Genomic DNA, 72,089 nt, shown 5'->3' on the forward strand with positions numbered 1-72,089 from the left:
GTGCCAAAAAAAATCCAAGAAAAGAAAGTTTTATAGTACATAGAGGATGACATGCGGGTCCCGTTTAGCAACGTAGCGGTATCACCGTTTGAGAGGCGGCAAGGGATCGAAAGAAAAAGGCAAGTGACCAAATTTGAGGTGCCAAAAAAATCCAAGAAAAGAAAGTTTTATAGTACATAGAGGATGACATGCGGGTCCCATTTAGCAGCAGCGGTATCACCGTTTGAGAGGCGGCAAGGGATCAAAAGAAAAAGGAAGTAGCCAGAAATCAGGGGGTCAAAAAAATCCAAGAATAGAAAGAATTTTGGTTCATAGAGGATGACATGCGGGACCCATGATCCTGCATCGTAAACGGCTCGATCGGAGAGCGTTGAACGAGATGGCGCGATCGAGAAAAAAACAATGCCAAAGAGGCTGCCATCTGGGCCCTACATCCCTCGGCGGTGCGGATTTGCGTTGACTCGGCCGGCGAACCCGAGAATTCGAGATGCACCACGTCCCGGGCCACCATACGCCACGTTTTGGCCGTTTTCGTCGGGCTAGGTGGCCTCAATAACGAGAAAAAAAACGTTTTGACATGCACAACGGACAGACCCAAAATCGTCGGCCATGGTACACCAGCAACCACGGCGCGACTTCAACTTCGTCGGCCATGGCAACTTTTCTTGTAGTGTTCCTTTTGCTCTTGCTTTCAAATTCGAAAACACCAAAAATATTTGTTGTTCTTCTTTGGTTTGTAAAGTTCATTATGAGTTCAATGGTCTTCGGTGGCTGGAGCGTGGTTTTTCATTCCATATTATTCAAGCTACACAAGTGAAAAGGCAATAATGACGATATTCGACAATTGGATTGTGGTGAGAGGCTGGTATGAACTCTATTTGTTTTCATTTTTGTACATATACTCATCCATGTGAGCATGCTTGGTTGGTTCATGTGAGGTATATGTCATTTAAGAAAGTCTAGTAGCTCATGATCTCTCATGTTTAGCTCCAATTTATTAATATGAGTAGCATGTCATGGATGTTTGCTTGCATTATTTTATTCATAAATAGGTATGATATTGTGGTATCGTCCTCTAAATAATTCGTTTGAATTAACTTGGCACATGCTCCCGCATGCATATGACTGAACACAATTCAATTAAGCCTCGATGATTTACATTGCTTCAGAGTTCTTGTATCACTTTTATGCCTCAGTTAATTTATTTTGCCGCAAGCATGATTATGACGAGTCATTGCTCTCTTGATTTGTCGCTCCCTAGTCTTTTGCTAGCCTTCACTTGTACTGAGAGGGAACACTGCTCGTGCTTCCAAACCCCTGAAAACCAAGTTGTTCCAAAGTGTCCACCATAAATACCTATGCATGGCATTTCAAACCATTCCAAGTAAATTCTCATGCGCTACCTTTAAACCTTCAAAATGCTTCTCAATTTGTGTTAATGTTTCATAGCTCATGAGGAAGTATGTGGTGTTTAACTTTCAACCTTGTCATTTACTCTTGACGGACTTTCATATGGACTAGTGGCACATCCGCTTATCCAATAATTTTGCAAAAAGAGCAGGCAATGGGGTTCCCAACCCCGATTAATCAAACTTTACTAATAATTCTCTTCACATGTTTTGCTCTGATTCATCAGTAAGCAACTTAATTTTGCAAATAGATACTCCTCCATGGTATGTGATTGATGGAAGGCACCCGAGGATTCGGTTAGCCATGGCTTGTGTAAGCAAAGGTTGGGGGGAGTGTCACTCATAATAAAACTAAAATACGTGTGTAAACAAAAGAGAAGAGGGATGATCTACCTTGCCGGTAGAGATAACGTCCTTCATGGGATCCGCTCTTGGAAGTCCGGTTGGCGAGGTAGTTGGTGTACCCATTACCATTCGTTGACAACAACAAACACCTCTCAAAATAATTTTACTCCTCGTTTTACAAATGAAAAGCTCTAGCGCATGTTAATCCCTGCTTCCCTCTGCGAAGGGTCAATCTTTTACTTTTATGTTGTGTCTCCATCCTTTCTTTGAGCACTTTCTTGAGAGCACAACTGTCATTCTTACTATAATATGCTTGTCTCAAAATATAATTGATTGTGGTATAACTTTGATGCTTTTATCTTTGACAATCACTATTTCTAGTCTTTCTATGAACTTCAGAGGTGCCTGAGCATTTATGTTTTGCTGATCAAATATGGGCAAGCGAGATACCACTCTATCATACTCTTTTATGAACATTGCAATCCTGCTTATATACATGATTCATGATGCTTATTATTAATTTTTGGCACCTTTCCATGATTGACATAGCTATTAGATGATTTTATTTGCATGTATCTTATTATGAACTGCCTAAGTGTTAGCCATAGCATGAGAATATTTACATCATATGAACAAATGTGTTCGTGAAAGTTCTTTTATTGCTCAGTTGTTAACTGAATTGCTTGAGGACAAGCAATAAGCTAAGCTTGGGGGAGTTGATACGTCCAAAACGTATCCACTTTCCCGAACACTTTTGCTATTGTTTTGCCTCTAATTTGTGTATTTTGGATGCAACTAACACGGACTAACGCTGTTTTCAGCAGAACCGTTCGGTGTCTCGTTTTTGTGCAGAAATCCAACTTTCGGGAAAATCCTCGGAATTTATACGAAAGGTCCTATTTTTCCGGAAGACTCACGGAGCCAGAAGGGCAAGTCAGGTGGAGGCCCGAGGGCCCCACACCCTAGGGCGGCGCGGCCCAGGAGGGGGGCGCGCGGCCCTAGCGTGTGGCCCCCTCGGCCGGCCTCCGACGCCCTCCTTCGGACTACTTATCGCCTTCGACCTAAAAACGCACGGGGAGAAGTCGAAGTCGCCAGAAACCCTCCAGAACGCCGCCACATCGCGAAACTCCGTCTCGGGAGCCGAAGTCTCCGTTCGGCACTCCGCCGGGACGGGGAATTGGAGGAGATCATCGCCATCATCACCACCGACGCCTCTCCATCGACCAGCCATGTTTCCCCCATCCATGTGTGAGTAATTCCCCGCTCGTAGGCTGAAGGGGATGGTAGGGATTGGATGAGATTGGTCATGTAATAGTGTAAGATTGTTAGGGCATAGTGCCTAGTGTCCGTAATTGGTACTTTGATGATATTGTTGCAACTTGTTATGCTTAATGCTTGTCACTAGGGCCCGAGTGCCATGATCTCAGATCTGAACATGTTATTATTTCATCATGATATTCATTGTTTATGGTCTTACCTGCAAGTTGTATACACATGTCGCTGTCCGGAACCAATGGCCCCGAAGTGACAAAAATCGGGACAACCGGAGGGGATGGTAGTGATGTGAGGATCACATGTGTTCACGGAGTGTTAATGCTTTGCTCCGGTACTCTATTAAAAGGAGTACCTTAATATCCAGTAGATTCCCTTGAGGCCCGGCTGCCACCGGCTGGTAGGACAAAAGATGTTGTGCAAGTTTCTCATTGCGAGCACGTACGACTATAATTGGAACACATGCCTATTGATTGCTTTGTACTTAGACACCGTTTTATTATTATCTGCAAATGCCCTGCTTGATTGTTACATGAGTTTCTCTCATCCATGCAACGCCCGTTATCCGTCCCCGTGCCTACAGTATTTTAATCCTGCTATTTACTATAATCACTACTGCTGTCTCTGTTACTCTGCTGCTTGTTATTTCACTATCGCTACTCGCTATAAAGCCGTTACTACTCGATAAACTCTTGCGAGCAAGTCTGTTTCCGAGTGCAGCTGAATTGACAACTCCGCTGTTAAGGCTTTCAAGTATTCTTTGTCTCCCCTTGTGTCGAATCAATAAATTGGGTTTTACTACCCGCGAAGACTGCTGCGATCCCCTATACTTGTGGGTTATCAATCACCATGATCGCCTCTGGACTGATGCGTGAGTAGTTCATCCTTGGACTATGGGTCCATAGCAGTAGCTAGATGGTTGTCTTCTCCTCATTGTGCTATCATGTTAGATCTTGTGAGCTGCCTATCATGATCAAGATCGTCTATTTGTAATGCTACATGTTGTGTTTGTTGGGATCCGATGAATATGGAATACTATGTCAAGTTGATTATCAATCTATCATATATGTGTTGTTTATGTTCTTGCATGCTCTCCGTTGCTAGTAGAGGCTCTAGCCAAGTTGATACTTGTGACTCCAAGAGGGAGTATTTATGCTCGATAGTGGGTTCATGCCTCCATTGAATCTGGGACAGTGACAGGAAGTTCTAAGGTTGTGGATGTGCTGTTTGCCACTAGGGATAAAACATCGATGCTTGGTCTAAGGATATTTGTGTTGATTACATTACGCACCATACTTAATGCAATTGTCTGTTGTTTGCAACTTAATACTGGAAGGGGTGCGGATGCTAACCCGAAGGTGGACTTTTTAGGCATAGATGCATGTCTGGATAGCGGTCTATGTACTTTGTCGTAATGCCCTAATTAAATCTCATAGTAGTCATCATGATATGTATGTGCATTGTTATGCCCTCTCTATTTGTCAATTGCCCAACTGTAATTTGTTCACCCAACATGCTATTTCTTATTGGAAAGACACCACTAGTGAACTGTGGACCCCGGTCCATTCTTTTACATCTGAAATACAATCTACTGCAAACTCCGTTCTTTGTTGTTCTTCGCAAACAAACATCATTTTCCACACCATACGTTTAATCCTTTGTTTACAGCAAGCCGGTGAGATTGACAACCTCACTGTTAAGTTGGGGCAAAGTATTTTGATTGTGTTGTGCAGGTTCCATGTTGCCGCCGGAATCCCTGGTCTTGCGCCGCACTACACTCCTCCACCAACAACCTTCACGTGGCCTTCATCTCCTACTGGTTCGATAACCTTGGTTTCTTACTGAGGGAAAACTTGCTGCTGTACGCATCACACCTTCCTCTTGGGGTTACCAACAAACGTGTGTCTCGAGTCCATGCCGGCCTAGGAGGGGCGCGACCGGGCAAAGCCATGCCGACCTAGGCAGGCACGACCGGGATTGAGGGGAAAGCCGTTCTGGGCCATGCCGACCTAGGAGGAGGACGCCGGTCTAGCCAGCCTGAGCATGTAGGTTCAGGAGCAGTATCTCGTCCTAGGGGGCGCAACCATAATTGGGCCACCCAGGTTTGGGCGTGGCCTAGCCGGGATAAGTATGCAGGTTTGCCGACATTGGGACCCTATGCCGGTTGGAGGCCCAATGCTAGTTTTGCATGATGTTGGCCAGGCAAGCGAGCAACAGGTATGTGGGACGGCCTGACATTTCTATGTCGGTTAGGGCTTGATCCGACCTAGGAGCGGTGCCAGGTTTGTTGGCTAGGCCGACATAGTTATTCTCGGAATTGGACGAAATCAACGCCCAGGGTCTTATTTTTCCACGAAGCTTCCAGAAGACCGAAAGGGAAACGAAGTGGGGCGACGAGGCCCCGTACCCATAGGCCGGCGCGGCCAGGGAGGGGCCCGCGCCGCCCTATGGGGTGGGTCCCCCGTCAGCCCTCCGACTCTGCCCTTCCTCCTACTTAAAGCCTTCGTCGCGAAAACCCCAGTACCGAGAGCCACGATACGGAAAACCTTCCAGAGACGCCGCCGCCGCCAATCCTATCACGGGGGATTCAGGAGATCGCCTCCGGCACCCTGCCGGAGAGGGGAATCATCTCGCGGAGGTCTCTTCATCACCATGATCGCCTCCGGATCGATGTGTGAGTAGTTCACCCCTGGACTATGGGTCCATAGCAGTAGCTAGATGGTTGTCTTCTCCTCATTGTGCTATCATGTTAGATATTGTGAGCTGCCTATCATGATCAAGATCATCTATTTGTAATGCTACATGTTGTGTTTGTTGGGATCCGATGAATATGGAATACTATGTCAAGTTGATTATCAATCTATCATATATGTTGTTTATGTTCTTGCATGCTCTCTGTTGCTAGTTGATGTCTACGCACGCTTCTATTCCTGTAGACAGTGTTGGGCCTCCAAGAGCAGAGGTTTGTAGAACAGCAACAAGTTTCCCTTAAGTGAATCACCCAAGATTATCGAACTTAGGGAGGAAGAGGTCAAAGATATCCCTCTCAAGCAACCCTGCAATCACGATACAAGAAGTCTCTTGTGTCCCCAATACACCCAATACACTTGTCAGATGTATAGGTGCACTAGTTCGGCGAAGAGATAGTAAAATACAGGTGGTATAGATGGATATGAGCAGTAGTAACGGCGCCAGAAAATAGCTTGCTGGCGTGCAGTTGATGGTAGTAATATTGCGTAGAAGTAAAGATGCGATAAAACAGTAAATAAGCGATGATTGCAGTATTTGGAAACAAGGCCTAGGGATCATACTTTCACTAGTGGACACTCTCAACATTGATCACATAATAGAACCACTCTACACTCTCTTGTTGGATGATGAACACCACTAATTGTGTAGGGCTACAAGAGCACCTCAATGCCGGAGTTAACAAGCTCCACAACATTCGATGTTCATATTTAAATAACCTTAGAGTGCATGATAGACCAACGCAATTATAACCAAGTACTAACATAGCATGCACACTGTCACCATCACAGCTATGAAAGGAGGAATAGATCACATCAATACTATCATAGTAATAGTTAACTTCATAATCTACAAGAGATCACAATCATAAACTACGCCAAGTACTAACATGATGCACACACTCGTCACCATTACATCATGGAGGAGGAATAAGACTACTTTAATAACATCACTAGAGTAGCACATAGATTAATAGTGATATAAAGCACATTGCAATCATAAAGGAATATAAATAAGCACTTCACTATGCTATTCGAATTACTCACGGCAAGATAACGAACACTAATTCATCATGTAGGCATAACCTTAAAGATGTATTCCCAAGTACTAATAAACACCCCACGATGTCACCTTGTGAGCATTCATAGGAGGTACTAACACGCACAATTTCATAGAGACATCCACACTCAAATCATAACTCACTTGAATAAGTATACATGAAATATAGCCTAGAGACCCACACGGTGCACACACTGTCACCTTTACACACGTGGGACAAGGAGTCTCGGAGATCACATAAGTAAAATCCACTTGAATAGCTGTAAGGGTATTTTACCCTTATCCATTATTTTGGTAACAATGACACCGTGCTAAAGTATTTGGCCTAATATGTTTATAAGGATAATCTCAGGTATTAGGCAATGAGGCATAAATGGTGTATCAAAGGAACAAGAAGCTAAAGGAGACCCCCACTTCATGGGAGACAACAAGTTGATGAAGATGGCGGTCGTGTTGATGGAGAAGCCTTCGGGGCACTGCCCGGTCCAGCGCGTGCCGAGCAGACTCGTCCCCGATCTTGGCTTCGCGATGGCGGCGGCTCGAAGGTTTCCGACCGTGGCTTTTCGTCTCGAGTCGTAGGTCCAGCGGCTTTACATAGGCCAAGAGGCGGCGTCGAAGTCGAAGGGTCGACGACACCAAGAGTCGGCGCGGCCAGGCTCGTGCCGCGCCGCCTATCAGCCGGGCGCAGTGGCCCGCTCCGGCGACTCTCGGGCGTTCGGATGCTTCCGGCAAAATAGGAACCGGGCGTTGACTTCATCCAATCCGAGAATACTTCGTTACTAGGATTTCCGAGACCGAACGCAACAGGGAATCCGGCCCGTCCGCATCTCGTCAATAGGTTAGTTCTAGAAAATGCACGAATATGGCATAAAGTGTGCATAAAACATGTAGATATCATCAATAATGTGGCATGGAACACAAGAAATTATCGATACGTCGGAGACGTATCAGTGGCAAGTGACCAACGGCCATATTTCGAAGAACACTATAAATAGGACTTCTCCTACCTCTGAACAGTTAGGCACTACACTACAAGCTGTTCTTGAGCTCTCTCTCTCTTACTCCATTGCTAGAAACACCAAAAGCCTCAGATCTCTCTCCTCCTCCACCCAAACTCAAATCCCTCCGGGGAATCGTTAGAGGAGGACCCGATCTACCGTTCTACCAAGACAAATCTCATTCCCCCTTGTATTCATCGAGAAGCTTGCTTCCTAGGGTTCCTTAGAAACCCTAGGTGGGCAAGAGGAGTCCGGAAGAATCCGGGCTGTGGATTTGCTCCGGGCAAGATTGTGAAGGTTTGGAGGCTACCTCAAAGTCTACCACAAGTGAGTGAGCTATTCCTTCGTGGGATAGGCTCCGGAGAATAGGGCGAGCCTTCGTGGCGTGGGGAATCCTTCGTGGGACCTCCACCCCTCCAAACGTGACGTACCTTGTTGCAAAGCAAGGGAACACGGGAATACATTCTCGTCTCCGCGTGCTATCGGTTATCTCTAACCGAACTCCTTACTTGTGATTTAATCTGCTCGTGAGAGCCTTCGTGCTCGAGTTAGTTGTATCCTCATATAGGTTGCTTCACCTAGTTTGCATTAGACTCACCTTTATATTCCGCAAAGCCTAATATTGCAAACAAAGAATTAAAACTTGTAGAAACCTATTCACCCCCCTCTAGGTTTACCATCTCTATACTTTCAGTCGCCAGCTCCGAAGGTGCAGAGATGCCACGGAGGCAGAATTAGAAGCTATGGAGGAGGGGCTAAAGCTGGCTATGTTTTGGACTCGTGAAGCAATTATCCTGGAATTAGAATGCTCTGTAGCGCTAGATTTAATAAGAGTAGGCAGTGCAAATAATTCAGTGTATGCTTTCAAGGTTTCGTCTATTAGAGAACTAGTTTAGGAAAGAGGAATTCTTGTGCAAAGATCAGCCGTGAGACGAATAGCGTAGCTCACGGCCTTGCACAGGTTGGTAGAGTAAATGGTAGAACGAATGTGTGGCTCAGGGACTATCCTCCAGATATCCATGAGGCCATTACCAATGATTGTAACTGTACTTTGGTTAAATAAAATCCCCTTTCCCCCGCTAAAAAAGAGGAGAGAGATTATGAGGGAGAAGAGAAATGGGCGCTCCTGCAAGATGTGCTCCTAGGCATGAGACTAAAATATGGGCCATATATTGTTAAAGTATTATATTTTTATAGCCCATTATTATACGTGCAAGCTATATGTTAACTATAGATGATGTGGCAAACTACAATAGCCCGCTGCCGGCTACACTATTGTTCTTGCTCTAATATTTTTTACGGGAGCCTATTTATAAGCTAGGGGCTTGTTAACCTCCCACTTACCATGTGGAAGGTTAATTGGGATCATTTTTTATTAAATAACCAAGAATGTCCTCCCACATATCAAATAGGTGGATAGTTGGGTCTTTTTTTTTCCAAATGATCAAGAGTGCCCTTCATGATGGCAGGTGGGAGGAGTATCATGGTAATATTAGAGCAAGAATATGTTTTTTAATCAGAGCAAAAATATGTTGACTATAAAATGTAGATGTCGGCTCACTGTTTCAAAAAAAACATAAAAGATCTAAATGAAGCTGAAAACCCTTTCACCAACGAGGGACCTGGTCCACCATGTCTCCAGATCCCAAAACCACCGAAGAGGCAGCGAGGAAGAACCTAGATGAGTTTTCATGAGCGTCTGATCGATCGCCTCACTCTTCCCTGCCTAAGAGCATCTGCAAGGAGGTGACCCAAACGGACTAAAAACGTCTGTTTGTGTCTGCAAGGATAGAAAATCGTCTCCATCGGTCTGACGCAAAATGATCGTAGCATCCGTCTAGACGCATACGCGGATAAAATTCACGTTAAGAATGCGGCTGTGAAGACGTATCCACGATTCCGTTTTGCATTCGCTGCTACTCTCTCACCCTTCAATTAATGCCTTGTGCATGTGCGGCCAATGATGACCATACAAAAAGCATCTTTTACTTTCTCTCCTATGCAATTATTGCATGATAGGCCACTTGCGGTTAAAAAATAAACCTTGGTGCTGAAAGGTCAAGATGCATACGGACATGACAGGGTGAGAAGAAGCGCCTGATTCGATCGCCTCACTTTTCCTTGCCTAATGGTTGGATATTGTAAAAGAGAAAATCGTATTAAGAAGAAACATAATGGTCGGATAAAACGGTACAGCCGCCACTCTCCGGTGCGTCGTTGCCTTCAGCAGCCAGTGAAAGCGCGGTCAGCGGAGAAGTCGCCTGACCCCTAGTCTTCCCACCACGCACCCATTATTTTCCCCTTCCAGCATTCAAAACCCCCAGCTGCTGCGGCAAGGGTTCCTGCTCTGCATTGCCATCTTCGCCAAGAAAAAGCTACTCCCTTTTGGGGTTTTGTCACGGTGGGTTTGCCCTCTTGGATTCCCCTCCCTCCTCCTCTAGTATTGTCTGTGAGACGACTCGCAATTTTTTGGGGGTTTTCTTTGGGGTTCCTGATCAAGGGTTTCTCTCTTGGTACGATTCCAGTCCTTTGCACCATGAATCGAAGCTCCGTCTCCTCCTTCTGCTGCCCCGCCATTGCCTCCCGAATCCCAACTGGTTTCTTTTCTTGCGCCGCCCCCAAAACGGTTATTCTTTTGGGTTTTTTTTTCTGCGGGTTTCTTGATTTTGCATTTCTTGCCCTCGCATGATCGAGGCTTCTTTTCTTGGTTCGAGTCGAGTTCTCTCCCCAAACGGCCCCCACCCCCCTGCTCCGCCATTACGTCATCCCTGGGTCTCTGTTCCTGTGCTACCGGGAAAAAAGCGGCATTTCTTTTGGGGTTTTCTCGTGCCGAGGGTTTTCTTGATTTTGCTTTCCTAGGTTTCTCGCCCTGAAATTATAAATGATTTCTCGGATCGAGTTTCTTTTGTTCCTCCTGGGGATTTGGTTTTGCCTCGCCTCGTGATCGTTCAGTGTTTTGTGTTTGATGGGGAACGATTTTTATCTTGTGGCTAATGTGAATTTTCGATTTCATCTTGTTATTCCTTTTTCCCTTGTCTGGGCAGCGCATTGCACGCTCTTCTTTGTGGCTTGGCCCTATTTTGCTCTTTTCTTTTCTCCACTTATTATTTATTATGTGCAATGCTGAGACCTGTTTGTTGGTTTTGAGCAGACCTCATCGTCTGATGCGAAGATGGCGAGCAGAGGATCTGGAAACTGGGCTTTAGTAGAGCATCAACACCACAGCCGGGCAAGCAGAGTGTACCGCTTTCAGATCCTGTTGCCAAATGGCACGAGCACTGGCCTCACTCTGAAAGATCCTGGAGAGGAGATGCCGCTTCATGATTTCTTAGATCATATTAGAACAGAGTTGGAGGATGTCCCCATGGATGGTGATGACAGGCGGGGAATTGACTGGAGTGGCGATGTTTATCTAGAGGACCTACTGGACAGAAAGATACACAAGGAATTGCAGTTCAGTGATTTTCTCACCAACAGTACTAATATATTAAGACTCCAGGTAAGCTCCCAACTACTACAATGCATCATTTTTTGATTCATGAAATGACTATGTGATACTACCATTTATTTTGCTAGGATGGTGAAGGCTTTGTCAGAACATTTGAGGTTACTACTCGAACTGATCTTATTCCATACATGTCTCATATTTAAATAAAATATGCTTGAAAAATCAACATTCGATCCTGCTAAGATACATTTCCAACATTATGTGCTTATGTCTGTAATTGCCTGTCTTCAGAATATGTGGGACCTTACACCTCCAACTGAACTGCTCCAAGAGCTTCCAGCAGAGTATAGCACTGAGAGTGCTCTCGCAGACCTTATTGTTAGTTTCTTCTTGTTTGAGTATCCTGACTCAGTTTCGTTTGTGCAAACTTGTAAATATATGCTAAGGTTTTCATTGACTTTTCCCATCACCAGGACAACTCATTACAGGCTTTATGGTCAAATGGTAAGAAAGATAGAAAGCTGATCAGGTTAGTTCCTTTTCTCTTCTCTGACAAACATTATTATTCCTGATTCATTACTACTCTGAATCACGTTCATGTGATAGTTGCACAAAATTGGTAGCGTCCCTAAAGTTGGATTATTCTTTTCCGATTCATTACTACTCTGCGTCACTTCCACTTGATAGTTGCACAAAATTGGTGGTGTCACTAAAGTTGGATTGTGTTGCAGGATAACTATTGACCAAGAGAAGATGGTGATTTTTGATACTGGTAGGGGGATGGACGGTTCAGATGAGAATTCTATCTCTAAATGGTAATACCATTAAGCTGAAGTTTTACCACATGAAGTTAACAGTATTTTTTCACTATGTCAAATGTGCTTGGAGAAATCTTAGGGTGGAGCAAATAGTGCGCCTGTGCATACCATTGGGATCCATCAAACTGCAAATGCCTGGTTGTACAAAAAATAAATAACTCAAGTGTCTTATTTTCAATAATTCTTAGCAAAGAGCAAGTGCAAAATAAAGTTCGTTCTGAACACTGTCTACGTACCGTTGATTTGACTTGCAAACACGACACAACCTGAAGTACCAGAAGCTTATGCACATGGTGGTGTATGTTAGATTAATATAAACTATAATGTGATACATAAGAATACCTTGCTATTTCGCTTTACTTTTTTGAGTGAAGATACTTTGCTTTACTCAGTTAATTTTTGTTGATCCTTCCATTTCTGGAGTTTGGAGGTTGGTGATTTTCTTTTCAAAGAGCGGTAACAACATAAATAGCAACAACAATTTATTTATATTTAAGTTATTAACATTTTTGAATGCTCTTATGATGTACTATACTAATTTCCTTACATGGAGGGTCTTGTACTTTGGTTGTTATGTTTGTTCATACAGTTACCATTCTCAGAGTTTGATTGCACAACTTTCCTACTTAAACCCTAGTGCAATATAGTCCGTGTCTCATTTATTTTTATTTATTTAGGGGTACAATTGGTTCTTCTAACCACAGAGTATTTCGGGCAAAAGGTATTGGCGGGAAAGCGCCATATTTAGTGGTGAGCAATTATTTCACTAAAAATATACACCTTATTTCTTTCATTTTTTTGCGTTACCAATAATCCTTCAGCTACATTATACATTTAACTTGCCTATGAATACATGATTTCCATTTGGACATATTTCTATAAGTAACATTTTTTTAAATGGTGGATGATGACCCCGGTCTGCATCGATTGATGCATGCAGCCTTTTATTACTTTATTAAACTGTAAGTAAAATTAGATGTTATGGGAGTCCCTTCATTTTTCTTGAGTTGATCTTTGCAGCTGAACTTCCTAAAAAGATGCATGATATAAGAAATCATGTATTTGAGCAGGTGAGTTAATGAGTTTCAAGTTATGTTAGGTGGGATCAAAACGATTAAAGGAGAAACAAAGACAATTTTCGTTCATATTCATTATTTATTACCATTATGATTTGTTTTTAGAAAATGGAAAGCTTTATTACCCCCGCCCTCCACATCATAGATGTATATAACCTTAATATTACATTGTTTATTATAAGTTGCCCAACAAACATAAGGCCTCAAGAAAAACTCGATGCGAATGTGTGACAGACCATATAAAAACTATTATAGACCACTAAGGAGCATATATGACTGGCAAACCTTCCAAACCGTGACATAAACTCCATGATAAGCCACTTGAGCTTCTTGGCGTCAAGCTCTATAGGCTTCTTGTGCTTCGCCTCTGTAACAACACCGATGACTGCAGCCAACTGGTACACGATAAGAGTACATGTGTACAAGGTTGCACTTTCTTCTTGTCAGGCACTACATCATTTCTACATGGCCAAAATAACCAAATAACTGCTGCAGCCCAGGCAATTTAGTGACTGTAAATACTTATCTACAACCCCTTAACCACTACCTAAAAATATGAAAGATACAACAGGGTGGAGTAATATTATTAGCTAGATGAACAGCACCCGAAGCTATACATGCTAACCCACTATAAAATAAATAAATATTTAATGGTTGCCTGCTCAAGCAAAAGCTGCACCGCATGCCCACTGCCATCTTCGTTTGACCAAGCAATCTTTTGTGAGGATGACTCAATGGCATAGAAAACATAGGAGCACCTTAATTTTAAGTGGTAATCTTAATCGCCACAAGTCGCTTTGACCTTTTTTTTCGAAATGGGGCAGTCCTAGCCTCTGCAGCATTCGATGCATACGGCCTTTATTGCAATTTTATTGAAACATACCACATAGAACAGACAAAGAACATACATCACAAAACCCGAAGTCACCACACAACACCTACAAACTTAACACGACCGGGAACAATCGCATACTCCAAAACACACTCTAGGCGAAACGAGAGCGAACATCCGGATAAGCAGGCTCTTAGCAAGCACTTCTTGCATACGCCACAAAAGCCGTCACTGCCATCGAACCTCCGAGCAATCTTGAAGGCTAAGATCTGCATAAATTTCGCCAATCTTGCCGACGACGCCGAGACACGCGGCCGTCGCCGAGACCCTGCCGATCCACGCTGCCAAGACTTGTCGACGTCGATGCAAAAGATGCAATCCAGCTCAGCTGCCGCCAAAAACATCCATTGGTCCCTCTGGCCATGCACAACTCCAAGAATGATGCCCTCAGGAGGTAAACGACGTGGCAGCGCCACCATTATCCTATCCACGGATCTAGGGTTTCCCCGGAGCGGCACGAGTGGGTAAACAGGGGCTGCAATGGCGATGCCTTCAACAAGGTAGCGGCGCGTAACACCGCCATCGCCCGCCGTGCCCGGAGTCGGGGTCTCGGTTTTCACCGGCATCCGCGCTTCCCCAACTCGCCTTCGAGACCAACTGGCCGACCACCTCCGGCGGAGGAGGCCACCACCACCATGCCCAAGGCATCCTCCGTTGGCATCCTCGTGCCGCAGAACTAGCCCAGAAAATCCTCCGCGGAGCCGTCATCAATGACGATGCAATGCAGCCATGGCCACAGCTTGCCCAAGCCGATCAGGGCTCAGATTGGGCCCAGACCACTGCCGCCGTCCACCGTCGATGAGATGTCGATGATCGCTGGCTGCATCCGTTCCACAACGCCACCGTCGACCAGGCCGATGCAAACGACATCGCCGGCGCGAGATCTGTGCCCCGTGCCAGGTCACGGTTGAGGATGCGCATGTGAGAGGGGGAGAAGAGTCGCTTTGACCTGAAGACATGGTGTGAGTCATGTTCTTGAGATAGTTGACCCTCGACCACCCTGGCATTCCAGTCAGCCAAATGCTGACATAATAGTGTGAAATGAAAGTCCATGTTTGGATTTGCCGCCCCGAGGACAAAGGCCTTGATGGCATGCTTATTCCCAACAATGTTACATAACGGGGGATACATACCACAAAAGGATGCATCACCTAGACATTTATGTTCTCAAAATCTCACTCATTCACCATTCCCCACTTAAATGGCCCATGCTGAAGCAAGGTTTCTTTTACCCACATGAGGCCCTTCTGGTAATTAGAATCTATCGGTTTAGCTTTTACCAATGGAAGTGGTTTTTGACCCAAATAGTTGTTTCGCAAAAGCGACTGCCAAACGCCATCCTCGGCTAAAATCTTATTTACTTAAATATGTACATATTCTTAATTTTCAGATCTTTAATACAAAGGCCACTCATGTCCTTTAGGGATAAGGGTACATAGAGTCCTCCGCTTGGCCAAATGGTAATTTTTTTTGTTCTGATCTAATTACCAGAAAAAACGAGAACGGTAAAAGTCCAGTCTTTTTTTGAACCCCTTTTGGAATGTTCTCAGAATCATCTCTGTTAGCTTTCCAGTCTCGGTTGCAAAGTTTACAGTACCAAAGATTCCTTTGCGTTTTCTCCAAAAAAAAATGATTGTATTGCTGCCTCATTGTTTATGTTATTTTTCCAAGTATAGCTGTACATGTTGTGATTGCTATATGACATATCAGTCATTTTCCGTAATTCGCAAAATAAACATGTACATGCCATTTTGATTGATTGGCTTAAGGGATGAATTTAGAAGTTTACAGATATCGCTGTGTAGCTCATTCTTGACATGTTGAAAATAACAAAGTAGTATTTCAGCATTTCCTTGGTTCTACATTTTAGATTATTTCTTAGCTTATATGTTTTTTTCATGTGGAAAGATGCATCTATTTTTTAGAGCTTCATGTTTTTAATGTAAATACACTGTTCTTAACTAAAATGAAATTTTCATAGACAACAAATTTATGTGCAAAGTACTTGACTTACTCTTATCAAATACCTACAGCCTTTCTTTGGCATGTTTGGCTATGGTGGAACTATTGCGTCGATGCATCTTGGAAGGTATGAGCATACCAGCTAATCTAATATTAAAGACCCAAGTTTTTCAACTTAATTAGTTGTCATGTTTTTTTTATTATACAATAGACGTGCCATAGTTTCATCAAAAACGAAGGAATCAAGGAAAGTGTTTACCTTGCATCTTTCGAGGGAGGCTCTGTTGGCGAAGTCCTCGTCTAAACTTAGCTGGAAGGTAGTCTGCCTACTCCCTCTTTTATTTATTTACATTCCTGCACGTCGGCAAAGTATCAGATATGAGCACGATTGAATTCCAGACTGCTGGAGGAGTTAGGGATCCATCTGAAGAAGAGTTGACATTGTCGCCACATCAAAGTTTTACCCAGGTGATCTAGTTACTATCTTAACTGCATTTGGATGTTCCGGTGTCATGCAATATCAGAACATCATTGCTGCTAAATGGACCAACAACAGTTTCATTTGCATGTTGCTACTCAGTATAGCACACCAAAATATAAATGCAGGTCATGTAAAGGTCACAAGTATGAAATCTCCGATGCGCCGATATCTTTTTTCTGGTCATTGGAGCATTTGTTGGTTCACAGTTTTATTTTGAAGTTGTTTTCCGTACAGATTAAAATGTAACACACATATATTGTTCTTTCACTAGGTTTTATCTTCATATATTTTACTTTATGTAGAACTGAAATCATAATATTTCCATAGTTGAGGTCTGGGTTCAGAAAACTGTCAAAAGACCTCTTCCGGCGGAAAACAATAATAGCTGGTCCAATGTTAATTTTCATCATTGCCTAACTGGCACTTTCCATCTCATAGATATCCTGGCGATGTGAAAGTTCTCATTTGCAAATACCAAGGGTTAAGGAAAAATTATCATGGCTACATAGGATTATGCAGCACTTGCTAATATGTAGTACATTACACATTACTATTGATTTCACAATTTAGTACTTCTATGTTGAAAGTCATGCACCAGTTAATTCTAACTTGAGCAGATTCAACCTGCACTGACTTCTCAAATTCATACTAGATCAAAAACTGTACTGGTTCTTGGCATGCGGGAACCAATGTTCACCAGATTCATGGATTTCATGTGTTGATAATCAAAAGCCTGCAAGTCTTGTTAAATTCATCTTCTATCAACATTTACAGGTGGAAATCCAGGGCTTGAATAGGTGCTTGGAGGCAGCCAAACTTCAAAGATTTCTGAAGGACATTTATTTTCCATACATACAGGTTCCTTTCTGAACATATCCATAATCATGTTAATATGATTGAAGCCTTCACTGAATGAGATGGAAGTACAAATGAACAGACCTGCTTAAAACTTCATATTGTTTGATTTAGTCTCAATCATCCATCATATTGAGGTTTCAACAAGCTGAACAGGACCAAGCCCGCTAAAGCTCAGGCTCACACTTGAAATAATAGGTCAGGCTCAGAACGAACGAACAAACTGGGTATTAACCTGGTGTTTGGCCTAAAAGGGCTTGGTTTTCAATTGAATGTGGTCTATGATAACTAAAATTCGCACAATACTGGATTGAAGTGACATATTGCTTTGACCCTATGTCAAATGGGCTTGAGCTTGGGAATATGGTCTTATATGACCTCAAATTTAGAATGAAAAGATCAGAACAGAAACACATATGGGCTCAAGATCAGTTCAATTTTGCTCATAGTATAGTATGTATGTGTACTAAATCTTGTTGAAGCTAATTCTGAATTGATGATGAGTCAAGCTCAGCTGGAGTTTATGAATTTTGAGCCTTGAGGCAAGTCAAGTCTGAGCTAATCTCAAATAACTGGTTGAAGCAAAGCTATTTTGAGATCCCTACAAATTTACAATACTCTTAGTATTTTTTCAGATCAAGTGAATTTATATTATTTTATATATGCAAAGTTCTAAAGTTTGTACTGGCGCCGTTAACTCGATGAAGTTATGCTAACTAAAATGCCATGTTACTTCATTCAGTACGACGAGGATAATGGATCTATGAATACAAGGAGGCCGGTTCAGTTTGAGGTCGGTCTAGAATTTCCTATCACTGCTGCGGACTTGAATAAAAGACTGTTGTCATATAGTTATTGCTGGAAAATTGGATTTCCTTTATTTCTTTCCCATTAAAATATTGAGTGGATCTTTTGCTCGTGTTCTTTTATTGGTATCATATTTATCAAATGCTGGTCTGTTTAACACATGTTGATCTAATATCTAAATAATTGTAAAGTATAAGATCTTTTGTTAGATGAAAGTAGGCCTGCTTGAATCATATGACCATTTTAGTTTGTAAATGTATGCAAGTTTGGATTTATCAAGTATGTTGGATGGTTACTAAGAAGATTCAGAAAGGACCAGCCAACATTGGTTCCTTTTCTAATGTTAAACACGAAAAAATGATAGGTTATTTTAGCGGAAAAACACCACTGCCTGCACCTACACCCACAACATCCAATGAACAATGGGTCTTTGTGCTGAGTTTTACATTTTCTTGTGAGTGCTAAAAACTGTCACACGATTCTGATTAGCTACAACAAATGGACAAAAGCGAAGGGCTTAGAGATATTGATTTATTGTAATGCTTGTTCCTACTATTAAAAGTAGGAAAACTCCACATCACTCCCTAAGGTTTTTTCACTTGATTACATAACCTTCCATGGCTAACTGATAATGTCCATTTTGCCAATGCGAACTGCATAAGTCACCTGGACCCACATATCTGGGTTTAAAAGACAAAGATTAAGAAGAAATATCCAGTAGCGGAAGGCTGAAGAGACTCTATGATGCTTTAACTCTACTAGATATCCCCCCTCGTTCCATGGCTCAAGGAAGGAAACACATAAAGAAGGTAACAAGAAGAAAGACAGTCTCAAACCTATTTCCGGAGCCTGGTTTACCTATAGAAGCTGGAGAACTGGCGGTGCCCTCAAACCAACACAGCCTCAGAAGTGACTGGGCGAGATAACTCACAATCACTGCCAAGCCCGTCCTTCTACGGAGGTAGTGATGGGGTCACATCAATACTGGCGTCTTGTCCGGGCAGTGCCGTATCTTCTGTTTGATTTGCCATGGATGGAAGGTGGCTCGCTTGGAGGATATGTTCTTGAAATTAACCAACATGAGCTCCTTGTCTGTGCCACAAATTCCGGACAAGGCTATATTGATAAGCCATGTGAAATGGCAATACGTTAGTTATCAAGGTCTCATGAAACAGGTCTAACGTTATGAAGCCACTCGAAGTTGAGACCGATGTTGGATTCGTTGCCGCATATGGTTCAATGTCCAACTTATCATCATTCGTCACCATGATGCGGAGCTCTAGTCATTAGGCTTGGCGGTACAGGGTGGTTGAGCTAACTCACAATCAATGTCAAGCCTGTCTTTCTACGGAGGTAGTGATAGGGTCACATCAATACTGGCATCCTGTCGTCTTATCTTCTGTTTGAGTTGCCATGGATGTAAGGTGGCTCGCTTGGAGGATATGTTCTTGAAATTAACCAACATGAGCTCCTTGTCTGTGCCTCAAATTCCTAACAAGGCTATATTGGTAAGCAATGTGAAAGGCATACGTAAGTTATCAAGGTGTCATGAAACAGGTCTAACTTTATGAAGCCACTCGAAGTTGAGGCCGATGTTTGATTCATTGCTGCATAGGCTTCGATGTCCAACTTATTATCATTCGTCACCATGATGCGGAGCTCTAGTCATTAGGCTGGGCGGTACAGGGTGGTCTTATTGATGAAGTTGTGTCTTGAGCCAGCATCCTAGACCTGCTGACGCCAAACAAACATGTGGGTACTGTGCAAAGAAGGAGCCTTTGTGCAGATGAATCATTCAAATGTGGCAACACGAAAAGGCTAGATGAGCCATTTCAACGTGGTAACATGGAAGCGTAGCCATGGTAGAAGCAGTAAAGAGGGTTTAGGATGGTAGGTGTATTTATTTATTTATAACTTAATGTCAACTAAATTTCTCGAAAAGGGGGAAGCCTCTGCATCGCCTAAAGACAACTATAGACCTAGCAAAATATAGCTGGGTTGCCTAAACTTGGAAAGGAAACTCAGTCTTATTTTGAGTTATATATTAGCTAATTGACGAGATAGGTTTGGTAACAACTAGCCTTAGGCGCCGTGTCTAATGGGCCACGCCGCTGGGGTACCGTGTTTTGCATTATCTACCTTCAGCAAAAGAGTAGTCATTGGTCAAGTGGATCTCACAACAAAGTTAAGGGGTTATTTAATTTATTCTTATAATAGGATGAACTGTAGTTGGTTAGTATAATTTGGACTTCTAAAAATTAGAGGGCTAATTTGAACAGAGACCTCCTGGAAATAAAGCAAGCTTGTGCTAGGATACAATCTGCCTACTCTACTTATGTACTTTAAGATCAAATCCTGACTATAGTTGTGTTACTTCCAGAGACATTATATATACTTTGTTTTACAGTGGTGTTTTCTGGATGTGTTTTATGTTCAGGTGAATGGTGTAGATCTAGCAGAAATACTGGAAAATGAAGTGACAGTTACTAATTTGCACTCTTGTGCTGGTCCTAGTTTTATTCTTGATGTAACATTTTCCTGTACTTCAACAACTGCAGGTAACATATTGTTTTAACTTGAAACTGTTTAACATATAATTCCATTGTTTGTGTTTCCCTAATTTGTACTCATGATGCATCAGCAGCTAATAGCGAAGCCCATGCACGAATCAAGTGTGTTTACTTTCCGATTGTCAAGGTATAATGGAATTAGTAATAAACAAATATATTTTAATTTCTTACCATGACAAACAACTTTTTCACAGGGAAAAGAATCTATCGACTCTATTTTGGAAATGTTAAGAGAAAATGCCTCAGGGGTAAAAGAGAACTTTGACAATTTTTCACGTGTGTCAATCCGCCGACTTGGGCGGTTACTCCCTGATGCTAGATGGGTACATTACTCGAAAGTCCACCCCAGTTTGATGTTTCATTTGTGAACATTTGTTCTAATTAGGATTTTATACAGCAAGTGAGCAACTGTGCCTTTGATATGGAAACACGGCAATTCTGTTGTCTGCCATACTGATTTGTCTACAGCTTATTTTTTTCCTCTCCATCTTTGTAATCTGCACAGAATTTCTTGTTGTGTTTGTTTCACTAATGAACTATTTGATTAGCTAATTTGGCTTAAGCAACCCGAACGTTGTTTCACATGATAGTTCTAGCTGGTTCTCTGTAGAAGCTTTTTCTTGTCTACTAAATACTAATATGCTCGGTGTCATTTGAATTTGCTCACCATCTAAAAGTGATGCAGCCAGTAATGGTTAAACTATTCCTCCTAGACATCTCTAGTTCAGGACCAAGCTTTGTGTCTCATTTTGGTGTTTCTAAAATACTAGGTCCTGTTGCCAACTTTTCTCTTTACAGGTAATTACATCAGTAATAGTTTCCTACAACATTGAAAACTCGGAAGCAGACTTCTGTAAACTACCATGGAGAATTAATGCTAGATAAAATCAAGCTATTGGATCGACTTCTCTTTGTTATATACTTAATAGTTTAAACTAGCATCATAATTTGGTCATATTGAACTTGCTAGGTAATGCAATAAATGTTCATGTCTGTTTTATGCTATTGGGCATTTATGTGGCTGTAAAGTTTCAATGGGTCATGTCCTAAACTAGTCCATGAATCATCTCTGCATTAGATTTATTTTTCATAGTGGTAAGTAAAATAGAGTAGTAACATGTTACTATTCTACAGTATGTTGCCACCTCCATAGTGGGTAGTATCATAGTTGTAGTAGCATAGAAGACTACATTTATTACTTTGTAGAGTCATTTTTGCTTGGAATGTGTGATGTGATGGTAACATAGCTAGTTACCACAATCCTCTCTTTTCTGAATTAATGACATGACATGTCATAAAAATGCTTAGTTGACACTGCATGTAGTTCTACTCCCTCCATTCTCTTTTAGTCTACATTCTAGGAAAAATCAGATAAAATAGTAGTGCATTTATTAGTACAACTTAAATTGGTAAACAACCAATCCAAGCTACATTGAAAATAGTGACATCCAATACATAAAGGACTAAAGGAGGACCACTTCGTTTTCCGTATTCTTGTTGACTAAAAGCTAGAATGTGAGTATTTCAGAACAAATTTTAGGCCTAGAATGCAGAGTATTTCAGAACGGAGGGAGTATGTTACTACCACTATGAGTAGCTAATGCTACAGGTTGACGTTCATATCATCTTGCTGGTACTATGACCAGACATATCATCTAGCTCGTACTATGAACAGATGACTTGTGTCAAAGATTCTCTATTACACTTATCTCCTGTAAATAGGAAGTTGCTTTTGTGAAATGATTGCTCAGTTTTATTCAGAATGAAGTTCTCTTATGTGGTTGTTTTGTACTTATGCATCAGATATTCATAAAAAGCTTTTCCATGCTGCCACTTCTATTTTTGTACATGCTGTTAATCTTTACCACTGGAAATATCAACTGACTATTATTTATTCGTCACAGGGCCCTCTTCCTTTCATGGAACCTAAACAAAGCAAAGGAAAAAAAGCTGAACTCCTGAAGCGATGCTGCAAGAGGGTGAAATGTTTTGTTGGTGAGGCTTTAATAGTATTATTTCACTTTAAATCTGATATAATCAGCAAATTCTATTATTCGTTGCCTTAGTGCTTTCTTCGTTCGCAGAAACGGATGCAGGTTTTCATCCAACACTCTCCAAGGTAAAATTGTTAAAGTTTAGTCTTGATCTGTTTATTTTGTGCTATTTCCTTATGTTCCTTGATTTCAGTATTATGTTGATTTGATGTTTGAACTTTGTGTACTAGGATTAGGAATAGATAAAGGAGTGGCTCTCGCCTGGAAGAGCTTCTTCTAGGTCTTGCTTGCTTCGTTCCTCATAGGGGGTCCCTTTTTAATTTTTTTTAGCGAAAACTGTAGGGGAGGCCCCAACAGTAAATTTTATTAGAAGAGATAAAATGTACAAGAAGGAAGAAAAGAATGTACAAAAGAAGGGCTTAGCCCAAACAAAGTACAGAGCGTCTAGCCAGGCCAAAAGGGGTGATTTCAGGCTGTCCTTCATTCTGTAAGAAAGAAGGAAGATGTCCCTTTTAAAATACAAAGACCAAGCGCTAATGGAAGGTGTTACATTATCAAAAATGAGAGAGTTCCTATGCTTCCAGATCTTCCAACAAGCAGTGGCAAACACTTCAAAGAAGAAAGGTCTTCCAAAGTTGCATCTTGCAGTGGTGACCAACTGAGGGAGACCCAGGCTGTCATTAATTGTCATATTGATAGCTTGCCAACATTGTCTACTGAAAGTGCAGGTCCAGAAAAGATGATCCCTGGTTTCCTTAGTAAACCATTATCGTTGCGAGTTAAGTTTTTCCTTAGTAACATATCCTTCGTATTGAGGTGGTCATTAGCCAGAAGCCAGAAAATCGATTTGATCTTAGGTGTGCATTTCGATCTCCAGATCTAAGGAGAGAAAATGGGAGCCTGAATATGTTCAAAATTCAACTTGTAGATTTTGCTGGCAGAGAAACCGGCGCCCCAACTGTAGGACCAAACGTCTTTCTCTTCGGCATTGATATTGGCTCTAGTTTGGCTCACAAGGAGATTGAAGTCCTGAAATTCCTCGAAAGCTTGGGTGGACAAAGGAAGATGAAAAACATCAATGGGGTCATCCAGGTTGAGGATATTCTTGACCGAGGCTAACATGTCAATAGCGAAAGAGTGAAGCCCGGGGAACTTTGTCATGAGTAAATCTGAAGTCCATTTGTCACTCCAAATAAGGGCAGTGTCACCAGAAGCAATCGAGCAGGAGTCAATTCTTTTGAACTTTGAGCAAAGCTTGATAAGATCTCTCCACCAAAAAGAGCTAGAGATATTAGTGGCTTGTGGAGTAGAATTGTTGTAACTACTCCAAGTTAGATGGACCCGAGGGATTTTCTCTTCATTAAAAAATTTATGCAAGAACTTGATGAGAAGAGCTTTATTGTGGGCAGCTAGATTAGTGATGCCCAGACCGCCTTTGGACTGTGGCCTGCAAACTAAATCCCAGGCCGCCAAGGATTTTGGTCTGCCCGAATTTTCCAATTTACCCCAGAGGCCAATTCTTCTACCTTTATCCACGATTTCGATGGCTCCATCCGCAAGTATCAGAGTGCAAAGGAAGAAAGTTGGAAGAGAGCTGAGGATGGCCTTTGTCACCATGATTCTTCCACCAAGGGAAAGGAAGGATGCAGTGACAGCGAGACGGTGGTTGATTCTGGAGTATAGTGGACCGAGATCGCGAATGCTAGGTCTGCTAAGACCAAGTGGAAGGCCAAGATAAGTAAAGTGGAAGGATTCTAGTTTGCATCCAAAAAGCCCCATCAGGAGAGCCGCTTTTTCATTAGAGAGATTAATGGGGAGTAAGCAGGATTTGACAAAGTTTACCCTAAGACCCGTGAATTGGGCAAATGTTTCTAGGATTCCTTTAAGGCAGAGAGGCTGCCGAGGGAAGGCTTGCATAGTTAAGAGTGTGTCGTCCGCATATTGTATTATCGGGAAATCTCCATTGACCGGTGGGATGTGGTGCTTGAGGAGATTGATTTCGCATGCCTTATTGATGACGGATTGAAGAAGGTCAGCTGTACACATAGAGGCCTAACAATCCAATCTAATTAACAAATCGTAGATCCTATCTGTAAATGGCTTGAGGCCAAGGCTAAAAGACATCTTCCTAATTTAAAAGATAAACTACCTAATTGATAGACTTACATGCACCGGTTTCAAGTTTGGTAAATGAATAGTTTTACAAAATTATTACTCAGAAGAGAAACCACTCAGATGATATTTATATGGTCAACCTAAATATACCTAAATATATCATTGGCCAAAGTTAACATCGTTTGACCGCATAGAAGACTCATCAGAATTCGTTGACCCGTGAGGGCAGGCATAGAGTATCAATAAGAAGTTCGTTTGGGATAAATGACAAGATTATAATACAGCTTCATAGGTATGCCAGTGTGTAACCCCAAGTGACCGAGGCAATCCCTAGGTAGCCAGTGTGTATCAATCGTTTGACCGAGGCATTCCAGGCTAGCTATGAAGTGTTGCAATATAGGTCTGTTGACTTATATGTACTAATAAAAGGTGAAAAGGAAGGAAGTAGTGGTTATACTGTATATTTATTATACGGATTTTTGGCTCCATGCACGTCATTTTAATAGAAAAAAGTATCTTAATAGGAGCCCTTGCACACAGTTATAAACTGATAGTCTACCATCTGGCCCACCCAACGACAAACTCTAAATTTGATCCCCGTCTATGATGACTTATATAATATACATGCCCAATGATCAAATCCTAAACATTACTGTTTCCTAAATATTTTATCCCTGTTTAATTTCCCTAGTGTTTTTAGTTTTATTATGTTGTTCTATCACCTTCTATTTCAAATATCTTTTTATTCACCATAACCATACGGTTAAACATGTATGGCATAATGATGCTGCAATAATCCTGTGCAAATCGCAGCAAGAATTGTAAGGTCTGATGAAACTGAAAAAAGTCTGAGCCCCCCACCTGTAGAAATTATGTGCTTCTGCACATAACATAAGTTATGTTTATGACTATATGTATTTGTTCTCTAACTAGATTAACTGTATTCAACTGTAGACTGATTTAGCACAACACGACCTTTTTACCAAGGCACTTCGCTGCTTGGATGGCAGTTCTCGTAGTGACAGCTCAGGTTTTTTCCTTATCAAACTTGCTGATTTACTAGTCTATTTTTGTTATTGCATTCCAGTTATATGATAAATATCAGTCATTCTAATCTTTGTTGTACTTTTATGTATTACTTTCTAGTTGAGGATGTTAATGTTGATGTCCGTAGAGGCGGAAGATCACTAAATTTTACCCAGTTGGAGAAGCAGTATCACGACTGGATTAATAATATGCATGCACAGTATGATGTGGAAATCGACGAAGGTGACAACGATCATACCGTTATTATCAACCCAAGCAACAAGGACCGACTTGGAATATCTGAAGATGGTGAGGGATTACCATGTGATTTGTCATGCTCATCTTTCCGTTTTGCTCTTCTATTATTCAATTAAGAAACCATGCAACTGCAGTGATATAAAAAAATTCTTGTCTTTTTTTTACCATGGTGCAGTCCAAGTCATTAGAGTTTACACCTCGGTCAGGAGGAAAGGGAAAACATGGAAAAGAGGAGATCATCTGAAAATCCAACCAGGAGTTCTTGCACGACTGAAAAATAATTTCCTCTCATTGAAAACCATATTCTATGCAACATTGGAGTATGTTGTTGGTGAAGGACTTGCAGGAGATATTTGTGGTTAGTTCACTTCATCTTCTGAACTATTACTCATGCTTGAAGCTCACTTATTAATATCATATTATCTTATGGCAGGTGAAGCTCGACTTATATGCAGGTTTTTGCCATTATTTTTTCTGTACGAGAAATTTATTTTATTTTTCATTAGCTCAAATGAACTTATTTGCAAGGTCTATTGAGTTCTCTGATAAGCAAGGTTGCTTACTTGAAGAAGGTCCTGATAGCATGTGCCTTAACATCCAAGAATCTGTCTCCTTCCCTATCAGCATGATAGATAATGATAAGGTAAAGTACTTAGTAGGTCATACTACTTGTGCAATTTCTTTGAGCACGTTATTCTTGGTGTAGTTACTTTTTTTTTGTAAACATGAAAGTGTCACACCATGGGAAATGATTCTTGGCGGCAAATACTTGGGAAGAAAAAGGAGAAGGCTCCAGCATGTATTGAAGTCCTAAGGAATTTGCAAGGCAGTGATCTCACTATAGAAAGGGTTAGCAGTCACACCTATAAGTTATTTTTTTGTAAAGTTTTCAGGCCTGAAATCTATGCCTTTTATTTTCTGTGTATTTGTACTATATTTTGTTTTTGGGTCTAATCTGTTACTTTTACAGGGTCTACCATTTGAAAAAGTTATAATGGCTGGTTATAAACATCCACGTGAAATTATAGCTGTAATCCTACCACAGTGTGCAACTACTTGCTCCACCAGCCCCCTTGACAAGAGATATATTCTGAAGGATGATGAGATAGAGATGGAAATGGACATTAATCATTTGCCTGGAAGTAAAAAAGACCATCTCCGTGCAAATTGTATTTATAGGAAGCTCAAGAAGCCCTCATCGCGTGATAGCATAAACGGGCTGTATATCTTTCAGTTGAGCGAAGATTCAAGCATCTTTACTAAATCTGGTGTTTACCAATTTATATTCTCGGTTGTAAGTATACTAACATTTTTCATTTTGAATGAGCATGGAGTAATTTTCTTCTTACCTATTGTCAAGTGTTGAAATGCAGAGGTGCAAAGATTCAAGTATCATTACGCATGAAACAGAGATAACAGTTTGTCCAAACTCCAATACTAGACGTTGGCAACTATCCAGCGTTGCTGATTGTTCTGCTGGCAATGCTGTAGTAAATATAAGGTTAGCTCCTTTCTGCAAAATATCATGCTTATGAATACCTTTTCCCGTCCACTGGTAATGATGATGAGTTGCAATTTTGTCTTATGAAACATGGTGTTGTTCCGGTCCTGTTGTAGACAGATATTAGTTGTATCTAACTATGCTAATGCTTGTATTGGGAGTAAAAATATGTTATTGAGCTTTTATGTTAGGGATACGGTCCAGGTCCAGTTGTGACAAGCTGGATGTTCAGTGAACAGTAGCTGACTTGATAATAAACCTCCTACTAAACGATTCCAGTAGTTCCTTTATTTAATTATTAATATATTAATTTTTATTTACTCACCAAGCTGCCCAGCCCTTACTATTGACTGGTATTGAGAATGTTAGTTTTTTAGAATAATTAAAATCGAATCAGGTCTCCTCATTTCTTTTAATATGTTGAAATTCGAATTGTATTCAACCAGGCATGAACTGACGAACTTCTGTTGTCTGGGATGTTGTATCTCTCATATAATTGTTTCTCGAACACCATTATACAGATCTGGTCTTTACGTCTCAGTTACTTCAAAACTTGTGCTGCAGGCTTGGGGTGCCAGTTAGATGTCTTGGAGTTAGAAGCCATGATTCGTATGGAAATGCAATTCCTTTCCAAGATATACGTAAGGCTGTCATAACTATAGTTGATGGTAATTATATTCTGGCCCAAGTTGAGGATATCGAAGTGGAACTCTCATCAGATTCAATGACTCTGAATATTAGGGTGAGCCATATGTACCACTTTTTATTATAGGACTGATCATAAATTTATTGAATTTACTGTATTTCCAAGTGAATCTTATATGTTATATTGTGCTGCCATGAAGGACTTCCTGTTCAAAAGCAGCAAATTGGACATAATAAGGCCAAAGTATGAAGCGATGTTAAAGATATCTTTATCTGATAATGAGTTCTCTCATCTATGTCCATGTAAAGGTTAGATGACAAGCCCTCGTGTTTTTTCATGTGTATGTGATTGTATGCACGTGATTGCAGCGCACACTTGTATACCCTGCTAATAAACTCTCGTATTTATCATACTGCGCCTCATAATGAAAAGATCTGCAAACATTTTTTTGCAAGTTCTCTAAAAAATCAAGTTATTTATGTTTTGGTTACATAATGCATTGCAAAGGAAAAGCCTTTTCGATACTACTGGTGTAGTCAGTTTCTCATGTGTTTCATACGAAGTAGGGAGTAACTAGGGTTAGTTAGCGGTAATACGACAGTATATAAGACCTCCTTTGTAGTATACATATACTATTTTGCCATACTCCTTTTTATGTATGAGGGTATCTCATGAAGATGCCAAAATGACGGGTCTCACTTGCATCTTTTTCATGTGTTTCGCTTTGGTATATCTTAGAATTGGTATATGAACATACTCAAAATGATGAACTATTATACACATAGTAGATTTTTTCAATTGTAGCTAACCTGTATTGATTGTTCATGAGAGATTTTTCTTGCCCATTTTGTGAACTACTCAAGTTTTTGCTATTATCAAGAGTTCACATATTCCATGCAGTTATGCCAGGTCTTCCGTCAACCATTAACATGGATATGTGCCTTGCCTGGGAGAAGAATTTAACTCCTGGGGAAGTTATTGATGATGCCCTTCTAGAGGTACGCAGTACGTTCTTATGCTGCCACATTGTGCACTTTTAAGTTAATTTGATGCATATGCATGTGACCATTGGTGGACGCAGCGGCCCTACCGCCCGGTGCTTGCCTGGGCTTCGTTCGTGTGCGCCTGAAGCGCGAGACCAGGGTATCTAGCTATGAAATGATGACATGTCGGGGGCAAAATTGGTGGTTTTTTTTTTTGTAGAATCGGCAAATTCCTTTCATCTGTCCTGTGGAGAACTAGTCCCTAGTGGGCTTTGGGCCGTTCCTTGGAGGCTTGCAGCAACGAGTTGGTCTGGCCTGAGAAAAAACAAGGCAGTGACCTGGAAACTCCCTTCGCTTTAGCCTTTACGAGCCGACACCTGAAGATTTCTAGACAGGCCGCATAAATTCTTTAAAGTTCAATGTTAGGGTGTTAACAAAAATGTTTGTGAGCCTGAAAAATGTTCATATGGTTCAAAAATGTTAGCCTTCCAAAACGGCGAAACCCATTTAGCCTTTAGGAGCCGACGCCTGAAGATTTTTAGACGGGTCGCATAAATTCTTATAAAGTTTAATGTTACGGTGTTTAAAAATGTTTGTGAGTCTGAAAATTGTTCTTATGGTTCAAAAATGTTAGCCTTCCAAAATGGCGAAACCCATGACCGTTGCCCGATTTCCCACCCAGCCCCCAACTTAGCTGAGAACAGAGGCGGCATCCAATAGAGGGGCCCCGGCAGGTAGCAGTTGTGGATGATAAAGCCCCGCGAAGTGCGGCGCACGCTGCATCTCCTTCGACTGACAGCGATAGAAGCCTTGTGAACTTGTAATGTGTTGTATATGTGATTCCACAGTAGAACTATTATGAAAACATCATTTTCTCTATGCGATGTTCATGTGTTAGAGAAAAAAAATATTTTCCTTACAACGCACCCAGGCTTCGATAAATTTCTGGGTCCGCCACTGCATGTGGCAGAGAAAATCAAATTGAGTATGGATAGTAGATAGCAGCTCCACGTTAGTTGTGTTGCTGGTTGATTTCATAATAACACACTATACAATTTCAACCATACGCAGGTGTTCGACCATTGTGGTAATCATGTTGAAGAAGGGACGGAACTTATTGTCGAAATTGTTGGATTCTCATTTGTAGATAAACATGGACATGTTCGAAAGGTAAACCTTTGTTTTTAACTGTATTTTGTAACACTAGCAAATATATGTTTTGATCAGTTGAGCATTAACCAGAATGGTGTGCTGTGGTCTGTAATATTCCTTAAGTGGAGAAATGCTTGTAATTTTTTGTGTCGTTCTTTGCACATACAGTATTTTCTTCAATGTATTTTAAGTAGCATAAAAGTAGATTTCCAGTAGAATTTTCGCCTACCCTGAACCAAACTAAAATCACTGGCGAAACCGAATACAGAGATTCCCGCCTGAACCCCACTAATTTGCCATTGAGATGACTGATGAGAGACTAAGAGTGGCCTTTTCCTTCTGGCTCTTATTGATTGGATGATGCAGCACCCTTATTTTATCTCTATATACACTCCGTTTTCTTTCGAACTCAATGCTTCTATCTTACGGAAAACTCTTTATTTATGTTGAAAAAATATATTAATGCAAGGTTTGGTACCCTCATTACGAACACAGGAAATATGGCATTGAAGATATTTCAATGAAAGTTTGCTTCTTGAAACTGTGATCGACAAGTGAAAGGTTTAGAGTTTTTATCACTGTGGAAAAGGGACTTCATTGTCGGCTATTTCCTACCTAGTGTCTCAGCCATCTTGGAAGCACTTACATTTATCGGTAGTTTTACACTCGCAGTAGGCTCCGTCCACATGTAAACTGTATAGTTAATTTTGCAGGTAAATAGTGAAGGGTTTGTTGACCTAAGTGGACTACTTAGAGTTATTAATGGATTTGGTTCACAAGGTGAGTTATGTAGTCTGGTGTCGATAGTTATGATATATTTTCATTCTAAAGATTATGTGCATGTGTGTGCAGCTTGTTTGAAGATTTTTCATCATGAGAAAGAGATTTTTGCTACAACATTTCAGATTTCTATCAGGAATTTGGAAGCTGTTGAGGTAGTAATAGTGATTTTGTTCAGTTGATTTTGTTCAAAAGGATGAAATCTGATTTTTGTTGTTATTTGGCAGGTTCCACAAAGTTGTCAAGCTGGCACCTTATTGGAGAACATTATATTTGAAGTTTTCGACAGCAATGGACTGATTGATGAGTCAATACATGGACCCCTCCATACACTGAGCATCAGGTCGAATGAAAAACTTGTGGAAGGAGCACAATATACATTTGAACGTGGAAGATGTATTGTTTCTCGTGTGCCGGTTCCTCGTGAACCAGGAACAGTCACTTTTGTGGCATACCATACACATTTTCCTGACCTAGAAACAACAATTCAGGTGCCGATCTTATACAATAGATATTGCATATTTATGATTACTTTGAACTGAAGTCCTGAGTTTTCCTTTGACAGATTCCTGTTTATACTCTTGATTTGGTGCCCGTCAAAGGGGAGAACGAATCTGAACCTATATGCAGCTACCCAACTTCATCTGTATCAAGTCAAAATACTATACCTCCAAGTCAACTGGTTCTTAGTCAATCTAACAGTCTTGCTTCAAACATTCTGGGGGTAAAGCTGATATATATGGATTGATGCATTGGATATAACATTTCTACTGCTGCTGAAGTCGTCTGGCTTATTTGAATTTTGAAAAACTACCTAAAAGCTGAACTAGAAACACACTTTCCAATACCATCATTTTTTTTTGAAACTTGACAACTAAATATTTATATGGCTAAGAGTATGGAAGAAAATCCTAACCTGTTCCTATAAGGCGAAACCAACAAGGATCTGAAACGTTTTCTAAACTAAACTTTCTTCAAGAAAAATTCTAAAGTCAGATTTAAACAAAATAGCTCCCAGGTTATCCTTACTAGTGCACATTAAGTTGTCTTCATGATGTGAGTATGGAATCGAAGTACCTGGTTAGTGCAACAATTTGGTTTACAACATTCTCAGTTATCCTGATTAGTCTACTGTGTAAAATGCAAAACCCATATTTCCTGGTTAATGCAAACCATTCAAGTAACCCAACCATGGATCAAGTAAAGTTGAGTTGAATTGCTGCTTATTGTAACACCATCGGGGTTCCTACGCCTGTGTATATCTAGAAATATACTCCCTCTGTCCCGAATTATATGTCACAGATTTGTCTAAATTCGCATGTATCTATACACTAAAACGCGTCTAGATATATGTGTTTCTAGAAAAATCTGCGAAAAGTATTTCCGGATGGAGGGAGCACAAACCTTCTGACAAAACACACAGAACTAAATTATTCGTAAAGTTATTTTATAGCTGAAATTTGTTCTGTATATTGATCAAAATCGATGATATTTACACCTGTAAATAGCATTTCTGATAGTTTGATTAGAGGTTATAATTTTTTTGGCCTGCAGAATATTATTACTAGCTTGTGTGAGCCTAATTGGTCCTTCCTTTTTTCAGAAATTTTCTGATGAGATTCAAGAAATTGATTCTGAGATATGCTCTCAAGAAGTTCTGATTAAAGCTTTTGATTCTCGTAAGAAAACATTGGAGAATGATATTGTCAATCTGCAAGGTTGTTTTCTGTGCTTGTGCAAAATTCTTATTGCTCTTGTCTTTCGCTGAGTATGGACTTGATCTGCATAGTCATGTTCTGTAGTGTTTTATGGGGTCCATTACATTATTCTTACCCCTGCAGTTGCCTCTCAGCTTGCCATTTTATAGTCTTCTGTTCATATATCCAGATGAGATTAGCCACACAGCTGGATCAGCCACTGGTGCAAAAGAGTTGACTCGTCATAAAATTGAAGAGAATGTTGGTACTGCTGCTGCTGTTCTATGCACTCTCTCCAGCAGACAATGTTTGATGGATGATGTTGTCGGTATTGTTGCTCTTCTCGGAACTGTTGCAGACAGAAAAATGAGCAGGTAAATCTCTAGACTCTATGTTCATCTGTTTCAGATCTATGTAGCATTGTGCGTAACTTTGTTCATTTTAATCTCTGTCTTGTCATTTGGTAGGATGCTTTCTCTGTATCTTGGTGAAGACAACATGCTAGCAGTGGTTTGCAAGACACAGGCTGCTGCTAATTACTTTGAGAAGTATGCCGCTGATGGAAGTGTGGATGTCCACTTTGGTATTCATCAGGAGGCAGCTAACCTAGGAGCTCCTATAAGAAAGAGATTTCCTATCATTTGCCTCGATTTAATAAGGTAATATTTGTTTTGCTAGTATCCCTGTACATAATTTGGTTGCTTAATTTCAATAGATCTGTAGGTGTATTCTTCTTGGGAGTTGATTTTTTTATACCATGGCAATGCGGCTAATGCTTTAGTAAACTCAAATTACAATCTTATAAACCATCAACCCCCGCTGCTTGTACCACTAATATAAACAATTATTTGTGCAAAAGTTGCAAACATACTTTGCCTTCAGTGCCATATGGAGATAATTATCACAAATTATCTATCTTTGTTTAACATAGTCAAGAAAATCGAAATTTTGGGAAGAGAGGTCTTGTGCAGTTTCTACTTTTTTAAGAAAAAATCTAAAAGGAGGATGAAACCTCCGGCCTCTGCATCAAAATGATGCATATAGCCTTTAGTGCAGTTTCTACTATGAGGTGATTATTTGATTAAGTTGTTTGGCAGGCAGGCCATACTAGACAACTTAGCATTTTTTTCTTTGGCAGGCCATACACTGGAGGCCTCCATTTGAACACAAAGCAAAAGCCGCTAGCTCTGCCGTTTCCACATTCCAAGGGATTTCGTGGGTTTGCGGTGAACATGATCGATCTTTCCCCAGAGAGTTTGACGATAGTCACAGATGGATATGGTCTCCGTGAAACCTTATTTTATAGGCTCTTTGGAGAGCTTCAAGTCTATGAAACACGCGAGGATATGTGGCAAGCCATTCATCATCTGAAGAATGGGGCTATATCTTTGGATGGTGGGATTATAAAGGGTGATGGCATGCTGATCCTTGGATACAGGTCAGTAGTTATTTTATTTTTGGGGAAAGTTGCCCATTCATTATCAGAATGGATTTGGACCCAATGCTAGAGGAGTATTATTTTTTGGGTCCTACTATGCTCTATGTCCGTACTGATCCTCTGATCCTTTCTCAGTGACCCAGAGGTGACTTTTCCTGTTGTCCCACGTAGTGCTCTGGACGTTGAGGAAGACGACTCTGAATATGTGTGTAACAAAATAAAAACGATGCATGCACAGATGGGTGTTGTAAAAACTTTGGAGAACAGGATAAGAGCAGCAGAAGAGCAAAAGCAGAAATTGGTGATGGAGCGCAACGAGAGAAAACGTAAGTTTGATGAGATATCGGAGGTACTGAGCCAGCCCAGTGGCAGTGGCGACCACCAGCTTTATGAGTAACACCCAGGGCAGACATTACTAGACAGTAAGAATGGGGTGTATGTAGATGATAAATTAGATTATATTTCTAACTGTGAGATCTAGCTGCTATGATCTAGTTAATCGAGTTTGACATGATTAATGCTTATGTTTTACTATCTAGTCAAGGTCGTCCTAAATTAATCCGTATGGTTTACTGCACTTGTCTTCTGATGTTGAACCAGGTTTGTAGGCTCTTTTTTGGTTTCAAAGTCTGAATGTAGGATGTCCTCTAGTTCCCCCCTCCCCTCGCTGATCTGGGTCGTGGGCATCTCCCAGGTGTCAAGCGACGTGTAGTGGTGAGGCTGGGGTATGGATGTACAATTGCTGAATTGTGGAAGACTAAATTAGTTGTGTATCCGAGTGGAGACCTTCTGGCAATTGGCGACCATGGCAAGGACTGATACCACACTTCATGGATACACTGCTGCTCTCTCGTGATTCGGTTGACAAGGCAGAGCGTGTAACGGCTGCCTGCCGTCGAAGTCCACGACGATCTGCTGGCACAGCTGAAACTTTGGAGCGACCATGTGATTGGGACGTGTGGTGCCACCGTCGTCTTCTTTGGAGAGTCAACGGTCTTGTGATAGGATCAGGTTCAGAAGACTGGAACTGTCGAACGAATTTAGATAAAACACTACAAGTATTTTTTGGAACTACAGAGTAGCTAATGTCGAGGTTCATTCAGATCTGGGGCCATCGCGAACAGCGGCGGCTTGGGTTTAACCCTCACAAAGAGGAATACCTAACCACGAGTAGAAGAACGTCAGCTTTTATAAAGTCCAAAGCTAAAGTTATAACGGAAAAAGGTGAAGGAGAGGGCTGGCGGCGCGAGGTTGAGTTCGATACCTACTTCCAAGTACGGAGTAGATGAAAGAAACGCAGCTTATTTCAAACTTAACGGCACGCAGCTCGGCCCATAGCTTCAACACGACGAAAACCACACGCCTACTGCCAACCTGCCGCTTGCACACCGTCGCCCAACACAACGATGGGCTCAGAGAGTACTCGTGGGCGAGTTTCCAACTCCAGCGGAGTAATCAAAAACGGCGATCTAAACTATCTGTGTTAGTCGCTTGGATCGATCCGCTGATAAATTTGGATGGTGGTCCGGTCTGCCAGGTTAGTGCATCTAGCGGCGCGATTCATTATGTCCATGCTGGCCAGGCTTAGCCATTGCCATTTAAATTTGGTCATATTTTACCATGAAATGATAAATATTATTTATAAATATAAATAGTTCACAATCACACAACCATATAGTTTTACAAATAATAAAATTTAAATTAAATATCAAAAGACACTAGCCACGTTGGTTTCCCACATGATTCCACATATGATCAATCAAATTGGCTTGAAGCTGGCCCTGGATGGCTTCATCCCGCAACAAATTATGCATATGCAAAAAGTATTCCCATGATGATGTGCCTCAACCAACTCACCCTCAAATTCCCAGTCACCATCATAGATGTTGAACGATCATATTGTGCATGATGACACATGTTGTCATCATCACACACCCCACCCCCCAACATTCTCTCGGCGCTCCAGGTTCTAGTAGGGTGCCGAACAATTGCCCAGCGTAATTGCAGCATGCTAATGCCTGCTTTACATCCTTTCGAGCAGTCTCCTGCTTTTTTGTGAATCTCTGGCATTTTTCATCTTCATCATTACAAATTGTTTTCACAAAGGTGGCACAGGAAGAGTCTTGTCATAAGAATGACCATTGATCTCATAGGAAACTTGAGTACCATTGCCTTCTGCAAGGCTAGCAAACACCGGTGAGCGTGGAGGACGTTGATATTATTGTTGGATCCTGCAATGTCAAAGAAGGAGCACCAAATACATAGACCTTGGGATGCAACTGCTTCCAATATTAACGTGCACCCCTCTGCATGCTCTTTGAATATTCCTTGCTAGACAAAAGGACAGTTCTTTCACTCCCAATGCATGCAATCTATGCTACCTACCATTCTAGGGAACCAACTCTTTTCGTTGATGGACAAGAGGCGGGCAGTATCTTCGGTGGTCGGCTCTCTCAAATAAACTTCACCAAACACCACAATAACAGCGGTGGAAAATCTGCACATGGCCTCAATGCATGTGGATTCGCTCATGCGCAAGTACTCATCAACTAGATCATCTGGTACTCCATACGCAAGCTGTCGGATGGCCGCCAAACATTTTTGGTATGAGGAAAAGCCAACCTTACCGGTAGCATTGTGCTTGGCCTGGAAGTAGGTGTCATATGTACTCACGCCATGAAGAATGTCCAGAAACAACTTTCTGGACATCCGATAGCAGCGACGGCTTGTCTTCGCGTCGTACAACGGATCGGTTGGGTGGAAATAGTCTCACATAAGGTGTTCATGTCCACCTACTCCATCTCGGTCTTTGTTGGCCTTGCGCTTCACCGACGACCCACCCTTGCGCTTTGGCAGCAGCTAATGGTCGTGCGCCATGCTTGCAACGATGAACAAGAGTTAGGTCTCACCGTCGGACTCCTCGTCCGACGATGAGTCGATAAGATTTTTTTTTGTAGAAATACTCAATTGCCTTACACTGCACAAGAGAAACAAAATAGGTCAGTCCAATGTCTATGCCCACGCTGCTGCAATGGAAGAGAAATAAATTTGGACTCGATTCATAACTCAAAGTCGATTGGGCCACCAGACGAGCATGTTGTGGGCGCACCACCGAGCGACATGCCCAAGCTTGCATTTGCAGAAGAGTTCCTGTCGTGGCCGGTGGTGGTATGGAGGACAGTGCGCAACCAACTCTGGCAATGCGCATGGTATGCGTCTTTGCTAGAAATGGGGAAGTGGCGACGACGGCCGAGGGCGGCAACAGCCTGCCAGAACTTTCTTTGATGGCGTACTTAGCAGCCAAATAACATGGTTGGTGGGTAGCACGAGCCGCTGGGAACTAGCGATGGCAACGACAAGCCAAAGCGCAGACAGCGGCGTTGCCTGGGGGTGGTGGCGGGGATGGAGGGCAAGGGGTTGGGGAAGACAAGATCCTTCAGTATGCCTTTCATCCCACTAGCGGGAGGGCACGGGGTGGCTAAAGGGAGGACAAGGGACGACGCGTGCATTGTCCGGCCCGACGCATCGGCGGCCAAAATTTGGTGGGCGGATGGATCGGTTCGCGCGAGTCGGCCCGTTTAGCTTGCACTATTGGAGCATGCGCAGCTTGCCCTCCAGTCCGCGTAGACCCTTTCAGACAGTCCAGCGCAGAATGGGTTGCCCTGCTGGAGATGCGCTTACCTCAGAGCAGGCGAACTTAAGGATTTGAGTTTTCAAGGCATCGGAGTGGGGAGGCGGAGGGTCATGTGTACGGCGGAGGTGGACATGGTGACTTATGGCTTTTTTCAACCGCTGTTGACGGCAAATTAGTGTAGGGATTTCTAGCATAGAAAACAAAAATTATCCTACGCAACAAGGAATAAACCACCAAGACCTAATCTAGGAGACGCATTTAACGATGCGGTAGCATGTAACAATACGATAACTTGATTTGCATACCATTGCAAATCAGGTGCGGAAGCTTAAAGATTGGTGTCGATATAGACAATCACAATCCGTTCAATCTTGGCGATCCAACTCGATCAACTCCGTTGCTTGTGCGACGGCTCTGAGGTGATGCACACGTACGGCTTGACGACGTCGGCTCCTTTTTGTTCCAGAGATTTGTAGTCGAGGTAGACATATCGCTCCGGCATCACGAAGGCGTGATGACGAACTTGGTGCAAATCCGGTAGGGCTTCGCCCGGACTATCTTTTCGGAATTCGCCGGAATTAGCGTTCCGGCGAGATTCCGGCGATCATCGGCGGAGGCCGAGGACCAATGGAGGTAAATGGTGGAGGACAGAGGAGTACCCCGACGAGGAAGAGCGGCGGCTGACGCCGGCGAGGAGGCCGGCGACGGGCGGCAGCGGCAAGGCAGCGGCTGTTGGGAGCTCGGGGCTACGTGGCTCTCGTGGACTTGTGATATTGTGGCCAGCCCCGGGGCTCCCGTATATAAAGACTCGAACCCGAGAGGCCGTAGGATCTTTGAATCCTAATTGGACTCTCGGTCAAACCTTGTCAAACTCATATTGGAACCAAATAAGGAAGTCCCCAAGTTTGTCAGAATAGGAAGAGGAGAGCTCCTCCCTCCCACTCCCAAACCGAGTGAAGGGAGGGCTTTCCCTCTCCCTCGGCCATGGCGGCCAGCTGGCCAGCCAGACCACTTGGCACGCGGTTGGGGCCCACCTAGCCCTAGGCTAGGTCGGTTCCCCCTTCCGGAACTTTTCGGTAGAACCGAAAAATCCGGAACTTTCCGGAACCATGTCGATACTTTCCATATATGTTCCCATAGGTTTGCCGCCCTTCCGAATCCATCAGTGATATCACCGAATCCATTCGGGACACCGGAAACACTGCACTTGGTATCTCTCTATCCCTAGCGGCATCGAACCTTAAGTGTGTGACCCTACGGGTTCGTGATTATGCGGACATGACTATGTCCATAGCCAAAGGTTAATAGAAGGATCTGGAGATCCATATCAACCCCCACGTATTCAAAGACGATCTTATCAACTGAACCACTTATGTCATTCATATATAATTCCCATGTCCGACGATATCTTAGTTACCCGAGATTTGATCGTTGGTACCTTCATATCTTGTTCTTATCTCGTTACTGTTAAATACTATTTTCTCGTTGTAATAGCGCACCCTCATGTGACCTATGCATAAATACTCGGAGAAACCACATCGGATATCCACAAATGTGTGGATACACCGCTGACTTCTTCATGAAACCAAAAGAAATTATAGATAATTATAAGCTATACCAAGAGTAGTACTCAAACCATGAGCCCAATGATTGGAAAGACAATAAGTTAAAGACCATTAGTAAACTCCAAGGGGAGAGTAAAGACTGAATTGGAAGTATTGAGAATTATATAATTGGAATTAGGTGGAATCAGAGAAAGAAGACCTTAACTGAGAGGAGGTTTGACCTTATTTTCATAGGGTGAAAATAGTACTCTTGGCAAGATGTTAGACTAGAAACGAAGACTTATATCTTGAGGAGGTAAGAGTTGAACTTTAACTTAGCAAGTAAGTAATGATTATTTAGAAGCAAGATAACTCAAGTAAGTCCAAGGTGATCAATTTGGAGGAAAGAGAAGTTCAACACCAACCAAAGTCTAATCAGGCTGAAAACCGAAGGATTTTTATCATACCCAAGTTAAATTGAAAGATTCCTTTCATTAAACCTAAAGAAACAAAAGGGAGGATTACTACCATAAACCAGAATCTATGATTGGATGGACTAATTAACTCTAATCCATTCATGGGGTAATAAGTCACTGTGACCATTCCTACCATAAGTATTTATCAAGTCCTAATACCATAGTTTTGGTCGTAGGGAAAAATAAAGTCTTACATTTGACCAAACATCTCAAAATAATGTTGTTCAAGGACCATTGTACGACGTCAGTGTCAGGCACCAAAAGACTCTAGGAAGAATCTGGACAAGGAATATATTCAATTATATCTAATGAGATCACTATAGAGTTCGAGAAACATCATGATACGTACAAGTCATTTCCATATTCTGAAACGTGAGAGCGTTTGAACTTCGGGACGAAGTTCAGTTTAAGGGGGGCTGTAACATCCCTGATTTAGATGCTAGAAAAAAAGAGAATACAGATGTGTGCATTACATTCATGCATAGAAAATAAAACTTGTCACCATGACTGAAGTTTCACTTGACTTGATGGAATTGAAATAGATCATCAAGTCAAGCGCTATAAACTTCCTTGTGATCTTTGCTAAAATCTTGTTTTGGATAGAGATGATTTGATCTATGGGTTAGATCAAATAGGATTAGTTTTACAATAACAACACCGTAAGTAAGGATCAAATACCAAATCTTATAAAGGATCATACCATGGTATTCCTTACAACAACCCATGGTATATCTTCCACTACAATATTGAACTCATGTCAAGGACATTCACACAAGTTCTTTATCAAACCTTGACTATTCCAATATTTTCTATCCAAATCTATTTCTACTAAACCTCGGAGAAGGGAGATGACCACCATATATATATTTACATGATTATATCATCATCTCTTGAATAGAATCCTAGGTTATCATTCAAGTCATCTCCAAGTGAGAGAAGTCATTAGTAATAACTATTGCTATGAAAAATACAAGATAAGTACTAAACCCTACTTGATCAAGCCAACACTTGGTGGGAAGTGAGAACCCTACTTCACTAGTTATCCATTAGGAGACCAATGCCACGATCATCACAATTTGGTAATGATCATAATTAAACCCTAAGAGTCTAGAATGAGTGTGATGAGAGGAAGATAATAAAGAGAGGTTAGTGAGGTAAGTTGATCATGTCTAATGCATGATCACGCTTTGAAAATAGAAGAAGATAAGTTAAACCTTATGTGATAAGCAGATATCATCCATCACATGAAATGATAGGGAGATCACTAGTAATTAACCATAGACCATTCTCAATATCTTAAGGATAGAAATAAATGAAGGATAACAAGATCTTACCTATCTAAGCACTTGTGACAACCCTAGTAATATTTTGATACAAGTATCCTATCAATGGTGAGGAAGAGCAACCATAGCCAATTAAACATGGTGTTAACTCACACCTAGAACCTGTGCCATATTTGAACCCTAATTTGTGAATCACTTGGGGATCATAAGTAGAACCCTACCACACCTCATTTCAACTTATGTTTCCATTAGTGAACATAAGCAAAACTCTAGACAACTCAATATGATATCAAACCCCACAAGTAAGGTGATTAGTTGATCAACCTTAGTACTAAACCTATATTTAAAACCATGAGGTTCAACCAAACAAACATTAATAAAGTTTCACACAAGTGTGTGAAGCAAGTAGATAAACCTAAAATGTATTCAAATCCTAATATATCTTTCTATAAGAGGAATAGTAAAAAAACCTATAAGAGCCAAGACCACACCTCTTACCACCTTATTTTTTTAAAATCATCAAATTACTTTCTTAACCCTAGCAAACTTTAAGTACATGAAATTGTGTCTAAGAGATCATATTCTACAATATGATATAACCCATTTCTTGCTAAACAAAAAAATATTACCTTATAAATTATTATTTGCAAGGCAATACAAAATGAAACTAATTATATCATTTGAAAAGTAATTTGAACACCTCAAAATTTAAATATATAAATCATACCTATGGAGAATACTTCTCATTCACAATAGTGTTAATGATTATATATAAATACTCAAACAAAGTATCTTAAATAACCCCAAAGTATTTATAATTACTTGAGATAATTTAGTGGAATTCAACTAGGCAGAGACCTGCAAAACAAAACTGAATTCAAAATGGAATTAAAAAATCAAAAATACAAAATAAAAAGTAGGAAAATAAAAGGGAGACCAACTTACCTGTCAGGCCAAGCCAGCCCAGCAGCTAGCACAAACCGCAGCCCAGCTCCACCACAACATCAACCCGGCCCAACCCACCATACCCCTTCGCGTGAAATGAACGAGGAGGAAGATCGTCTCCTTCCTCTCGCCGATGCTCGACAGCGCGGTAGCCACGTCCTCGGCCACCGTTGTTGACCGATGAGACGTCGTTGACCGCCACCGATGCCTTACCCTTATCCATACAAGATCTTTTCTGTCGAAAACATCAAGATCCACGCCCGAAGCGAGCATCACCGCCACCGTGCATCTTGGACACTGCCACCGGCGTGACATCGCCACTGGCCTTGCTTGGCCCTATAAGTATGAGGAGCGGGACGCCGTGAAAACCTAGAACCTCAGCACCCTTCCATTTTCTCTTCCGCTCTCTCAATCTTCCGAAATCATCTAAGAGCCGCCGCCGGAGTCGAAGAAGAATCCGACATTTGGAGCCACCCCAACATCGGTGAGATGGTCTAGGGGATGCGCCCGAAGCTGCTTGATACGTCCATTTTGCATCACTATTTTATATTATAATTTAGTGTTATTCATTGATATATTTCATATTTAGAGATGATACTTATGTTATTTCACCTATTTTGCATGTTTCATGATTATTGGAGAATTACTCACCGGAGTCAGAATTCTGCTGGAAAAAGCACCGTCAGGATACAATATTTATGAAGATCAACAATTGACGGAAAATATACCGAAGCTCCTATTTTTCCAGATGACGGAGCCAGCCAAAAAGGGAGGCCGAGGAGGGCCGCCATGGGCCCTCCCCATGGGCCGGCGCGGCCACCAATGCCGGCACGCAGCCACGTGGGGAGGGGGCCCACGACCCCCTCGGCCATCGCCCTTTCGCGTACTTCATCTCCCAGAAACCCTAAGGTGCGGGGGAACATCGAGGATAGTCATCGCCGCCTCCTCGAGGCGGAAAACACCAGAGAGAAAAGAGCTCTCCGGCGGGCGAAATCTGCCGGGGAAATTCCCTCCCGGAGGGGGGGAATCGTCGCCATCGTCACCGTCATCGAGCTGGACTTCATTGGGATCATCATCATCATCTCCACCACCGACACCGTCATCTCCACCGCTGCACCTCGTCTCCGCTGTAACATCTAGGGTTGAATCTTGAGTATTTCATAGGGGAAACTCTCCGGTGTTGATTACTCCTTGTTATTGATGCTATTGAGTGAAACCGTTGAATCAAGGTTTATGTTCAGATTGTTATCCATCATCATATCACCTCTGATCATGTTCCATATGATGTCTTGTGAGTAGTTCGTTTAGTTCTTGAGGACATGGGTGAAGTCTAAATGTTAGTAGTGAACTATGTTGAGTAATATTTAATGGTTTGATATTTAAGTTGTGGTGTTATTCTTCTAGTGGTGTCATGTGAACGTCGACTACATGACACTTCACCTTTATGGGCCTAGGGGAATGCATCTTGTATTCGTTTGCTAATTGTGGGGTTGCCGGAGTGACAAGCAACTCGAACCCCCGTTGGTATATCGATGCATGAGGGATAGCGAGGATCTCGAGTTTAAGGCTGTGGTTAGATTTATCTTAATTACTTTCTTGTATTTGCGGATGCTTGCAAGGGGTTTAATCACAAGTATGTATTAGTCCTAGGAAGGGCGGTGCATTAGCATAGGTTCACCCACACAACACTTATCAAAACAATGAAGATTAATCAACTATATGAAGCGAAAGCACTAGACTAAATTCCCGTGTGTCCTCAAGAACGTTTGGTCATCATAAGTAAACAAACCGGCTTGTCCTTTGTGCTAAAAAGGATTGGGCCACTTGCTGCAATTATTATTCTCGCATTTTACTTACTTGCATTTTATTTATCTGCTATATCGAAACCTCCTGAAAACTTGTCTGTGAGCATTTACAGTGAATCCTTCATCGAAACTGCTTGTCAACACCTTCTGCTCCTTGTTGGGTTCGACACTCTTATTTATCGAAAGTACTACGATACACCCCCGATACTTGTGGGTCATCAAGACTATTTTCTCGCGCCGTTGCCGGGGAGTGAAGCGCTATTGGTAAGTGGAATTGGTAAGGAAAACTTTTACTGTACGTGATGTTTTTATTTCTGCCTGCTTCTATAATTCATTATGGAGAGATCTTCTCTTGAATTCCTATTTGGAAAATCTACTACTACTGCAAAGGTAGTGGATGAGGCGCCAGGTGAGAAAGTGATTCCATATAAAATACCTATGAAAATTATTGAACGTGTTGTGGATAACCGCTATGAAGGGGATGGAAGCTGTCCATCCTGGAGATCATTTCTTGTTTTTACATGAATTATGCGGGTTATTCAAGTGTGCAGGTATTTCTATGGATGAAGTTAGGAAGAAACTATTCTCTATGTCGCTGGCTGGTAAAGCGGCGCATTGGTATAAACTGATGAAGAATGGGCATTCTCTTGATTGGAAGGATATTATGCCTCTATTTTATTCTAAATTCTATCCTCCAAATGAAATTCACAAAGACCGAAACCGCATATATAATTTCTGGCCTCATGATGGAGAGAGTATTGCCCAAGCATGGGGGGGGGGGGATTGACGTCTTTATTGCTCAAATGCCCCATTCATGAGCTTCCTGGTAATATCATCATTGATAATTTCTATGCAAGACTTTCTTTTCAAGATAAAACCTTGCTGGATACTACTTGTTCTGGATCATTCACGCGCAACAAAGAAGAGTTTAAATGGGACCTTCTTGATCGGATTCAAGAGAATACTGAAGGATGGGAGAACGACAAAGGTAGAGAGTCAGGTATAAATTATGATTATGAATGCATTGAAACTTTTATGGATACTGATAAATTTCGAAATATGAGTGCTACTTATGGTCTTATCTCTCAAGTTGTTGCAAATTTTTATAAAGCGTTTGCCTCTCATTTTGAAAATCCTAGGAAGAGTTTTAATAAGTATCATGAACCTTACAAAAATAAAACTGATCACCTATAGGTAAATGTATTGAAGTTAAAACTGTTGATCACATTCTTCCTGAAGCTTATATTGAAAAAAATCCTTTCCTGCTAAAATGAAGGAGTATTCTGTTATAACTAGTGTGGTTAACAAAAGTGCAAAGAAACCTATAGAACCTGAGGAGCAAATAAATGTTGAACCTGCTGTTGCAATAGTTAAAGACCTTGTGACTGAAAATGTAGAAGATGGTCACATCATTTTCTGTGAAGATGCTTCTAATATTGTTTCACATCCTAGTAAGTCTAGCAAAGCCAGTGTTCCTATGCTCTCTGTTAGAATTGGTGATCATTGTTATTATGGTTCATGCGGTATTGGTGCAAGTTCTAGTGCCATTCCTTATGAGCTTTACAGGGAAATCATGTATGAAATTGGTTCTTGTGAACTTGAAGATATTGATGTGGTTATTCGGATAGCTAATAGAGAAACTATCTCTCCTATTGGTATTGTTCGAGATGTGGAAGTTCTATGTGGTAAGATTAAATATCCTGCTGACTTTTTGGTACTTGGTTCTGCTGCTAGTAAGACTTGTCCTATCATTTTTGGTAGACCTTTTCTAAATACTTGTGGAGCTATTATAGATTGCAAGAAAGAGAAAATTGTGACTAAATTTGCTGGTGAATCTTATGAGTTTAATTTCTCTAAATTTGCCAAAGTTCCTTATGAAGCTGAATTGCCTAATGATGATTTTAGAGTTGAACAGCTTGCATCTATTGCTCTTGCTCCTAATAATCCTTTGCGGCTATATTTGGAGGATCATGAGAGTGAAGTCTTTAGGGAAGAAAGGAATGAGCTTGATGAAATTTTCCTTCGTCAACCCATTCTTAAACATGACTTACCGGTCGAAAATCTAGGTACAACACCACCACCAAAGGAAGATCCTGTTTTTGATTTGAAACTGTTACCTGATAATCTTAAGTATGCTTATATTGATGATAAGAAAACATATCCTGTTATTATTAGTGCTAAGCTTTCAGATTTTGAGGAAGAAAGATTATTGGAAATATTGAAGAAACACCGAGGAGCTATTGGCTACACTCTTGATGACTTGAAGGGGATTTCTCCCTCTATTTGCCAACATGCCATCAACATGGAAGATGATGCAAACCCTGTTGTTGAACATCAGCGTCGTCTAATTCCTAAAATGAAGGATGTGGTAAGGAATGAGGTATTGAAACTTCTTGAAGCTGGTATTATATATCCTATTGCTGATAGTAGATGGGTTAGTCTTGTGCATTGTGTTCCTAAGAAAGGAGGAATAACTGTTGTACCTAATGATAATGATGAGCTCATCCCTCAAAGAGTAGTTGTAGGGTATGTAATGTGCATTGATTTTCGAAAGGTTAATAAAGTTACTAAGAAAGATCATTACCCTTTACCTTTTATTGATCAAATGTTAGAAAGGTTATCTAAAAATACTCATTTATGCTTTCTTGATGGTTATTCTGGGTTTTCACAAATTGCTGTTAGAGCTAAAGATCAAGAGAAAACCACTTTCACTTGTCCCTATGGAATTTATGCTTATAGGCGTATGCCTTTTGATTTATGTAATGCTCCTGCTACTTTTCAAAGATGCATGTCTGCTATTTTTCATGGCTTTTGTGAAAAGATTGTAGAGGTATTCATGGATGATTTTTATGTCTATGGGAATTCTTTTGATAATTGTTTGCGAAACCTTGATAAAGTTTTGCAGAGATGTGAAGAAACTAACCTTGTTCTTAATTGGGAGAAATGCCACTTTATGGTTAATGAAGGAATTGTATTGGGACATAAAATTTCTGAGAGAGGTATTGAAGTTGATAGAGCTAAAGTTGAAGCAATTGAGAAGATGCACTATCCTAGGGATGTTAAAGGTATTCGTAGTATTCTTGGTCATGCTGGTTTTTATAGGAGATTTATTAAAGATTTCTCTAAAATTTCAAAGCCTCTTACTAATCTTCTTCAAAAAGATGTACCTTTTGTTTTTTATGATGATTGTAAGGAAGCTTTTGAAACTCTAAAGAAAACCTTAACAACTGCTCCTGTAGTTGGAATTTACCTTTTGAAATTATGTGTGATGCTAGTGATTTTGCTGTAGGTGTTGTTCTTGGACAGCGAGTAGATAAAAAATTGAATGTTATTCATTATGCTAGTAAAACTCTTGATGTTGCTCAAAGAAATTATGCTACAACTAAAAAAGAGTTATTAGCTGTAGTTTTTGCTTGTGACAAGTTTAGACCTTATTGACGAGGGATCACCTCGCCAATGCCTACGTATTGTAGACTTGGGTTTCGGGAGAGAGCGACGATGGAGATTCCGGGAGCGAGATTAGGCACACGACGTACCCAGCTCCGGGTCCCCTCGGTGGAGGATCCCTACGTGCTGCTAGCAATCCAGTATATGATCATATGTATGTTTACAGGGTGCCGCCGTAGCGGAGCTATGTTGTCTATCTGTTGGCCTATCTGTTGGCCTCCCTCTATCGGGTGCCCTGGCTGGCTTTATATATGCAACCAGCCTAGGGTTTTACAAGAGTCCTAGTCGACTACTTCTTCGGGTTGCCTTGTTGGGCCTTCTCTATATTGGGTCTTCTCCATATTGGGCCGAGCCAGGTATACTAATAATGGGTACTCGAAGGGTATGCCCATGTCAGTAGCCCCGAGTGTCTAGGGAAGTCGAAGACTTGCGTAGAGACTCCAAGCATAACCATCTCCGAAGTCAAAGAAATACAAGGCGAGGTCCATGTCGTAGATCATGTGCAGCGTAGATGATGTCGACGATTCTCGAAATTGTTTTTCCGTCGGGTGCGCGGCAGCGCTCCCGATGGGAGTAGCCCCCGAGTCTATGGGCAAGTGCTTGCACTTGGGCATAGACTCAAGTTGTACTACTCGATGAAGAACTTAACTATATTTCTGGAGGACTTGATGAAATCCATGGGCTCCCGATGGGAGTAGGCTCCACTCGAGTTGTAGAATCGAGTTGAGTCTACAAACCATGATTGTCGTAGATGATATCGAAGTTATTTTATATCGGGTGTGCGACCAGCGCTCCCGATGGGAGTAGCCCCCGAGGCTACACTCAAGTGTTTGCACTTGGGTGTAGGCTCAACTTGTTTTTAATCGACTCCACAATTTTTCCTCTTTCTTGTACCTTGTCGGGAGGGTGAACAATGCTCTCGATAAGAGTAGCCCCCGAGTCTATGGGCAAGTGCTTGCACTTGGGCATAGACTCAAGTTGTACTACTCGATAGAAAACTTAACTATATTTGTGGGTGCAGCCCGTCTTTTTATCGACTCCAGGTCGTTGCTATTTTCATTTGACATCCATATCTATATTGTCCAGGGATAATGGTAAATGGGGCTGGTTCATCTGACGGATCAGGTACCAGTTAACTGCTCTTGTGGCAATCCCGCAAGAACCTACTTCAAGATCAAGTCCCCGGACTTGACCTCGGTACCTGGCGTAATTCGTCACGTGCCGCTTAAGGACTTACCATGATCCGAATTCCAGTAATGTTATCGGGTCCACAGCGCGTCCGCCGGGATTTTTCTTCACATCTGGTGATGTGGAAAAAAGTAGCAGAGCGCAGTCTTTGGCGATGCCACGCCACACAGGACGGATCCCGGGGTCTTACCTTCGTAAGTATTACGGCATTCAGAGATTTATTCGCGACGGACGCGCTCTGAGAATATTTTGTCAAGTGCCTTGTTCGGCTGATGCAATGACCCATTTTGCGGGTTCTTCTATATTTTTCTCCGGCGTGAAGAGAAAGCCGAATATATTGGGTTCTTCTATATTGTCGTCAGGCACATCGCCGATGCTCTTGCTTGGAACAAATGACGAGTCAATGGACCCGAAGATTTGTCCATCCTCTTTTTTTTTTTGGGTTCCTCCTTGATGAAAATTTTGTCGAGTTCCTCCTTGAGGAAAATTCTTCGGGTCCTCCTTGAGGACAATTCTTCGGGTCCTCCCTGAGGACAATTCTTCGGGTTCTCCCTGAGGAAAATTCTTCGGGTCCTCCCTGAGGATAATTCTTCGGGTCCTCCCTGAGGACAATTCTTCGGGTTTTCCTTGAGGAAAATTCTTCGGGTCCTCCCTGAGGACAATTCTTCGGGTTCTCCTTGAGGAAAAATTTCTTCGGGTCCTCCCTGAGGACATTTCTTCGGGTCCACCCTGAGGACAATTCTTCGGGTCCTCTCTGAGGACAATTCTTCGGGTTCTCCTTGAGGAAAATTCTTCGGGTCCTGAGAAAAATTTCTTCGGGTGCGCGGCCAGCGCTCCCGATGGGAGTAGCCTCCGAGGCTATGGTCGGGTGCGCGCATCCGGACATAGGCTCAAGAACTTGTATATTTTGAAATTTGCTTTCTCGTGCAGAAATAAACAAACTTTTTCTATCTTTTCATTGATTCTCTTTTTCGCATGCGGTGTCAGATGCTCGGATTCGATGATATGTAAAGTGAATTTATGTCGCACAGCCCCCGAGTGTCGTGTGCGGCAAAAGTAAATGATAATCAACTTTATGTAAATTAAAAGGAAACACTTAGCTTATTAGATATGACGGAGTCGACGCGTAATAAAGTCTTCGAGTGCAGAGACGAAACCGAGCCGAAATAGAAACCACCAAACAACAAAAGTAGATGCCGCCAAATTGTTGATAAAGAAATAGCCGAGCCCCCGAGCACTGGTGTGGTGATGTCATGATTGTTGCTTAGACGTCGTGTCGCAGTTGTGACCCGCGAAGAAGTCGTTGTCGAGCCCCCGAGTATTATCCGTGTCGCCGAAAGAAGGCCATTAAGGATGAAATACTGAAGATGAATCCGAGATGAAGTACTTGAGATGACTTCATATTAAAGATTACACCATCAAATATGAATCATATATTGAAGATGAATTCGCCGATATCATAGAAGATGAATCCATTGACCTGAAGAATCCAGAAATAACCATAGAAAATGAATCCGCTGATATCATAGAGGATGAATCCATTGATCCGAAGAAAATAGTTCCAGTAATAACCATAAAAGATGAATCTGCTGATATCATAGAGGATGAATCCATTGACCCGAAGAATCCAGTAATAACCATAGAAGATGAATCTGCCGATATCATAGAGGATGAATCCATTGATCCGAAAATAGTTCCAGTAATAACCATAGAAGATGAATCCATTGACCCGTAAACGCATCGGGTAATATTGTATAAGTGAACCAATAATAACCCAAAGAAAACCAATCCAGTAATCCGAAGAAAATAAATCCACTGAGCCGAAGAAGATAAAGCCACTAAGTCGAAGGAAATAATTTCATTGAGCCGCAAGAAAATAATTTCACTGAGTCGGAGAAGATATATCCAGAGCCGAAGAAAAGAAATTCACCAAGTAATCGAGTATAATTGTGATAACGAAGTAATGACGCAGCCCCCAATGTTTGGGTGAATTTGCTGTAATAATGCAATGGCGCAACCCCCGAGTATTCGGGTGTGACAAAAATAAATAATTGACTCTCGGAAGAGGAACACTTAGCTTTTTTATCGGTTGCGGTGGAGCCGGCGTGGAAGCAAGTCATGTGGCGAACACAGTCGATATAGTCGCGCGGCGCCTGGCCGGAAGTAGTCGATGAAGATGACACAATCGATGTGGCGGATCCGCGACGGGTGAGCACCCGAGTATATCGAGTTCGCGATGTTGTGTCCGCGATAGGCGAGCCCCCGAGTTCGACGAATGCACGATGGTGCGCGCGGTCGACCGGGCAAAGTAGTCGAAACTTTGTTTCAATCTGCAGTTATATTATAGTGCACAAATTCACGTGCAGGTATAGTACATAAATTTTGCAAGTAGTAATTAATTGGAAGCATAGCACCTGATATTTTTTGTATCGGATGTTTGTCGCTAATGAATTTGAAGGACTTGATCCACGTAGGAGAATAGCGGTCGATGAGGTGGACGTAGTTGAAGTCAATGATTCCTGTATTGGATGTCGAGTGTACACGCTGGCTGGTGCGCGACGGCGGTTGTGCCCTGGCGGATGTTGTTGTTTCTTATATGGAGATAGCACTCGATTTATCTGCCTTACTTCCCTTTGCGTCTTGCGGTTATCATCGCCCCGGACAATCCTCGTAATATTCCTCATTCCCTCGAACAGATTTGTAGCTTTCACGCGAAGTATTTTTTATTGAGACTTGAACCTCTTGCTTTGTTATTTCTTGCGTGGCTGCCCTGACCATACAGGAATCGATGTATGAACTTTCTAACCAGAGGCGTGCACGTGCTGCAGAAGAGCTACTTCGCCTTGCGCGTTCTCGCTGTTGAGGTCCTCGCGCCGGAAGTATATGCTACTGTTGAAGGCGCGTGCATCATTGCTTATTTTTTCCCAGGAGATCTCTTCTTCCGATAGATTTTTCTTCTTCCTTGAAACTTGAACCCGTGCGCTCTTTCTCTTGAGATGTGATTCACGTGAAGTACACAAAAAGCAATCAGCCATGCTCCCTGCTTCCTGCTTCGTGGCTTGAAACAAACCAACTTGGTTTCGGCCGGCAGTACCAAGACTTGTTCTTCTCGTGAAGCTGATTTAGGCGAGTAAATCCGCGCTTTTTGCCAGCTACTTCTCCGACGCGACGATCGGTCCATGCTTCGGTGCGCGAAAAAATTTGGCCGGCTGGCGGACGTAGTAATTGATGATGAACTCAACAATTTTCTTCCCAGATGCAATCTGAAATTTGTCGATGATGATCGATCCCGCCCGGATCACACAATCCAATCACCGCAATTCCCACAGACGGCGCCAATTGACGAGGGATCACCTCGCCAATGCCTACGTATTGTAGACTTGGGTTTTAGGAGAGAGCGACGATGGAGATTCCGGGAGCGAGATTAGGCACACGACGTACCCAGCTCCGGGTCCCCTCGGTGGAGGATCCCTACGTGCTGCTAGCAATCCAGTATATGATCATATGTATGTTTACAGGGTGCCGCCGTAGCGGAGCTATGTTGTCTATCTGTTGGCCTATCTGTTGGCCTCCCTCTATCGGGTGCCCTGGCTGGATTTATATATGCAACCAGCCTAGGGTTTTACAAGAGTCCTAGTCAACTACTTCTTCGGGTTGCCTTGTTGGGCCTTCTCTATATTGGGTCTTCTCCATATTGGGCCGAGCCAGGTATACTAATAATGGGTACCCGAAGGGTATGCCCATGTCACTTATATTGTTAATTCAAAAGTCACAGTTCATACTGATCATGCTGCAATTAGGTACCTTATGGAAAAGAAAGATGCTAAGCCAAGGCTTATTAGATGGGTGCTTCTTTTGCAAGAATTTGATTTACATATTGTAGATGGGAAAGGTGCTGATAATCCTGTTGCTGATAATTTGTCTAGATTGGAAAATATTGCTTATGATCATGTTCCTGTTAATGATAGTTTTCCAAATGAACAATTGGCTGCAATAAACGTGAGCTCGCGAGATAGTCCTTGGTATGCTGATTATGCTAACTTTATTGTTTCCAAGTACTTGCCTCCAACCTTTTCAGCTCAGCAAAGGAGGAAATTCTTTTATGACTTCAGGCATTATTTTTTGGATGACCCACACTTGTATAAAGAAGGAGTGGATGGTATTATGCGAAGATGTGTCCCCGAATATGAACATCCAGAGATATTGAGTAAGTTTCATGGTAGTGTTTATGGAGGACATCACGCCGGAGATAGAACCGCACAAAAGGTTCTACAGTCAGATTTTTATTGGCCAACTCTCTTTAAAGATGCAAGAAAGTTTATTTTATCTTGTGATGAATGTCAAAGAGTTGGTAATATCTCTAGACGCAATGAAATGCCTATGAATTATACTCTTGTTATTGAACCATTTTATTGTTGGGGATTTGACTTCATGGGTCATTTCCCTTCTTCAGAAGGTAACACTCATATACTTGTTGCTGTTGATTATGTTACTAAATGGGTGGAAGCCATACCCACAAAAAGTGCTAATGGTGAGATCTCTTTAAAAATGCTTTTAGATGTTATTTTTCCTAGGTTTGGAGTACCTAGATATCTTATGACTGATGGAGGTTCTCATTTTATTCATGGTGGTTTTAGAAAAACTCTTGCTAAATATGGTATTAATCATAGAATTGCTTCAGCTTATCATCCTCAAACTAGTGGGCAAGTAGAATTATCAAATAGAGAAATTAAATCTATCTTGCAAAAGACTATTAATAAATCTTGGAAAAATTGGGCTAGTAAGTTGAAGGAAGCGTTGTGGGCTTATAAAACTGCTTATAAAAATCCTATGGGTATGTCTCCTTATAAAATGGTTTATGGAAAAGCTTGTCATTTACCTTTAGAACTAGAGCACAAAGCTTATTGGGCTGTAAGAGAACTTAATAAAGATTTTAAACTTGCCGGTAAGAAAAAGTTGCTACAATTGAGTTCTTTAGATGAGTGGAGAAGTGATGCTTATGAAAATGCTAGACTTTTTAAGGAGAAAGTTAAGAAATGGCATGATAGAAGAATTATTAAAAGAGAATTTAATATTGGAGATAAAGTCCTATTGTATCGGTCTCGTCTCAGATTTTTTGCAGGAAAATTACTCTCAAAATGGGAATGACCATATGTCATTGTGGAGGTGTATCGTTCAGGGGCAATAAAAATTGCTTCGCTGAAAGATGATGCCACACAAGTGGTGAATGGACAAAGACTCAAACATTATATTTCTGGATATTCTTATAATGAAGATGTTGATGTTATTCGAGTGGTGACTCCGGAAACTTTCATCAAAGATCAAATTGATAGTTCTGCAGAGTTCGACTTCGAATAGGTAACAGTTTTGGTAGTAAAAAGTCCGCGTTTAACTTTCCAAACAATATTTTTGCTATTTTTAGAAAATATGAAAAATTAAGAGATCGAATCGGAGTGGAGGAGGCGCACGAGGGCGCGTCCCCACGTGGTGGCGCGGGCCCCACCCTGGCCGCGCCGCCATATGGGGACGGCTCCTCGGAGTCCCTCTCCCACTCGGGTTCGACCTGGTACTTTCCTTTTGTTGTGAATTTTTTTGTTACATAATCCCCCGGATCCCCCGAGGTCCGTATATCGTCTTCTCGTCGTGTTTTGTTTCGAGCTGTTTTCTGCCAGGATCTGTTTTTAATCTAGAAGCACCATGGTCTCCAACAACAAGGGCAAGGGGCCTTTGGAGGAAGATATTCAAGACCCCGAGTTGAAAGAAGAAGTCGAGAGTGAAGATGAAGGAGAAGTGGAGGAAGACCCGTGTGTATACCTGCGCGCCACCGTCGCAAGCATCGGGGTGGTGGCGAATCTGTTCAACCTCAAGAGAGGCGCACGGATGAGCACCGGAGGAAAAGTCCCACGTCGCTTCCTAGCTCCAAGGACATCTTCTCCAGGCATCAACAACCCCTTCCACACTCTAATTCATAAGAGTCAAATTGAAAGGATTCCTGAGGCAGAATTGCCTAGTAGCTAGGATATGGATCGTTCTAACAATGCAGGAAGGATGAAACCTGAAGCTGAGGAGTGGGGAAACAACTCTAAGAGTTGGGACTCGCCGTCTGACATACTCATTAACCGCGTCGAGCACAACTCGGAGCTGATCCGCAACCTCACCTACGAGATTGATGAGCTAAAGGAGCTTGTTAAGAAGCTTATCAAGAATTCACCACCATCACTGAAGGAGTAAATCATCATTGGTATTGGCATCCTCTTGGCTTGTTCCAAGCTTGGGGGGAGTGTCGCGGTATCACATCATCACTATCTTTTACCTTTTCTTGTCAAGTAGTGTCATATCATGAGCAGGGAAGTTATCATATAAGATGGTTTGCAGTGTGGAAGTATCTCTCTTTTAGTTGGTTATCTATGTATCCCTTGGTGTGAGTTATCGTTATGGAATATTAATGAGAAGTTTTATCATTTACGTTTTGCACACCTTATTTTAGTTTGCAATTTCTGTTATATGATTGATCTTGTTGTTAGTATTGATATCACTTTGGGAGCATCAAGTAAATCTATTTGGTTTTGGCAAACTTAGCATTGGTCAACGAGCAACAATACCTTGAGGCTTAAGTAGAAAAGAGGGAAGTACATGTAGATATATTATTTCATTATCTTTCTTTCTTGTTAGCTAATGAGCTTAGTATTCTGAAGTTAAAATTGTTTGTGCTTACAAGGAAGATGCATGATTGTTTGTATCACATGTATATTTGTTTGTTTCCCTCAACTCTTATGCTTGCTAACCAACCTTGCTAGCCAAAGACTCGTGTCGAGAGGGAATGCTTCTCGTGCATCCAAAACCTTAAACCAAACCCATGCCATTTGTGTCCACCATAACTACATATTATGTGGTATTTTGCGCCACTCCAAGTAAATATTTCATGTGCTACCTTTAAACAACTCAAAAGCTATTATCTCTTATTTGTGTCAATGTTTTATAGCTCATGAGGAAGTATGTGGTGTTTTATCTTTCAATCTTGTTGGACAGACTTTCACCAATGGACTAGTGGCATATACATCTGCTTTTCCAATAATTTTGCAAAAAGAGCTGGCAACGGGGTGCCCAGCCCCAATTAATAACTTTCATTAATAATTCTCTTCACATGTTTTGCCCTGATTTATCAGTAAGAAACTTAATTTTGCAATAGACACTCCTCCATGGTATGTGAAATGTTGGAAGGCACCCGAGGATTCGGTTAGCCATGGCTTGTGAAAGCAAAGGTTGGGAGGAGTGTCATCCATAAATAAAACTAAAGTACATGTGTAAACAAAAGAGAAGAGGGATGATCTACCTTGCTTGGTAGAGATAACGTCCTTCATGGGAGCCGCTCTTTGAAAGTCTGTTTGACAAGGGGGTTAGAGTGCCCACTACCATTCGTTGACAACAACAAACACCTCTCAAAACTTTATTTTTGTGCTCTCTATATGATTTCAAAACTTGAAAAGCTCTAGCACATGATTTAATCCCTGCTTCCCTTTGCGAAGGGCCTATCTTTTACTTTTATGTTGAGTCAATAAACCTATTTCCCTGTATCTCAAGCAAGAAATTGAGTTGTTGTGATCCAACCATTTATATTGTGATCTATTTAATCATGTCGTTTATTCTTCCTTGTTTAGTACAAATTTTATCTGAATGAATATAACTTTGAAGGTTATCAGTGATTACGAGGAGATTGTTATGATTGAGCATGTAAGTTCTGCCATATAAGCTCTAATATAAAGGCTCTGCTCGAAAGATAAGTACAATCCGTTAATTGTTCTTTGACCAAGAACGAAGTTTGCCATCACCAATTATGATTTCCTATGCACCTTTATTTGTGATTTCCCTTTACTTGTTTCAAGTTGAGTTATATGAGGAAGTTGTTTACTAGAATGTCTTGTGTGAATTAATAAATGTGATACTTCTTGTTAGTATTTTATTTATCGACTCTTCACTCCTTAAACATGTGGTCTTGTTTAGTGAGTTCAGTTTCGCTTGGGGACAAGCGAGGTCTAAGCTTGGGGGGAGTTGATACGTCCATTTTGCATCACTATTTTATATCATAATTTACTGTTATTCATTGATATATTTCATATTTAGAGATGATACTTATGTTATTTCACCTATTTTGCATGTTTCATGATTATTGGAGAATTACTCACCGGAGTCGAATTACGCTGGAAAAAGCACCATCAGGATACAATATTTCTGAAGATCAACAATTGACGGAAAATATACCGAAGCTCCTATTTTTCCAGATGACGGAGCCAGCCAAAAGGGGAGGCCGAGGAGGGCCGCCATAGGCCCTCCCCATGGGCCGGCGCGGCCACTAATGCCGGCGCGCCGCCACGTGGGGAGGGGGCCCACGACCCCCTCGGCCATCGCCCTTTCGCGTACTTCATCTCTGATACGTCTCCGACGTATCGATAATTTCTTATGTTCTATGCCATATTATTGATGATACCTACATGTTTTATGCACACTTTATGACATATTCGTGCATTTTACGGAACTAACCTATTAACAAGATGCCGAAGTGCCGGTCCTCGTTTTCTGCTGTTTTTGGTTTCGAGAAATCCTAGTAACGAAATATTCTCGGAATTGGACGAAACAAAGACCCGGGGGCCTATTTTTCCACGGAGCTTCCGGAAGACCGAAGAACATACGAAGTGGGGCCACGAGGTGGCGACACCACAAGGCGGCGCGGCCTGGGGGGCCGCGCCGCCCTATGGTGTGGCCCCCTCGTCGGGCCCCGACTCGCCCTTCCGCCTACTTAAAGCCTCCGTCGCGAAACCCCCGATGCGAAAAACCACGATACGGAAAACCTTGCGAGACGCCGCCGCCGCCGATCCCATCTCGGGGGATTACGGGAGATCTCCTCCGGCACCCTGCCGGAGAGGGGATTCATCTCCCGGAGGACTCTACACCGCCATGGTCGCCTCCGGAGTGATGAGTGAGTAGTTCACCCCTGGACTATGGGTCCATAGCGGTAGCTAGATGGTTGTCTTCTCCTCATTGTGCTTCATTGTTGGATCTTGTGAGCTGCCTAACATGATCAAGATCATCTATACGTAATACTCTATGTTGTGTTTGTCGGGATCCGATGGATAGAGAATACCATGTCATGTTAATTATCAAGTTATTACATATGTGTTGTTTATGATCTTGCATGCTCTCCGTTACTAGTAGAGGCTCCGGCCAAGTTTTTACTCTTAACTCCAAGAGGGAGTATTTATGCTCGATAGTGGGTTCATGCTCGCATTGACACACGGGACGATGACGAGAAAGTTCTAAGGTTGTGTTGTCTTGTTGCCACTAGGGATAAAACATTGGCGCTATGTCCAGAGGATGTAGTTGTTGATTACATTACGCACCATACTTAATGCAATTGTGCTGTTGCTTTGCAACTTAATACTGGAAGGGGTTCGGATGATAACTCTGAAGGTGGACTTTTTAGGCATAGATGCGGTTGGATGGCGGTCTATGTACTTTGTCGTAATGCCCAATTAAATCTCACTATACTTATCATGTCATGTATGTGCATTGTTATGCCCTCTCTATTTGTCAATTGCCCGACTGTAATTTGTTCACCCAACATGCTTTTATCTTATGGGAGAGACACCTCTAGTGAGCTGTGGACCCCGGTCCATTCTTTAATACTTGAAATACAAATCTGCTGCAATACTTGTTTTTACTATTTTCTCTGCAAACAATCATCTTCCACACAATACGGTTAATCCTTTGTTACGGCAAGCCGGTGAGATTGACAACCTCACTTGTTTCGTTGGGGCAAAGTACTTTGGTTGTGTTGTGCGGGTTCCACGTTGGCGCCGGAATCTGCGGTGTTGCGCCGCACTACATCCCGCCGCCATCAACCTTCAACGTGCTTCTTGGCTCCTCCTGGTTCGATAAACCTTGGTTTCTTTCTGAGGGAAAACTTGCTGATGTGCGCATCATACCTTCCTCTTGGGGTTGCCCAACGAACGTGTGAAATACACGCCATCAATCTCCCAGAAACCCTAAGGTGCGGGTGAACATCGAGGATAGTCATCGCCGCCTCCTCGAGGCGGAAAACACCAGAGAGAAAAGAGCTCTCCGGCAGGCAGAAATCTGCCGGGGAATTTCCCTCCCGGAGGGGGGAAATCGTCGCCATCGTCACCGTCATCGAGCTGGACTTCATTGGGATCATCATCATCATCATCTCCACCACCGACACCGTCATCTCCACCGCTGCACCTCCTCTCCATTTGTAACATCTAGGGTTGAATCTTGAGTATTTCATAGGGGAAACTCTCCCGGTGTTGATTACTCCTTGTTATTGATGCTATTGAGTGAAACCGTTGAATCAAGGTGTATGTTCAGATTGTTATTCATCATCATATCACCTCTGATCATGTTCCATATGATGTCTAGTGAGTAGTTCGTTTAGTTCTTGAGGACATGGGTGAAGTCTAAATGTTAGTAGTGAACTATGTTGAGTAATATTTAATGGTTTGATATTTAAGTTGTGGTGTTATTCTTCTAGTGGTGTCATGTGAACGTCGACTACATGACACTTCACCTTTATGGGCCTAGGGGAATGCATCTTGTATTCGTTTGCTAATTGTGGGGTTGCCGGAGTGACAGCAACCTGAACCCCCGTTGGTATATCGATGCATGAAGGATAGCAGGATCTCAGAGTTTAAGGCTGTGGTTAGATTTATCTTAATTACTTTCTTGTATTTGCGGATGCTTGCAAGGGTTTTAATCACAAGTATGTATTAGTCCTAGGAAGGGCGGTGCATTAGCATAGGTTCACCCACACAACACTTATCAAAACAATGAAGATTAATCAACTATATGAAGCGAAAGCACCAGACTAAATTCACGTGTGTCCACAGGAACGTTTGGTCATCATAAGTAAACAAACCGGCTTGTCCTTTGTGCTAAAAAGGATTGGGCCACTTGCTGCAATTATTATTCTCGCATTTTACTTACTTGTATTTTATTTATCTGCTATATCAAAACCTCCCGAAAACTTGTCTGTGAGCATTTACAGTGAATCCTTCATCGAAACTGCTTGTCAACACCTTCTGCTCCTCGTTGGGTTCAACACTCTTATTTATCGAAAGTACTACGATACACCCCCTATACTTGTGGGTCATCATTGCTTACCATCTATGCGGAACGAATCAAGCAGGTGCCTCCGAAAACGATCGAATTTCACCAAATTCTCTCGATGGTGGTCGCCGGGATCTGCGGCCGTGTGACCATCTCTGCCTTCCGCGACCTCACCGATCATCTCATTCTCACCAAGGTGATCTAGCGCATCTCCTGAGCTGATTATTTTGCTTATTCATCATGTATAGCTAGCAGTAGCCGAGTGGCCGGAGTTGCGTCGTCGCGGATGTGCTCGCCGGTGATGCTCTGGTGCTCTTCTCAGAAAAGCGCAACCACTGTTAGCTTCGCCTTGCAATGCTCTTTCGAACGCACCTATTAGCATAGCCTCTGGAAGCCCATATTGACGTTATCGTTAACCACCGGCTCGCCGGCGTTGAGCCACCGGCAACGCCAACGGGGCCAGTGGGACACCGTCAACACTTTTGACTAGTCTTTGCTCGTGTGGCAATTGACTTGGTCAAAGGTCCCACTCATTAGCAGCTAGGGTTAGGTATATCCCGGGTACGTTTAGTAATTTAGTTCATATTCAAATTCCAGAAAATTACTAAAACTTTGAAAACTCATATCAAATGCATTTCAACTCACAAAAATATAAATAAGATATCAAAATGTTCAGAAAAATAAACTCTATACATTAAAAATATAATATCAAATTTTAAATGAAAATTAAAATTTAATCATTTAGATTTATTATTTAAAGTATGTTCTTTTATCCTTAATTTCAATACATTTAAATAATTATTAAATTTTCTAAATTAAGTAATAATCATTTAACAAATAAATATTAATAGTAATTTTATTTTATATTATCATTAATATTATCATTATTGGTATTTCAATTCTAAAATGGTGATAACCCTAATTATCATTATCTTCTAAGGATAAATAAAAGAAGAAAATTGTTAAAACCAATATTACCTTATATTTAAAAGTTGTTTCTTAATTCAAACTTTACTCAACAAATCATTACTTTAAAATTTAGTAACAAATAGGAAACCCTAATTCCACCATCAACTAAACCCTAACTTCATAATTTCATGTGAAACCCTAATTTACTTTCACCTCTAAAGCCCTAATTTACTCTCCCCATCCACCTGGATGAAGGACGCTCTACTGTCTATGATGGATTGTATCATGGTCATGGATCGAGTGATCGAAGACCCGCTGTATACAAAAGGGTGGGAATGCGGGTCGCGGAGAAGGACAGTGATTGGCTTGGATCTTACACATGACCTCACACCAAGGAAGTGTGGACGAGCTCTAGACTCGGTTGGCAACAAGGATAAGTTCTCTTATGGGTAAAGTAACACACCTTTGAAGAGTGTATTGAATTGTGACCTGCACTCCCTGTTTTGGGAAGGAACTACGAACGCGGAACTCCATGAAGTTCTGATCAATCTGTGAAGACGGACAGACATAGTTTTTTAGAATAAAATAAATCGCTTGAAGAAATGATTATAAAACTTGCATTTGCCTACGACTTTCTGGTCTGTGGTTGTAGCTAGTGCATGATACACATATTTCTATTATTGAACTTGCTGAGTACGCTTGTACTCATCCGTTCCCTCTTGAACCCCCTGCTTAGATCTGGAGGCATCAAAGGAGAAGCTACCGTGAAGTTCGAAGACGGTGGAGTCAACCAATAGAAGGGCAGGAGTCAGTCAATAAAGTTGATGAAGTCAACATCTACATATTCCATGGTAGAAACCTAGTCTAGAAAACCTATTCCCTAAGCCTAATACCTAAGTAGCTAGGGTTCTAGCATAGTTCTCTAGCAAGCCTAGTATCTCCAGATCTAGAGTTAGTAACAAATTACTCTACGAGTTCTTCTTTTGGAGTTTAATTTGCAGTTTTTCCTCAATGTAAAGTAGGAGGTTGTGCTGATCTTTTGTAAACAAGTTGTGTATACTTCTATGGACATACCTTGGACTCGCATATGTTTCTGTTGTACCACTCCGAGGGATGTAATACTAGTGGAACGGTGTTTCACTGGTGTTATGTCAACAACTTGCGTACTACACCATGCAGCGGTATGGTGGGTCACCGCATTATCCCTATTAAGAGCATCTCTATCAGACACCGCATCCGACCCCCATCCGCATAATAACTGTCGTTTTGCGGGTTTTGAGGTAAAAAGGGACAATTCAGACACCGCGTCGGATCCCCATACCAAAATAAAATTCCGGGTTAGCTAGATTTGTGCCGCGCAAACCCCAAGTTCCCGATTTCGTGAGGTTGTGCAAGCGTGAACCCCATCTCTTTCCCTGCGTTGGCGCGAAGGAACATTCAGCTCCTTCTCTTTCCTTCTTCCCCCACCACCCGCCGCCGCGCGCCTACGCGGATCTCGACGTACGTGGGTCGTCCCCTCCAAATCTTCCGGGCAGAAACACCCGCGCTGCCTCGCCGCGTCGGTTCCGCCCGCTAGAGCGCCCGCATCCCCAACGCATCCACCAGAATCGGCTGCGGATTCACCGCTGACGAGGGGGCTACTCGGTAATGCCCACCATGAGGGGCTTATGGTTGATGGAATCCTGCAGGTTAGCACTAGACATGGATACCAAACGATCAAGAGGCGAGATTTACCCAGGTTCGGGGCACTCGATGAGGTAAAACCCTTACTCCTGCTTGTCTGATCTTGATTATCGATGAAAAAAGTTACAATGGGGGAGTATATTGACTGTGCGGTGGTGATCTCGCCGGAAGGCAATGTTTCTAAGGTTTGGTGTATGTAGGATTGTGTAGATAGCTTTCGGCAGGCCCTACTCCGGCATTTATATAGGAGGCCGGGTCTCGAGAGTCCTGCACGGATTCGACTAGGTTACATGTGAGATCTAATCTAGCCTTCCTTTAATCAATGTCTCCTTGCCTTGTCCAGTCAAGGAATCGTCTCCTTCCATCTTTCTACCACTTCAGCCGACGTGTTGATCCACCTTGGGTTGTCCGTCAAGGGAGGTAGGCTAATGTCGGTTACCTGAAGGGTAATGCCCACATCAGCCGCCACCGCGAATGCCTCACCGCCTGCCAAGGTACGAAACTCTCCCAACTCGTCGTAGCCGCGATCGCCACCGCCGAGCTCCTGACTTCCTCGTCGTTGCCCTTCAGCAAGATCCCATTCAACACCATTAGCAGATGCACGACAATTAGAATTTATTTGTATTTTCAACTACATGTTATTTGTTGAATTGTTGTTGTACCATTTGATTCATATTGTCTCTAAACCATTTGTTGTAATTCAGATTATTGTTTGTATTGTATGATAATAAACATTTGTTGTAATAATTCGGATTATTGTTGTATTGTATGACACTAAAACATCAATCGATTGATTGTGATATTTGCAAAATCCTGTGTTGCGGGCTGAAAACCCGTCGCGCAGCCCAGACGCGTTAAATGGGGCCCGCGTAGCAGCATATTCGAGCAAATATGATGTTAGGTGGCCGCGTTTGACGCGTCTAGGCCGCACGACAGTTTTTCATCCCGTAAAACGCTTTAAGTTGGCTTGGATACGGGTACTTAAAGTTTTGTGTTTGGGTTGTCTGCTAAAGATTTTGCCCTAATCCTCTCACAATAGTACCAAAGCCTCAAGGGGTCAAGGGGATACCTCCATATGGAAATTTAGCATTTCATATCTGCTCCGTTTCCCTCCTCTCATCCGCGATAAGAAAGAGAGACACTGTCACACCAAGGGTAGATAAGCAGGCAATCTCGAACCATTCGCGCCTATTCGTTCCATCTCCCTGATCTCCGTTCGAATACTCCATGCCTCCAATGGCTTCCACTTCCCTTTTCTTCCCGGCCACCGCAGCCGCCCCAGCTCGCCGCAGCTTCTCCAGCCACCGCTCCTCTCCCTCCACCGTCCCCTCGGTCCGCCTCCGCCGTGCGTCGTCCTCGCTCGTCGTCTCCGCCTCGGCTTCCTCACCGCGGTCGCTCGACGCCCTGATCTTCGACTGCGACGGCGTCATACTGGAGTCGGAGCACCTCCACCGGCAGGCCTACAACGACGCCTTCGCGCACTTCGGTGTCCGCTGCCCGCCCGCGGCCGACGCGCCGCTGGACTGGGACGAGGCCTTCTACGATGTCCTCCAGAACCGCATCGGCGGCGGGAAGCCCAAGATGCGATGGTACGTGACGTTCGCGACCTCGATTGCTTCATTCGGATATGGCAACCTGCCTCTGCAGGGCTGCGCAGACCACGGGCAATTGTGCTGGGTTTGAGTTTGCACTCAGCAGTCAGCCCCCACCATTTGTTGCTGGAATTTCCAAGCAAGTATGCCCCGTTCACAAACTTGATCCTTGCAATGCTGACTAGTGGCCAGTGGCCACACAAGCTTATATGTAGTGATGGAATGCAGTTGGTCATCAGATTGGGTGTGTTCAGCGCTTAACGTGTCAAGTTGTTCGAATCTGAATACCTGATGTTGCATGTCAGCACATGCAGGCAGGGCATGCTAGCGCTCGCATGCCGTTTAATTACTTGGCCAGTGTGTGAGTATTGGTTCTGAATTGGTCTGAATTCGCTAGGTACTTTGGGGAAAATGGGTGGCCTTCTTCAAAGATATTTGAGACACCGCCTTCAAGCGACTCAGATAAGGAGAAATTAGTTGACATTATTCAGGTATCTTTTTTCATGTCCTTAGTTCGTAGGCCCAAATTATCCTTTTCCTAGTAGAAGTACACATCTTTCGAACCATGTCCAATACTCCCTTTGTCCCATAATATAAGATGTTATTACAACCTGATAACTCATATATTAGCTGTAATACGGAGCAACATCTTTATATTATGGGACAAAGTGAGTATAAGATTATTTGGAAGGTGATGTTTAACCCACAAACAATCTATTTTCTCATTCATCTTTCAATTTGTATGTCTTGTAGTTTAACACGCCACTTATGAAAAATATATTGTCATATCAATTATAGTTAATTGATTATCTTATAACACCATGAGTTTTACAAAATTCGTCACTTTTTTGTAGGACTGGAAAACTGAGAGATACAAAGAAATAATCAAATCTGGAACTGTAAGTGAAGTGTATACGTTGAGAATATCTAGCACATCATCTCATACTAACTTTCAGCTCTGCATTCTAGGTGGAGCCTAGACCTGGTGTTTTGCGGCTGATGGATGAAGTTAGGGGTGCGGTAATACAACTTACTGCAAGATTTGTTCTGCTTTGTGCTAGTGTTTTCCTCCTGCAGTAAAATGCTTTGCAACATAATATACTTCATTGAGTTCTATTTTTTGTGATGCAAACTTCGGTGAATTCTTATATAATGTTTCCATTATATTACACATATATGGTGGCTAACTTTAGAAAAAATGAGGTGACTTTGGTAAAATGGTGTAGGGCATCAAGCTTGCCGTTTGCTCTGCGGCAACTAAAAGTTCTGTGGTGTTGTGCCTTGAAAACCTTATTGGACTTGTAAGTTGCATCTGATTTATGTTGTGTTTCTTATATCTCTGGCATGAAACTTTATTTTCTCGGTTGAGCTTATGTTTCTCACCATTATATGGTTTATAGGAACGATTCACTGGTCTGGACTGCTTCCTTGCCGGTATACTTCTAATTCTTTTCCTTCGTTCTGATCATGCTTACCATGCTTTTTTTTGAAGTTAATTGGCACTAAAACGTGAAGCAGTGTGCAGGATTATCTTTGCAAAGTTTTTGAACCAGTCATCCTAGTTGTTATCTTGCTTGAATTATAATATTTCATTGGTTCAAAGTGTCTAAGAAAAAGAACTTGGTGACATAATGACAGATATAAAGTCTTGTAAAAGGTTGAGATGTGTTTTGGCTTAAATTTTCCTAAATCCAGGTTCTATTTAAATGCACTTGTTTGTTACTTCATAGCAATGCAAGCTATAAAAGACACTCCGCATCATTCAGAATTCTTGATTGTTTGAATGCAGGTGATGATGTTAAACAGAAGAAACCTGATCCATCAATATATGTTACAGCAGCAAAGGTAGTCAGTGCAAGAGAAGCAGATATTGTATAACTTGTGATTTTTTATAAATTAGTCATGTTAAAACTTCATTATTTGATCCAGAAATTAGGTGTGGAAAGCAAAAACTGCCTTGTAGTAGAAGACAGTGTCATTGGACTACAAGTAGGTCTTCCAAGTTTTTATTTAATTCATCTATTTTTTTATCAATTGACTGAATCTACACAATTGAACACAATAGATGTCTTTCTTTTGATAGGCAGCAAAAGGAGCAGGCATGTCATGTATAATAACATATACACCTTCAACTGCTAACCAAGTAAGACCGAGCTTAACTACAAATTATTGTTCCGTGTGAGAGTGCCACATGCTGATCTCCTGAATTTTCCGTAGGATTTCAAGGATGCCATAGCAACCTATCCAGACCTTAGTAATGCGAGGTAGGTAATGACTTCTCCTCTAGTTTTTTTCGTCAGATAAACCACACCTGTTAATTCTTTACAGGCTTGAGGACCTCAAGCTACTACTCCAAGAATCTCTCGTCACTGGATAGTGAAGTTTCTTGCTTCCTCAAGAAAAACATTGACTGATTTTTTCATGCAGATACACCATGGTATGTATCCATCCTCTTTCTTAGACATGAACTCATATCAGCACATTCTGTGAGACTTCTGCATCTTTCAGTAAATCTGGGATTATGGGCTTATTTCCAGTTATGTGTTTATGCAAAATCTAATTATTCCATTTAAGATATATTAGATATGTGTAAATTTTTTGCTCCAATACTATTTTGTTAGTGGGAAACTCTAATGCACTTACATAAGTGGGGGAAAGGAAAAAAAAGGAAAGGTGGTACATCTGTAGATGAATTTCTCTGTGAGAAAGTGGTGAGAAGTTCTTGTCATGTGGGGCCGTCACTATGGTGTCGTACCCACTGCGAAGCATAACCCATGAAAGTTCACTGATGAAAAACATTATTGCAAAAAAACTATCATCAACTTATATATGTCTACAATTCTTTTCAGGTAAATATTCAAAGTTTCATAATTAGTCATCTTCGTTTGGCCTCCTGGCATCTTCAGATCAACTGAAATATTTGGGAACGGAGATTAAGTGAGGACATTCTGGTACATTCTTTGGGAATCTCAACGTAGTTTGTAAATAAAGGCGGATTCAACCTTTGTTTCAGCTGAAGTGGATGGTACAGCTGGTGAACCCAAATGTTGAACGGTCGATTGGAAGATACATATATACAAAACATTATACTTTATTAATCAACAGATATTATGACTTAAATCATTGGTCAGACTGCTGTTCAGCACATGAATGTTTCAAATCTACCAAGCAAGTGGTCAACCAGGCGCCCAACTGCTGCAAACCATTTTTGAGAGAAAGTAAAAATACAACTGTTGGAACCGGTACTGTTGTAAGTTAAAAAAAAAAAGGTTATTTGATTTTCCCTCGTGTAGTCAATTCTATTCTATTGTACTGTATCTTTTTAATGTTCACAATGGGGAGATCAAAATGTAGTATCAGTCTGTTCCGAATTATAAGATGTTCTAACTTTTTCTGAACCTTATGTATCTAACGCATTTCAGTATGTCTCTTCTCTCATTTCAGTCCATGTGTAGTCCACATTCAAACATCCAAAACATCTTATAGTTCAGAACAGAGGGAGTAGGACAGTTTGCTATGTGTTTGCAGGAATACGCACACGAGTTTTTAAAATGTCAAAAAGAACGTATGCACGATATAAAAAAAATCCCACAAATCACTTACCTTGTGTTGGAGCACTGACCTGGCCTACCTGGGCTCGCCGATGATGAATCCTGTTTCTAGAGCCCTGCCGTGGTCGGATCTACCAAGTTCCAGTGTTGTCCATGTCGTCCATCCCCATGTCCCATCGTCCCCCAGCGCAACTCCCATTTTTGTTTTCCAACTCTGAGCTCTGCCATGGCGAGCTCGGTGATGTATAACAGCGTCTCGAGGAAAAAAAGAGCAGAGACAAAGGAGTGGGGGCGGGGAGTAAAGCGGTAGCGGAAGCAGAGGTAGAGTGTGGCGGCCCAGGGCGGCTCACCGTGAGAAGCTTCCCTGGAAGCGCGTTGCGCTAACTCAGAAGGGCGCATAGTAACTTTTCCGTATATATAAACATCTTTTTAGCCCACTTGAGCAGAGTAATAATCCTCGGTTTTCCGCAGAAGAAGATGAATTTACGGAAAATAAGGTCAAGGAGGTTATCGCTAAAATAGAACATAATAAGACTAGTCACAATGGGAGTATCAGATAGTAGTATCATGCATATGATATTAGTGTGTGATATTATCTTCACAATGCATAGTATCATGTAGTAGTATCATAAGTTAATTATATTTAGTGATTTGTAGAATCTCAATGCAAAAGTGTGTACAAGATTGGTTTAACATTAAATTTTTTAGTTCTACGTGCTATGATACATTATCTACCTATGATACTACTACCATCTCTTTCTTCATTTATTAATGTGACACGTCAATTTTTTGCATGCATGTGATGCATGATACTAGCTATGATACTCCTATTGTGGGTAGTCTAAGGCACCCATGCCGGATGGATTTTCAGCTGTTTTATTAGGTTTTCTTGGGGGTGGTCAAGGATGACTTGATGGATTTGTTTCATGCATTTGGGTGGTGATCTACCACTGTATATTTTGGGGTAATTACTTTGCTTCCAAAATGTAATAAGACTACATATTCAACAATTCATTCACATTTGTCTCCTAAAATTGAGTTTCAAATTTTTACTATGGTGGCAACAAATAGAATAATCGGGTGATCATGTGGTTTGCCCAACGGAAACGGTTTTTATGCGTGGCAGAAACATCCTCGAAGGAGTTCTAGTCCCTACATCAGACCGTTCACGAGCTCCACCGAAAAATATGGAATGAATAATTTTTAAAATTTATTTCAAGAAGTCCTGCGGAAAAATCAAGTGGATTTTTCTTCAAGACCTTTGGATGAAAAAAAGAAAAAAAAATCCGGTAAACATTGGCCTCCTCGCGCTCTTGGCGCAACATCACCTCCGCGCAGTCACACTCCCACGCACGATCACACGCACACATGCCTGAACAAGCTTATTGCCTAACCATACCCATCGGAGGATCGATCGGCTCCGTGCCTCCGTGACTGAATGCTCAGCTACAGGCTGATCTCTAGCTGATCTCGACAACTAGGTTTCTACGTTGAACAAAGACCGTAACTATCGCAGTTACAGCTCAACAAGCAAAAAAAAAGAAAAAAAGAAAAAAAAAACAGACCAGTATAACGCTTAGATTTTGTCTGACAAAACTAGGCAACTAATGTCTCCGTCTTATAATATTAGATATTGTTACAGCCAATGTTTAAGTATATTGGTTGTAATGACATCTTATATATGGAACAGAGCGAGTAGGTTTTTCTATACTGAACCTCAAAGATTCCCTGAAGCTTGTTACAGCACTAGAAGACTTTGTTCTCACTACCGGAATTGCAAGAATCTTACATGGGCCGCACGGTTACGATAAGTAATGAAGTTTAAGATAACTCCACTCTTTCTGCTCTAACAAAATACAACTACATTGGTCTGCTGAAACTGTTCTTTACACATTCTAAGAGAAGACACAGCCTACCGAATACAAACATCATTCCTAGAGATAGCCTGCTCAGCTCTGCAGGCTGCTCAGTGCAGGTGGTTTTCCCCCATTGGATACATCAACAAAAACCACGCACCAAGATACTTCACATTCACCAACAAAGATGATCGGAAAACGGCCGCATCGCCTGGCTCAGGGTTGCCACGAGCCATTATTGGGCATATTGCGCTGAGCAGCCACCCTCTCCTTGCATGACGGGCAAATGAGCCCATAGTTATCAGCCTGCTGTCCGTCAACCGAGCCAAAATGGTGGAACTGGCTGTTGCACCATACACATAGTGCTGCTATCATGCCTCCTCCACCGACCATCCTTGACAAGTTCAGATCCCATCCTGATTGGACCGGAGGGCCACTTCCCATCTGTGGCGCATTCCCCAACACTAAAGTTGGCTCGGAAGTCCTTACAAAATTCTGCCTGGCCATGCTCCTGGACTGAGAGGATTCGCTCAGAGGTACAGGATTAGGTCCGGCAATGCGCCCAAACTGAGAGGATTCAGCAGGAGGTCTAGAATTGGGTGCAGACATGTGCCACAACTGAGAGGATTCAGCAGGAGGTCCAGAATCAGGTCCGGTCATGCGCCTAAACAGAGAGGATTCTCCGGCAGGTACAGGATTAGGTCTGGACACGCGTCCAAACTGAGATTCTGCAGGAGGTCTAGAATTGGACCCAGACGTGTGCAAAAACTGAGAGGAATCAGCAGGAGGTCTTGTATCAGGTCCAGCCATGCGCCTAAACTGAGAGGATTCAGCAGGAGGTGTAGAATTAGGTCCAGCCATGCGCCCAATCTGAGAGGATCCACTTTGCACATAATTAGAACTGGCCAGACTCCCAACCTGAGAGGATCCAACAGGCAAAGAATTAGGTCTGACCATATTGCCAAACTGTGAAGATCCAGTGGGTAAATTATTATTTCTTGCCATGCCACCAAGCTGAGGGGATCCAGATGCAGCCGATCTAAGCTCTCCATAACCAGGGAATATGTGCTGCTTCTGGCCACCGAATCCAAGTTGCAAATCACACTGTTTTCATTATTAAAAAGATCCATTATCACATGGTATCCAGAAAGAAAGGAATAAAGAAACAATACAACTGGGATATTAAACAAAATATGGAGTCATATTGAGCAACATTTTGAAAAACCAGAACAAAAAAAAAAGCACAATTAGAAGTAACAAAATGCATCTGCGCAATAACCAGCAAGTTTAATTGGCCTCGGTCACAGGGGTTGAACCCTGGTGTGCATATATAATGCAACTCCACGTGTAGGAATGTAATGTATTTATAAAAAATGTTGGAAGATCAACAAGGTATTCTACTTGTATTTATGTAGCATATATGGGAAAAAATGTATTTATCTTCTGCATCATAGAACAGTAATTGCTTGACAAAATTTCCCTTCCCCGTAAGTGAAACGTTCCTTTGATTCATAGGATAGGAAAAGTATAGGAATAGGAAAATCATAGGATTGAGATGTCATGCCATCTTGAATCCTATGGGAAGATGAAGTATGTTTGATGTAGCAAAGGAATTTTTCCATGAGGTATGACCTAATGTTTTTTTCCTATAGGATTTACACTACAAGATTCCTATAGGATTAGTTCCTATAGGATATGTTCCTATGAATCAAACAAGTTGTGTAGGAAATTTTCCTATGGGATCTAAATCTTACACAAATCATACGAATCAAAGGAGCTCTATAGATATTTGAATTGACCAGTATGGTCCCATGTAAACTTATCAAGGTTGCAAATTTGATTCCTGTAGCACAGTACTTAATAATCTAACCATTATCATGGGTCAATACCATCTAATTAGAACCAGGCTCAAAACTAGCTCAACTGGGTTTAATCCTGTAATTACATGTGGTGTCATCTCTTATCTAACTAATTAGGCTTAAGGTTGGTTTTACAGTAAATTATGTTTCACAACCAAAAGGTGTGCATATCTCGTCTCTAAATGGCAGTAACAGGTCATTTGGTCATTATAGCAAAATCGTATAACAGTATAGCCCACCAGATTAATATTTAGCGTCTTATGATTCTCTAAATATTCTATTGGGCTGGTTCTACCGTTCTACTATCATCAACTACAAGGCCATTCTTCACATAAATGGATTTCTGAAACGTTAAGCAAACCGCAACATGTATTTCCTCATTCAACCATGCAGAACCAAACTCATACCACAAGAGAAATGAACCAACTTTTAATCCATTTACTTTTAACATATTTCTATTGCTTCACTTATTTTGAATGGAGGGAATAGGTATCAAATCAACATAGGTTTGCCATTTAACTATCGATGCCCTAAAAATCAAACTTCTGAACAGTGCAAGAGTTCTGTAAGCATGCAAAATCATGTAATTTTACCTGATCTTGGGTTGTACTGCTCCTTGGAACATCACCAACAGAATGGACCAGAGTGGACATGTAACCAAAATTGCCCTGCATAGATACTACACCATTGACATTCTGACTAGTGTTAACTGCAGGTGGGGTGCAATTAGGAGCAGTCCCATTGTAGAAGTTTTGCATATTGTTACTCGGCTTTCCCATCACATCATGTGCAGACCCCTTTGGTTCATTATTGCTGATGGATTTATTTACAAAAGAACCCTCCATGTTGTTGGCATCACTTGTATA

The 72,089-nt window shown here is 41.8% G+C and overlaps 3 protein-coding genes across 5 annotated transcripts in view; 2 read left to right on the top strand and 1 right to left on the bottom strand.

The window, feature by feature from the left end:
• Window positions 1-10,998: 10,998 nt before the first annotated feature.
• Window positions 10,999-34,775, top strand: LOC124651548 (structural maintenance of chromosomes flexible hinge domain-containing protein GMI1-like). The gene is made up of 38 exons (XM_047190620.1): window positions 10,999-11,330; window positions 11,408-11,437; window positions 11,571-11,657; window positions 11,753-11,808; window positions 12,011-12,094; window positions 12,775-12,847; window positions 16,099-16,154; window positions 16,239-16,344; window positions 16,427-16,495; window positions 17,283-17,366; window positions 18,106-18,156; window positions 20,608-20,738; window positions 20,822-20,867; window positions 20,935-21,063; window positions 22,645-22,735; window positions 23,319-23,462; window positions 23,612-23,826; window positions 25,804-25,879; window positions 25,996-26,184; window positions 26,309-26,491; window positions 26,567-26,588; window positions 26,662-26,776; window positions 26,866-26,982; window positions 27,104-27,427; window positions 27,507-27,634; window positions 28,199-28,376; window positions 28,480-28,588; window positions 29,181-29,278; window positions 30,335-30,433; window positions 31,129-31,195; window positions 31,268-31,350; window positions 31,423-31,686; window positions 31,761-31,919; window positions 32,799-32,913; window positions 33,083-33,266; window positions 33,360-33,551; window positions 34,031-34,330; window positions 34,466-34,775. The coding sequence occupies exons 1-38, from the start codon at window positions 11,004-11,006 to the stop codon at window positions 34,725-34,727; spliced, it is 5,043 nt and encodes a 1,680-aa protein (XP_047046576.1). The 5' UTR covers window positions 10,999-11,003; the 3' UTR covers window positions 34,728-34,775.
• Window positions 34,776-63,547: 28,772 nt separating this feature from the next.
• Window positions 63,548-67,077, top strand: LOC124671655 (haloacid dehalogenase-like hydrolase domain-containing protein At4g39970). The gene is made up of 12 exons (XM_047208034.1): window positions 63,548-63,954; window positions 64,355-64,448; window positions 64,812-64,856; window positions 64,927-64,977; window positions 65,184-65,258; window positions 65,358-65,391; window positions 65,747-65,802; window positions 65,887-65,946; window positions 66,041-66,100; window positions 66,175-66,221; window positions 66,286-66,394; window positions 66,807-67,077. The coding sequence occupies exons 1-11, from the start codon at window positions 63,593-63,595 to the stop codon at window positions 66,332-66,334; spliced, it is 933 nt and encodes a 310-aa protein (XP_047063990.1). The 5' UTR covers window positions 63,548-63,592; the 3' UTR covers window positions 66,335-66,394; window positions 66,807-67,077.
• Window positions 67,078-69,242: 2,165 nt separating this feature from the next.
• The window catches only part of LOC124671761, a 7,025-nt gene continuing 4,178 nt past the window's right edge, over window positions 69,243-72,089 (bottom strand). For 2 of the 3 annotated variants that reach the window (XM_047208188.1, XM_047208124.1), the window contains exons 3-4: window positions 71,817-72,089; window positions 69,243-70,468 (exon numbers count right to left, since the gene is read on the bottom strand). The exon at window positions 71,817-72,089 is cut by the window's right edge. In XM_047208188.1, the coding sequence (XP_047064144.1) occupies window positions 69,581-70,468; window positions 71,817-72,089 (1,161 nt within the window). In that variant the 3' untranslated portion in view covers window positions 69,243-69,580. The remainder of the gene's footprint in view (window positions 70,469-71,816) is intronic. The other variant, XM_047208257.1, reaches the window with a different exon arrangement.

Source organism: Lolium rigidum, chromosome 1 (genome assembly GCF_022539505.1).
Source record: "Lolium rigidum isolate FL_2022 chromosome 1, APGP_CSIRO_Lrig_0.1, whole genome shotgun sequence".
In the NCBI taxonomy this organism is placed as follows: Eukaryota; Viridiplantae; Streptophyta; class Magnoliopsida; order Poales; family Poaceae; genus Lolium; species Lolium rigidum.

Bases quoted from the DNA above. Each gene is read 5' to 3' on its own strand.
- LOC124671655 (XM_047208034.1), top strand. From the start codon at position 63,593: ATGCCTCCAATGGCTTCCACTTCCCTTTTCTTCCCGGCCACCGCAGCC. The intron at 64,978-65,183 runs GTAATACAACTT...AAAATGGTGTAG, and splicing joins TGGATGAAGTTAGGGGTGCG to GGCATCAAGCTTGCCGTTTG. The intron at 65,259-65,357 runs GTAAGTTGCATC...TATGGTTTATAG, and splicing joins TTGAAAACCTTATTGGACTT to GAACGATTCACTGGTCTGGA.
- LOC124651548 (XM_047190620.1), top strand. From the start codon at position 11,004: ATGGCGAGCAGAGGATCTGGAAACTGGGCTTTAGTAGAGCATCAACAC. The intron at 26,589-26,661 runs GTTTTTGCCATT...CTTATTTGCAAG, and splicing joins GAAGCTCGACTTATATGCAG to GTCTATTGAGTTCTCTGATA. The intron at 32,914-33,082 runs GTTGTTTTCTGT...TCATATATCCAG, and splicing joins TGATATTGTCAATCTGCAAG to ATGAGATTAGCCACACAGCT.